The sequence below is a fragment of the Thunnus maccoyii genome, chromosome 8, assembly GCF_910596095.1.
Source record: "Thunnus maccoyii chromosome 8, fThuMac1.1, whole genome shotgun sequence".
NCBI classification, from domain to species: domain Eukaryota; kingdom Metazoa; phylum Chordata; class Actinopteri; order Scombriformes; family Scombridae; genus Thunnus; species Thunnus maccoyii.
In genome coordinates, this window is record NC_056540.1 from 7,145,053 (window position 1) to 7,217,141 (window position 72,089).

At 39.5% G+C, this 72,089-nt stretch overlaps 1 long non-coding RNA gene and 4 other non-coding genes across 6 annotated transcripts; all 5 read right to left on the reverse strand.

Moving 5' to 3' along the window:
* Positions 1 to 22,041: 22,041 nt before the first annotated feature.
* trnal-uag lies at positions 22,042 to 22,123 on the reverse strand. Its single transcript has one exon. It is a non-coding gene; the product is annotated as a tRNA-Leu (tRNA).
* Positions 22,124 to 23,104: 981 nt separating this feature from the next.
* trnal-aag lies at positions 23,105 to 23,186 on the reverse strand. The gene has a single exon. It is a non-coding gene; the product is annotated as a tRNA-Leu (tRNA).
* A 651-nt stretch (positions 23,187 to 23,837) lies between these two features.
* trnal-uag lies at positions 23,838 to 23,919 on the reverse strand. The gene has a single exon. It is a non-coding gene; the product is annotated as a tRNA-Leu (tRNA).
* A 977-nt stretch (positions 23,920 to 24,896) lies between these two features.
* Positions 24,897 to 24,972, reverse strand: trnal-aag. The gene has a single exon. It is a non-coding gene; the product is annotated as a tRNA-Leu (tRNA).
* An 18,328-nt stretch (positions 24,973 to 43,300) lies between these two features.
* On the reverse strand, positions 43,301 to 68,341 carry LOC121902577. 2 transcript variants are annotated; one of them, XR_006097586.1, is made up of 3 exons: positions 68,263 to 68,341; positions 44,390 to 44,480; positions 43,301 to 43,550 (listed from the first exon to the last, which is right to left on the reverse strand). It is a non-coding gene; the product is annotated as an uncharacterized LOC121902577 (long non-coding RNA). The 2 variants fall into 2 exon arrangements; XR_006097585.1 differs by lacking the exon at positions 68,263 to 68,341 and adding an exon at positions 45,846 to 45,906.
* Positions 68,342 to 72,089: the final 3,748 nt, after the last annotated feature.

Below are 72,089 nucleotides of genomic sequence, written 5' to 3' on the forward strand. Positions count from 1 at the left end.
GGATAAGAGAAAGACTAATTACTTACACCTGTGCTTAGTCAGATCTGACTCTGTCCCACAATTGCTTGGTCGTTACACACATGTACACCTGTGGATTAACACAGTACAGGGACCAAGCAGAAAACAAGCATATAAGAATGTGATGGACAGAGAATGAAAGAAAATGCTGAAAGTGCCGTCTCTGTAACTAGCTGCACCACACTGGCACAGACAATCCTCAGTTCATCTGTACCAAACACATTATAACCACAGAAAAACAAAAATATTGGAAAGAAGTTAGCAAATCCCATAATATGCTAGATACAAATTTGTCACTAAATAGATGGCAATGGAATGATGGCAGATGAGTTGCCAATCATGGAGGTCCTTAAAGGTCTGCCTGTAGAAACAGGCAGACACCAGCAGGCTGTGTTCACTCTGCTGTGCAGGAGAGCTGGAGACACTGCTGCACTCCCTGCTTCACCACACATATCATGAGGATAGTAAAAGTTATTTCCCTTACTCTAAGATTAAATATAATATTGAAAACCCTAATATGCAACTCCTCTTATTACTCAGAGAGGAAATTCATTGTGCCAGGCTATGATTCTATCACCAACATAAACAGAGCAAATAACATTAAATCATTTTTGTGTTTATTCTTCTATGTAGTTTTTTTTTATGTTGACTGATAGATGTATAATTGCCTTTCCTTCAGTATTGACTTTCCCATTGTTACCACTTTAAACTTATGACTTTATTAGCAACAAATAATATTGTGTTTCTCACAGAGAGGCTCATTTAAATTTGAGAAACTCTGTAACGCAGATAAGAGTTTTATCTGCTTTGTGTTTGGATTATTTTCTTTATGTATTACTTAAAATATTTCCATTTGTACCTCCTTTTGAAGGTATTGTTTGTTGGATTTTCATTGTCATTTTTATCCATTTTATGAGCATACACTGTATCGTCAGTGGGTACTATTTGTTATTTTGGTTGTTTTTTATATTCCCCCTTTTTGCAGTTGCTATGACCCCATTGTGATTTTAGCCGAAGTTTAGTTAAAAAGTATCTGAAAACCCATGGCTCACACAGACTTGAGCTGTTGCTACTGCAGGTGGAAGCCATGCAAAAATAAAGTTTACTTGGTCAGCTAAACATGAGCGGTAACCTCTACGTGTGACCCTTTCTGCTGCAAACTTCCTGGTAGGGACACAAGTAATATTAGACCTGAGTGTTCTAGCTGTGACATTAAGTGAAATGCTCTGTAACCACTCATGTGTTTCACTTTCTTAGAGGATGAAAAGACATTGAAGCACAAGCTCAAACCTCACCAGTTGGCTGTCAGCCCATAAATACACCTTTGACGTCTCCCCTGTCAGGACATGCCCACAGGAGAGCCTGAGACTGTCACAGAGAGAGTCACAGTCCAGAATGTGTTTTACCATCCAAACTTTCGGTATGTGATGTGAGGTGAAATGAAACTTTAATGATCCATGTGGGGAAATTGCATCAAAACAATGATCTCTACTCTGTAGGGGAATCAAACCTCAACCTTCCCCATGATGAACCAGAATACTTACCAGGAGGAAAGGATCAAATATGTTATAATGTTACTTCTACGCATTTTTCTTTTATATGGCTGAAAAAGTTTATTTATTTTATAAAAGTTCAAGTAAGATCAAATTTAGCAAAATTTAAGGATCAAAATAACTCATAGCATACATGCAAATATATAACTGAAAAATTTATATTTAATTTTTTCATTCATGACCATGACCATTTATTGTTTATTGTCATTTGTTGTCTTTTTGCCTCTGTCTGAGGATGTACAGACAGAAAACACTGGAGAAACACAGCTTTCTTTACACTGTGCACTCTAAGAAGGAAAATGTTACATTTATTTAATTTAGTTATGTCAACCAGCCCCACATAAGTTGAATAAATTAGAAAAAGATTAATTAATTAAATGCTACATCATTCAGTTATGTAGAATTAACTTAACTCACTAATGTTGCATTTACTTAAGACATTTAGGTTTGATTTACTAAACACAGTTATGTTGAATTTACCTAAAACAGCTGAGTTAATGTAGGATTGTGCTGACTGTATTAAACATGCCTGAACACTACATGCTTCATCAAGGTGAGTGAGTAATTGTGCTTAACTTGACTGTGGAATGTGCTTCACAAAAATGACATCAATATATCTGCCATAATACATTATGGAAGCAAATGCAGATTGCAAAGATTTATCATTTTGTACCATTTGACCCCTGATGTCATGTGTTACTTAAAATAGATAAAAATATACAAAGGAATTCATAAATAATAAAAACAATCAAAAAATCAACAATCAAAAAGATCAGTATTTTGTGTTTAAAGATATTTTATCTAAACCAGCAGCCCAAAATGCAAAAATGCTCAGTTTACAGTGACATAACAGAAATATCAGCAAAAACTTCCAAATTAGAAACTGCAGATTTTAAGCAGTTAGGGTTGAGATTGATTTAAATGGTCAGAACCGCTTAATGTTCTGTCTGCAGAGACATAACAGAAATATCAGCAAATATTAACAAATGAGAAACACCATTCTGTCCTCTGATATCTCTTTTGTTGAGCCAGCAGTCCAAAATGCTCAGTTTGCAGTGATATAAAAACAGGCATCAATATTCTGTCTTTAGACATCTTCTTTCATCTAGAAAGCAGTCTGAAATCTGAAGATGTTCACTTTGATTTGACATAACATCAGCAAATGCTCAAAACTGAGAAACTGCAAACAAATGTCTCAACTGTTGAAATTGCTTTTTTGGTCCAACAAAGAGTCCAAAGATACTTAGTTCACAATTGTGAACTATATTGAACTATTAACACTGGACTTAACTCAAGGTTAACAGCCTCATCGATTGCTGGTGAGATTATTCATGTAGTCTGTTTTTGATGTTGCTATCCAACTCCACCAACAAGATGGAGAACAACATTCTGAAGAAATTCATATTTGTATTACAGATCCTTGGAGTAGCTCAAGTTTAGGCTGTTGATCAGGCCATGCAGGACGGCACACCCATTTGCCACATCTCTAAGATCGTTCACTACCTCCACTTTCTGAATTATGACGCCATCATACTCGAGATCCATCGGCTCTGCTCCATTGTGTCTAATTACATAGATTCTAAAGACCATTTCCTCCATTTCTCTCCTTGCACCAGGACGATTCATATCCTCAAAATGGAAGAACAACAAAGTATTAATTAGAATCTGTTTATAAGAACTAGGAGTGCAGCTGTCATTTTTAATATGAATTACTCTAATTGATTTCTCAAATGTCTATAAATTGTCAGACTATAGTAAAAGTGGCCATAAGACTTTCTCAAAGCCCAATGAGACATTTGGACAAAACGAAATTTGAAGACAACAGACCAAAACCCAAAGATGTTGACTTTACAATGATATCAACACAGAAAAGGAGCAAATTTTCACATTTTGGAAGCTGTAAAGAAGTAACGTTTGGTATTTCTGCTTGCATATGACTTATAAACAATACTATCAAAATAGTTGCCAATAACTTTGTTCAATTGACTAATCCAATGAATCAACCTATTGTTTCATCTCTAGAACATGACAGATTGCATTTGCACCATGAGCATTGGCCAAATCAATTGAGCACAACCCACAAATACAATGGACACAAGAAATGACAAGTCTTACTAGACCAAGCCTGAAAAAGTGTCCAGATGATATATCAGTAAGAAATAGTAGTACAGAAATTCTAAAGACATGTTTGAGCTGTAGGCAGCCAACAAGAATAAACATTTGCAAAGAGGCAGGAGTACTTTGACAGCAGCACAGACCTAATTCCACAAGCTGACATTTCAGCACACCTACAGTTATTCCAGACTTAGTGTACAGTAGAGCACACCTCCTTGTGAGTGTGAGCATGGTAGCTACACAATGATGTTTGAGCTACTTTAGAAAAAAATGATATGTGTGTGATTACATAGATTGTCAACCAGAAAAAAACAAACACATTAATTTTCACATTGTAAATGTCCCATTTTGTATGTATCTATGTGGTCATGATTGTCATCAAAAATGTTTGGCTAGGCTATGGTTCATACTCTATGATTCAACTTACTAAGTACTCCTTTATGAGGGTGTCAGGCTTTTCATTTATGTTGCAGCAAAGCCCTTTTAGGACACATTCCTGACAATTTTCAGTGCTGGGATTCTGTAGAGATGAACAAACCTTCGCTGCGGGCCCATTGTATTCATCAGTCATGTGTGCAGTCGGCGCAGGGCACTGAAAGACCACTCACAACTGCAGCTGGTAGTAGTAGACTGGGGTGGTCAAAGAAGCTTGAAAGATAGCCTTAAGGGAGGGGAACATCCAAACCATCAAAAGTAACACCATCCAAAGGGGAAAAAGACTCTTTGAATGCTGTGTACTATGTCTTTTATTTTTCCATATATTTTGAGACACTAATCTCTTTAGGCTGTAAGTGGATGCTGTAATGTTCAGCAAGATGTTTGAGTGCCTCTTCATTCAGGAACTAGTCTGAGGCAAGGTGACATGCCTGTATGCCCATCAAGATTTTTTCCTCGACTCCAGGAAAAACTCTTCTCAAGCTCCTCCATCATTCTATCAAGAACTGATAGATTCTCTTCAGTAGTGAGGTCTGACCTTGTGCCACAAGATGTCTCGACTACATAGTCCTCCATGTTTTTTTCTGCTTCTTCCTATGTCCCAGTAGCATGAATATCAAGATCTTCACATAGGGCCTTGGTCTTCTCATACACTTCATGTGCTTTCTCTGAACTGCCATTTTGTATCTTATTGTTGAAATCAACTGTTTCTTTCTGTAGGTCTTTGTGCAGGCCCTGAGTAACTGAGAGCAGTGTCTCAAACATGACAAGCATGTAGGTGGTACTGAATCTGCAAAGCTTGCTTTCCAGTCCCTTAGCTAGAGGTGCTGAAATGCTCCCTAAGGTCTGGATCAAAGGAGGGAGGTATTGTAGAGTGGCATTCCCAGACTCATCTGGCACGCCCAGCATGTCTTTGACAGCTTGATAAGTTCTCTGTCCCCTACCCTTAGTTGCCTCTTAAAGGCTTGTAATTTATGATGGTGGACAAGAGATGTGGAAAAGAAAGAGTAGAGACATTCCAGGAACTCAAAGAAGTCGCATGCCTCTGGGATGGCTTTGCAAGTGGAGCAAGACTAAGTTCATGGGCATAGCAGTGGATATATAGTGCCTCTAGATGCTTTTGTCTGAATCAAGCTTGTACACCTTTCACTGATCCAGTTATGACAGAAGCACCATGTAAAGTGTCTTATTCCATGTTTCTCAAGTTCCTTCTCCATGGTGTCAGTGATGGAGCTAGCATCAAATGCCTCAAGCTGGGGAAATCCAAGGAATCTCTCTTTCAGCAAGCCCTGTGGACTAATGCATCGCACACAATGCAAACTGCGCTGAATGATGATCCCTTGCTTCATCCACCATTATCAGGTACATTTTTGCCTCTTTAATCTCAGAGATGATCCTTGAAGTTATAACATCAGAGGTGCTTTGAATCATCTTATTTTGGTATGATGGTGAGAGGTAGGTTACATATGAAAGTGGTTTGTATGTTGTTTGTATGTTTGCAGGAAAGGATCAAACTTCTCAAGAAGCTGTATGCACTCCATGAAATTCCCTTGATTGTCACTGTCTGGTGCTTCATTGTGACCTTGAAAAGCAATCCCCTGCTTCCCAAGAAAGGCTATTACTGCTCCTATACATCTGAGATACTAGGTACGATCCACAATCTCACTGATGTTTGCAGCTTTTAGCTGCTCTGTGATGTCCCACCGGACCTGTGTGGCTTTAAAGCTCTTCAAACACTTCACTGAGGCCTTGTGCATGTTGGATTTTTCATGCTCCCTAAAAGAATCTAATGCTGTCTTCCAGTTTGTGTAACCTGTGGTGGTAAGTGTATCCTTTTGATCCCTTGCCTGTTTTCGTTTGCCATGTAATCTGCACATGAAGCAGAATGCTGCATTGGTAGTTATAGAGTATTCCAGCCACTCAAATGTGTCAAACCAACTTGGTTGGAATTTGCAAGCCAAACATGCAGTGATGTTTTACTTGCCCAGGCCTTGTATCTGCAGTCCCTAAATCAGTTCAGTTGGGATGTTTCCTGTTGCCTCTTGGGATATTTGCAGCCTTCTGTTCTGGTCTCCCTCATCTTTACTGTCTATTTTATCTCCCTCTTCTGTCTCCTTTCCTTCTGTATCTCCTCTTCTCCCTTCCTCCTCTATCCTGCCTGGCTCATCTGTGATAATTGTATCAGTAGACACAAAAAATAATGATCAATTATTTTGTCGCTCCTGTTCCCGTTTACTTTAGTTCAGTTTAGTTTAGTTTAGTTTAGTCTAGTCTAGTCTAGTCTAGTTTATTTTATTTTATTTTATATTAGTCATTTTCAATGTATACAATGCAAATACACATGTAAATAACAGGTATGTGATTGGCAAAGGCCAGAAAAGCAGGAAAAGATACTGTGTGCAGAGCATGGCCCAGAATTTTATATATTTCATATTATTAGCCATAGTTAACAACAAACAGTTTCAACCCATTTACTACAAATCCTGTATAACTGTATACATATCATCTCAAGACTCAAGAGGTCGTTGCTGAGCCCCTGAGGGGACATGAGCAACCACAATATTTCACTTTCTGTTGCTCACTGGGTTATTTCAATTGTGTGCTGTAGACAACTGTACTGGTTTATTTGTATGACTATCCACTTTGCGCAAGGCAGAAAACATTTTAAATGTTTAAATTGTCATCTAAAGCGCCAAGGGTTTGGTAAATGCCAGTAAATAGTCAGCGCCATGAAGTAGGATGAACTAAATTAGCTGCCAGCTAACATTAAAGCTACTTGAAAGTGAAATGATATATTCTCTAAGACAGTGGACAGAACAATTCACCCAGAAACAAGGTGCCTGTCAAAACCTGCTCATAACAATTACTTTTTTCCCTAGCAGCACATCTGTGTCGTTAGTTGGCGGCTAATGTTAACAGCTGCTTGTAGTCTGAAGGCTGCGCATGGCAAATAAAACACAAACATGCATGCTCACTTTGTCTTATAAAATACACCAAACAACACACACATAATTTCGCTGAAAATCTCACTTAAAGGCAACCCCCAGTTCCCCTTTTAGAGAGAAATCCCAAATTTCTCCCAGCAAGTTCTCCGCTGTTGAACTCATCAGCCAAGAATGCGCCAGCTGCCTTGCTCCCACTCTTAAGTCTTAACTTACCTGCTCTCACTCCTGCTCCTGTTGTGCTGGTATTTTTCTTGGAAAACCAATTCCATCCTGGTGTCCATTTTGGCTTTGCATGACGCTGCGTGACACAGCAGTGTCGGCTGTGTCACTCACATCACAATGAGCACTTGAGCATCACTGACAGGCTGTCAGACATGGTCACAGGTCAAAAATCACATCAATCACAAATAGGTTTATATGTAAGGGCGGGGCCGCCATCAGCGACTCAGTGGGCAAGTTTAAATGAGCAGGCACAGCCCGGACAGAGAGACCTGTCAGCCAATAACACACAAGTATTTCCATGTATTTTCCTGTAAAACTTCTCTGATTGGTTTTGCCTCCGTTCTGTTCACTTAAGGTACAAAATTATAATACTGCTGTCTTCTTTAGTGACAAACTGCTCAAATTAGAGAATTATTTGGGGCTACAGCCCCGGATGCCCAGGCCAGGCAATGCCTTTGACTGTAACAACAGAAAACTTGAAGATTAACTGGTTAGTTTCATAAATGTAACTGTTACCTTTGGTTTATTTCCACACATCTGTTAAAAAACAGCTGCAGCTTTGTCACCCAAACATGCTTACAATGTAAGGCTGTTAGCACAGTGTTTGCATCCTGTGTATTTGATAGCATGATGTTAGCATGAGGTTAAATTAATACTGTGAAACATGTAAGTATACTGTACAGGCCCAGCAGAAAATATAAACTCATCCCTAAAGATTTTCATGGTGTTTCTCTGTTCCCCCTTTGTCAGATTTGCTGTTATGTCATGTTTGGCATCTCTCCCGACCAATCCTGACCCAGCATTCAATCTATGCACTCTATGCATTGCCTCTGTGCACTCCCTGTTGGCATCTACATCCTATCGGACTCAAACTTAGCTTTATAGCACTTACTCATGTTGTTCTCTCCTGACTAGATCCCTGCTTGTGTTGTATCAGCTCTCAGATGTATGTCGCTTTGGATAAAAGGATCTGCTAAATGAAATTGTAAGATTGTAAGCATTCATTGGACCACAAGGCATTCTGGGGATGCAGGCCCAGCAAGGGCATTTAGTGTCTCCCCATATGCTGAGAAGTACGGAAAGCACGTTGGGACACTCTTTACTCAGTCCAACGCCTGCAGTACATTTTAAATAACCTGATAGGTAGCTTTAAATCAGCACACCTTGTTTTGATGGTCAAAACTGCAATCTTTTAGTAGTTTCACCATATAACAACTATGTAATGCAAACAACATCCAAGTTTCATTTCTTAAAGTGTACACACAAAAAAGACACACACACACACACACACACACACACACATTCACACACAAAGTGAGCACAGATGCATACGTGCACATGCTGTACATAAATGTAAATAGATTAGTTTACACACTGTAGCCTACTTTACCACTGCTGCATTGTACAATCCATTCACTGTGAGGAAATGAGAGTCATCAATATTATATATTGGGCTTTTCTATTTTGTTTGTGTGTGTGTGTGTGTTTGCATGCACATCTCGTCTCATATTGATTCAGACTGCAGGCTACAAACCAGTCAGCTAACATGCTTCTGAATAAAATAAATCTGGCCTTAGAGGCAAAGGCTCCTCTCACAGAGCTGTCATATCCCCTTACTCTATGTCTCCCTCACACACACACACACATGCACAAACACACACATACACAGTGACGTTCATCGTTCATCTGCCCACTGGTGCGATTGCGGCAGCAACACTGAATGATTAATCACACCTGAGTTCAGGCGTGTGTGTGTCTGTAACACAGAGAGAGCAAGCGAGACCAGATGAGATCAGATGAGATCAGATGAGGGAGGAAGAGAAGGATGTGTGTTCTGTCTCTCAACTCCTCACATGATCTGCAGCTCCTCTGACAGAAAGAAGGGAGACAACAAACACACACACACACACACACATACACCCAACTAATTCAACCCGCTGGTGAAATGCTTTGGGCCAGGCTGTACTACAGGCACTGTTTTGCTTCTCTTTTTGAAGGCAGTGATGTGCAACACTTTTGGACAAGATGTTGCTGATAGGCAACATTTGTACATGTTGTTGTCTCAGAGTTGTTGTCTTACTGACATGAGACATCCTGAAAATATCTGAGCAGACATCACCTTTGGTACAAACTCTATATTGCTTATACAACATCAGTTTACAGATAAACATAACGTCAGTACTGCATGATACTGCAGTTAAATTAAAACCAAAACCATCCCTGATCCAGTATGTGTTGCTGTGTGGTAAGTCAAATTAAAAAGTTACTTTCCTATAGTTCTGTGTTTAAGTACCATTACAAGATTAGAGTAAGGACTGTAGCACAATTTAAACAAGTTAAATCATTTAACCACTAATGCATTTTCATTGTACCTCATGCGGTATATAGTGATGATGGCTTATCAAATGTTAGAGGTGCAAGAAGAGAGGGCCTGCTGTGCAGTAAAATATGAGTGCAGTTTTGATCTTATTAGACTACACAGTAAAATTATCCTTTTTTGTAGTTTAGTGTCCTACTCTGCAAAGGTCTTAAGAGAAGGCTTTTCAGAGGTGGGATCCACATCTCCTGGAACTACTGTTTTATAGAGCTTTTTACAGACGACATTTTGACATGTCAACTTAAGAACACAGGTCACAGGTGTAAATAATAAAACTAATGATAGCTGAATTCCAGTTACACTGTCATGGCTTACTGGGGCAGTTAAATAGAACAGGGCCACTGTTAATATTATTGGTAACCCCCGTGCTTTTCCTGCTATGACAAGATGCCTGCTGTGAAAAAGATTTGTCTCTCTTTTTGATATACTCAGGACTCCCTGGAAAACAGTATTAATACTCAGTGGATCATCCCGGTGAAATAAAATAAAATTAGTTGAATACTCAGTTTAAAGTTGCATTATCACATTTTTAATTAACAATGGTTCAAATGACTGTGTAATGTGTCTCATTGTGACACACCAACAGAGAATTATTAAGCAACTCTGTACTTCCTCTCAGCTCTACAGAGCATTTCAGCGCCTTACAGCTTACTGTTTTGGTTTTACATCCATGACTTTACTGTTTAGGTTGAGTCTTACAGCTCTCATCAACCTAGTTTCCAGCAGGAGCAGGCAGCTGCTTTCAGGGAAAAAACTCCGATAAACTGTATACCCCCTGCCCAGTACCAAAACAGCAGACAGACAAAGTTAGCAGCTAGCTGGTGAACATAGTGGAGCATTTAACAGCTAAAGAGACAGTCTGCTAGATGTGTAAATAGGCAACTGCTTGCTAACACATTCACCATATCAACTTTATGAGGTGATAATGTCAGTGTTGTGTTTACAGCTTTTTGCACTGCCCCAAGTGGCCAAAATAATCAACTAATGCAGCTTTTAAACAACGTTAATTTAAAATATTAAAGTGAAAAGTTACTTGTAAAAACAAGATGTTTAAAGAAAATCTGAAACAAGTTGCTTTATATTAAAGAAAGTGGAATTATCTTACCACTGAGGCAGAAATGGTAAGTGTTACATGAAATGACATGGATGTTTTTTTTTGCCTAAATGAAATCTAAAATCTGCTTCAACCACTCATGTACCCTCAGATTTTTCATCATGATCTGGCCTACTTTTAAAAAAACACAGAATACACAGCAAAAACACATTATCCCTGAGGTACATTTTATGAACACATTTTCATTACTCTCAACCTGAAATTGCTAATTTCACAAAATTGCCTTAAAGGACCAGTGTGTGGGTTTTAGTGGCATCTAGCGGTGAACTTGCAGATTGCAACTAGCTGAAACCCCCTCCCCTCCCCCTCCTCTTCCAAGTGTGTAGGAGAACCTACGATGGCCAAGAAACTCGCGAAAAACGTGAAAGGTCTTGAGCCAGTGTTTGCTTTGCCCATTCTGGACTACTGTAGAAACATGGCAATGTAACATGGCAGGCTCCATGGAAGAGAACCCACTCTCTGTGTAGATACAAAGGGTTCATTCTAAGATAAAGAAAACACAGTGATTCTTATTTTCAGCTGCTTATACACTAATTAAAACATACTTATGAATATTATATTCCATTTCTGCCAAGTCTCATCCACTAGATGCCACTAAATTCTACACACTGCACCTTTAATTTTAAGCTAGACAGGGGTAAAAGGTAACAGTTGCAGTTCCAAATTTTGCATTGATGGTCAAGGTGTAATCCCCAATTTGAAGAGGCGGCATGTTCTTGCTGTATTGTACTTGTTAGGCTACACAAACCATTTTTTTCTCCATTTCATAAAGTCATGTGTCCACTCTCATTTTGTGTTACAAGCTCAATTTTTCCCCAGGATTTTGATCTATTTCCAGGTGGCCTCAGATATTCTTTCATCTCTGGATTTTAAAATTCCCATTTTTGAACTACATTCTCTGCATGCTGCATATTCAAGCATGATGTGTAATTTTTAATTCATAGCCTTAGTGCATCAACATTTTGTTCAACAGTTAGAGATATTAACACAAGGGTGTTTCATGATGAGACCTCATTTAAAATGTTTTAAATAGGCTTTTACAGAGGTCAATAGTAGGTCTTAGTGTTCTAAGTTTGCTATGTTTGAAATTGCTTTGTGATTCAGTATTAATATGGTCTAAAACACTTGAAGAATAAATTCATTCAAACCTGAAATGCATCACTAATATTCTATGACATGCAAGCTCACAGGAGTAAGAGGAGAGTTCCAGATGCTGCACACACTGTGGGCTGCACACACACACACACACACACAAGTGCACACACTCCTAGTGGTGCTAATAGGCAATGGTGAATCAAATGAATAAATTATTTTCTGTCCTTATCCACTCAGTGAGGATAAGGAAATCCATTCTGTGTAATGGCTGTGGCTGTAAGGATAGCAGCAAACGATTACTCTGTGTCTAATCGCTTAGGGTGGCCATAGTAGAGTCACTTATCATATTTCTAATGAATAAGCTATATACTGTAAAGGTTCAGATGTGGAGGTTTATTTGAAAGCACCCACTGTTTCTGCTTTTCCCATCTGTACAGTATAGAGTGTTTAGTAGAGGTAAACACATTTTAGTTAGAAGCATAGCTCTAGAGATGGCACTGTCATCTGACTGGTCCGTTGGTCCAATACTTTTGTGTAATATTCATATTTTTACCCACTGGAACTGCATCATAATGCCTGATATGATAGCTGTTTTCTATTCATTTATTGCTCATTTCATTATGTGATGGAATGATGTGCACCTCTGGTGTTGTCTATACAGAGATCCAGGTGTAGTCAATAATTTTTTGTTATTTCCAACCATGTGTGGTTGAAACCACATTATTTTACATCATTATTCCTGACTGAATAAAGGATTATAATATACTTTTTTTCCTGTGTTTTGCCTATGAGTGCCGGAAGTACATCTTTTTTCTGTGATTAGGTTTTGCAGCTCCCAAGAGCACCTTTAAGGTTCATGGACCTTCTGCATGTGAAACTGATCACTAAATGAGTTTAGAGTGAACTGTTGAAAGATGATGCAAGTCTGACATAAAGCTGAGCCTTACAAGCTGAGTCGGAGATATTCTAATTTGGCTATTATACAAAACACAAACCATATTCATTTAGGTAACCATCCTAAGGCCAAAGTTTATATATTTACCCCACCAGTGATCTAAGCAGGGGCACAAATTCAGCCACCTGATGCCAAAATAAAGATGTAACATGCAACTGTTTTGTTTGGAAAACATACAGATTCAATTTAAAATCTGAAAGATCAAATTATAATATTAATAAGTGTAACAACAGCTCAATCTATACTAATACAGCAATGTGAGATAGGATATGGTGCTTTTGATCACCACTAATATGATTACCACTGTACATGCATTTCCATGATGTGTCATAATGTTTGCATTAATTACTTCACTGTTAACTTAGCATGCCAAAACAGGGCTGGTTGCCAGTAGCTGCAAATTACAAGTCAGCTGCTGATTACACATGTAAAAATAAAACAAAAACCAAGGCAGAGGTATAGCAGAAACTGCACGTCTGAATTAACTGAAGAGGTTTCAGAAGATAAACTGTCTGATGATGAACCATTTCCTTGTTTCAGTTATTCCAATAATAAAAGGTTATTCGAAAGTATTACAGTGCATGTTTCTCAAGATTAACACTACTAATACCCCACAAAGAGACTGTATCTGAATTTGGGCCCACACTGTGATTTCTGCCTACACTACTGGTAGGAGCAGTCAGAGAGGACACACGTTTGTTAAGCTCATCTTTGAGTTGAAAACTAAGCATGTAAACACAAAATTCACTGGTATTGTTCACATAGGAGTAGTTTCACTGAAGTTTATGTCATTACTTTTGTAGAGAATGAACAGTCAGATAGTAGCAGGAGCTGGGCAACAAGGTGGAGGAGAGAAAGCAGGTAGTTCAACAGCAGCAAGGCCAGAAACAGATGATGAATCAGGAAGTTCAGGCAGTTTGGATTCTGAAAATGATCAGGAAGAAAGAACAAATGATGATATGCCAGAATGCTGGCATGCCAGCAAGCAAAGGAGAAGAAGGAGCTTTATCCATAGCTTGTATATCAAGGTAAAGCACTTCAACTTGCAACAAGCGGCTGGACCAAAGATTGGTGGAAAACACAAGCATGTTGCAGAGCAGTGGATCAAGGTAAAGATGGTTACGTCAGGAATAACAAAAAGTGCACAACAACAGTCTCTCAGTAAGAAAATACATTGCCACAGAACCTCAGACATTCACAAGGCAGCTGAGAAAACAATGGAAACCCTGACTGCTGAGATGATGAGGGATCAGTTTCTGGCCACTGACAGGGTGTTTAGAACCACTGAACATCCAAATCCTGATTGGATTGGACATGGGAATGACTTTACATTCAGAAAAATCTTGTGCAAATATTAGCCAGCACATAGCAAGAGAATTATGTATTTGCAAGTGTTCGAGAAAGCAATTCAAAGATTCCCATTCCGGTTCATGAGTTAACCAGCAACAGCAAAAAATCAGTACTAATAATCTATGTCAGAGCATGTGTAGACAACAACGAAGAGCCACTGACATTCTTTTTGGATATTGTAGAGCTCCCTACCACCACTGCAGAGGTAATTCATACAATGTTGCTCAGTAACCTGTCTCACAATGGCTCTACAGAAGACATTTTAAAGGGGCGGCTTGTTTGTTTTGCATGTAATGGTGCCTCAGTCATGCTTGGAAGAAAGTCAGATGTGGCGACCAGAGTGGTCGACCAGTTTGCCGGCATTTTCATCTGGCACTGTATGACTACCTCTTAGAGCTGAGTGTAGGTGATGCTGTTGAGGAGGCTGCAGGTCTCAACCAATTTCGGTCTTTCTTTGATAAACTGTACAGCCTCTATCGTACACGTGCTAAAAACCAAAGAGAGTTGACTGCATGTAGTGAAACACTTTCAGTGCAGTGTCAAAACATAGGGTGAATTTTGAGCACAAGATGGGTAGCTTCCAACTACAGAACTGTGAAAACTGTCTGGCAACAGTACCCTGACCTATGCACTTTTCAGAAGCATCTGTGGACCCAAACCGAAGCTCTTTAGAAAGGGTCATGTTTCATGGTTCTACCTCTCCCTGCAAGGTAGAAGTATGACACTTTACAAAGCAGATGCATCATTCAGTTGACAGATTCGGGCACTGAAATCCACGGCTGCCTCCTCGGAGCTAAAGGCACAGGAGGTACAGCAGACAGTGGAGTTAAACATCTTTAAAACAGTTGCACTAGAACAAAAAAACATGAGACATGACCATGCAATTAACCAGGGGTTGTTTTGAATACCCTGGCTAGATGTCTTGAGCAAAGAATGGGGTGTTTATCAGGCAAGCTGTGCAACAGAGACATCAGCAGTTCCTCGCCAACATCAAAACCCTGCAGCCTTCCAATTGGCCAGAGGAGTGTGGGGTGAGATATGCTGAAGCAGAGGTGCTGGAGCTCTGCACTTTCTTCAAGCTTGAGAGTTGAGAGGCATGAGGGAATATTTTGACACAGTCAAGGCCACTGGTGAGAAAAGTAGGACTCTAAAGGAGCTAAAGCACAACACACTTGTCATCTCCTCTACAGAATGCGAACGTGGCTTCAGCCAAATGAATATTATAAGTGTAATGAGGGCCACCATGGAACTCAAAAGCTTATCAGCTTTGATTTTCAGTAAATGTGTTGGTCCTCTGTAGTCTTGGCTTCAGAAAAAACACATCTTGGCTAGCAACCTCCAGGCAAGAGCATGCAAAAACAAACTGCAAAAGCACAATTATGAGCCAATATGGAGTCTGTTGTGAGCAGCTAAATGATAGTAGTGATAGTGAAGATTGGAGTCAGAATCTTGTACAGCGCTCATATAATGGTTTCACAGAGAACACAAACTTGTTCTTTTTTCATAGATCCCACTCCCTTTGCTGGTTATTTCAGGGATGCAAATATTTCATATTTATTTGATGTTCAAGTTTTTTCTAAGATGAGTTTTATCTGACATTAACTAACTTTAATGGGCTACATTAGGCTATAATGTTCTTTATCTATGCTGCACAATGTTCATTATGTGTCCTTCAAGGAATTTAGATGGTGAAAGTTTTTGAGGGGTCATGTGGGTCATGTAACTCAAAATGGCCTTGCTTGTAGTGTATTGTGAGAAACATGAGAAAACCCTGCCTGAATAAACTCAGTCCACTGCATAAAATTTAAAGGTGTATTTACTCATTACTTTAATATACAGTTATAAAAAGACAATTGTTGAAGGGAGAGAGGGAAAATAATTGAATAAAATGGAATTGTAGAATTAGAAGTGTCACAGTTATGATTAAGGCATCCTGCAACAATGTCCTTTGGGACGTGTACATGGCAGTGTGTGTTGGTTTGTGGTGTGGAGGCAGGGAGGTGCTACCACTGGGCCATCCCTCCTGTTAAAAATTAATAAATTGCTTACTGCATACAATCCATGTCACACTTTACCAGAACTATGTTGTAAACAGAGATTTAATCTCTTAGTTAACAACGATCATTTGTAGCAGCCCGTCCTCACAAGAAAAATAGGTCAGTATAGGTCTAGAATTCAGGCCGATATATAGTTACATTTGAGTGACAAATGCCATCTAGCAGCCGTAGTAATTATGACCCAGGGAAGTGACACAGTTCAGATGACGTCAATATAAGGTGACTTCCTTATTAGGAGACGGTGGGTTTGGTGGATGGCTAGATAGCTAGTTAGATGACAAAAGATGCAGAAGAGAGATGCAAAAAGTGGACTTAGCTGTAGGAGACCGCAGTTAGACCACTGTTAACTTCCTGTTTCCAACTGTGAGTCAGGGCATTTAAAAAAAAAAAACGATGTTAAGGTTTTGTTTAATTTTGCCATGATGACGAAGGTTGTGTAACTTTAAAGTTATAATCTTGAAGATTTCATTAAAATAAATGTCTGTTAAATCTTAAGTTAAGTTATCTATCCCCGAATGAGGTAACACAATGGTGATTGAGCCTATGGCCCGCTGATGAAAGCTCTTGCATTTTCAGTATTATGATTGTTACAAACCGGGTGTTGGTGATGACTTTCCCACATGGCATTCAAATCAGCAGAGCTGATGCAACAGACTCGCTCTTTATTCGCTTGTGTGTGAAGCAGTTTGTCTTTAAAAGCTATTTCTTATTGGCTTTTTACTTGTGAACCCTTTATTGCACATACACACACACACTGTATGTGCAGCACACACACATGAAGGGCTGAGCCCTGCCCCTCGCTGCTCCTCAGAGCAGAGAAAAGTAGGCAAAGTAGCGCGGCCGTAAATGACAGCAAAACACAGTAAATACTCTCACACTGAGCTGAAATGAAAAAAGTGCACATAAATTAAGTAAACAGTATAAATAATAATAATTTTGCTGTCATTTGATCCCAACCAGTCAAAGCAGATGGCCACGCACCTAGAGCTGGGTTCTGCTTGAAGTTTCTTCTCGTTAAAGGGGAGTTTTTCCTTGCCACTGTCGCCAAGTGCTTGCTCATGGGGGAATTGTTGGGTCTCCATAAATTAAAGAGTACAGTCTAGACCTGCTCTATGTGAAAAGTGCCCTGAGATGACTTTTGTTGTGATTTTTTCATTAAAATTGAATTGAATTGAATTGAATTGAATTGAATTGAATTGAATTGAATTTATGGTCACGCCATATCCTCTCCTCTCCACTCCACTTGTGTTTCAATGAGGGCTCCTTGTGTGTGTGCTGCATACACAGCAGAGCAGAGGACAGTGAACCAGGTGAAGTACTTGAGTTGATGACAACAACATTCGTTACGTTAATGTAAGTGCAATAAAAGCTTTGCTTGTAAAAAGCCAATAACAGTAATTTATTAATGTAATCTGCGCAAAAGAATAACACACCTGCAATTACCGCTTATTGCCATATGGTGACGCCAAAGAGAATGAAACAGAGATCTTTGAGATTATAACTTTAAGGACGTACTAAATAAATTATGTTTCAAGTGATCATTTTAACCCAAACCATGATCTTTCCCAAACCCTAGCCAAGTGGTTTTTGTGCCTAACCTAACCAGACCTTAACCACTATGTTATCACACCATAAAACATCATTATTTTTTAACAGTGATTTGTAACGGTTTTGGAAAGCCACATTTTATGCTCCTATTTTGGTAAGAAGCATATCACACCACTGTGGGTCATTCTGGAGTGCAGGCACAATCAACCTATGTGGTCGTTTAATCATGAGGATGTGTTGTTTGTAAAACAATACTTGAACCACAAACCCTTGTACTGTGTCATATATGGATAATAATATGTAAGTGTGTAAAGAAATGATTGTCATTTATATTGTAACATTGTTAAGAAAAGTGCTATATAAATAAAGTTTATTAGGGACCAAGCCCAAAAGGCAGAGGACTACTGTAAAACAGTAGTCCTCGCCAAAGGGCGAGGACCCTATTGTTAGGGCCTGAGCACCAAAGGTGCGAAGGCACTATTGTATTTCATGTGTTTGTTTCTTTATTATTACGGGACATCACACCTAAATTTGACCCCCTAAACATGCTCAAAAACTCTAAATATTAACCCCTAAAATGCCAAAATGTGCTCTCTAGTGCCACCTATGTAACTAAAATGGCAGCCACGGCCCGTAGGAATGTTGTAGAGAGATTAAACTAAAACTCAATTATTCGTCTCATCAAATCATATGCTGACACCCCTGACCTAAATCCAACAGGATGTCCGCAATTAAACTTTCAAAATAAGACTTTGCCCCAATTTTGGCCCCTGAACAAACGCTATCTCCTCCAAGGGCGTTAATGGTATCGGCTTCAAACTTTAATGGGTGACTTATGACACTATGGTGAAAAAAAAGTTGTTAAAAACTTTGTAATAACTCCCAATGGTTTGGATTTTATAAGCCCTGAAAGTTGCAGTGCCACATCACACCTTATAATGTAAAACAATGGGGAGGCAATCTATGGGCATGGACTTTATGTCAAACAGAGGGTTCTGACGACTAAAGTATAAGTCTGACCACTTTCAAACCTGTATCAATGGATTCTCAATGAAATTTCCTTCTAAAATGACTAAATATGATTTTTAATGTAAGATTTGGCCAAGTAATAGGATTTATGAGGAGATTTCACAAAAAGTGTACTCTAAAATCCTCCTCTCCAACTGCTTCTGGTGAAACATTCCGCAATACACACTCATAAAATCACAGGAGGAGCAAGAAAAGACTTTAAAACTCACACTCTAATATCTCAAAAACAATAAAAGATAGACAAAACATGTAAATTCAAGATTTGTAGGTCAAAGTCTTGTGACTCATTTAAAGTTCAAATGAAGTTTGTATCTAAAACTATGTGGAAGCAGTAAATGTTCAAAAAGGTGTGGGTTTGCTTACACTGTCCATTCAAATATATGAGCATTTTTCTGTGTCCAGCTGCAGTTACTTATTGTCTCTACACACCTGACAGTACACATTTCAATCAAACTTTGACCAAGTCATGTGGGTTAAAAGTCTTTCCTTTTCTAAAAATAGACTTGATGAAAATTAGGAAAATATTTTGTTTTACACACAAACTCATCAAGAGTTTTCAATTTACTAAATGAAATTCAAGTGAATGGGCCCAAAACTTGCATCATTTTGATGACACAGATGTGAGCAAGACAGACATGTCTCACCCTGCAGAAAACTCTCATCCTGTCAATCAAACTTTCAAAATAAAAGCACACCACACTTGTAAGAAATATCCCTCATTTTTAAAAAGCAAAATGATCTGACCCTGACGGGCCAGAGTGCAAGGTCCTGACCAACGCTGCTTGCAGCTTTAATTATTATTTGGATCGGATTTTATGGCAATTTAATTAAAATAGTTTGTTGTGAGGTGGAAGAAATATTAGAATCACCTTTTCATACGATAACACACACCACAAAGTACATTCTCAAAAAGTACCATATAACACAGTCAACGCATATAACTTAAGTGGTATAAACTACAACTGAACCTGTAGAATATTGATGAAACCAGAGCAGAAAACGGAGCTAAATATCATTATCCTGCTAATAACTTAAAGGTTACTGTCTCTCTCTCTTTCTCATTTATGAAACCGTGTGTACAGTTTATTAATCCATCACTCTGTTTGTAACTCCATGCTCTATTTAGTACTATGACTCTACAGTTTATTGTTAAGACAGACACCTTTATGTACTTAAAAAATTAGATTCCATAGCTTTTCTTTCGTGTGCAAAAACTGCGGTTCTTCTGTATATAGGTACAGTATATATATTTCATAGACTTTCATAGCACAGCAGAAAATATACAGTGATAGTTTATGGGTGTTACAATGTTCACTGCTATAACATTTTATATCAGAATTGTAATATTTTTATTCTGCTGAAGCTTGAGTTCTTTATTATTTGTACAATCAGGAATACCAACTATTTTAATTGACAGACCATTACATTTAGGGGAAGGTTATGATCTTTTTAACATAATTTCAAAGCTTTTAAACTTTGATTAATCTTTTCAGTTTTTCACTTGTGTCAATTCATCTGTTTAAACAGGTAAATCTACTGACTATGTAATCTGTCTATAAGGGATGTTCCCAAATACAAATACGTTATTCAGCAAAGCGCAAATAGGGTTTTTTTTTGTTGTTTTTTTTTTTTTTTTTTTTTTTTACAAATATTTGTTTCACACAAATTATTTGTTTTTGGGAAGAAAGAAAACACCAATGTCGAATACCAGAGTGCAGGTCGGTTGCATTGCTATCTAAGTCTCTCTCCTCTGCTCCACTGTTACGTCTGTCAGCAGATCTCAATGAGGGAAGTCACATCAACCTCCTACATGACACACATTTCCTTACTTGGACATCACTCCCAGAATTGGGGGTGTTCCCCAGATATAAAGCTGAGTTAGTGACACAAGCAAAGTGCTCTCAAGAGACTCACCATAACCTGTTGTTCCCCCTTCTCCTTTTCACAAAGTTAGTTTGTATTGTATTGTAGTTCTTCCCTACACGTTACATGGTGTGCTGTCTCTGTGTTATGGGTGTAGAAATAATAGGTCTGTCTGTGATGAGGCAATGAGTAAAGTTTTAGCTCAAAAGTCCGCACAGTTGTCTATGATCTATGAGACTCCAGTTTTAAACTTAGTATGGGGACCTCCTTTGTAAGGTGGTTTATTAATAAAAATTTACTGTAAAACTTACATTTTCTTAAAATTAAAAGCATAATAAAAACAAAAACATGATTTTTAAGCCTCGTTCCACTTTTATTTGAACACAAATGCAAATACAAACAATTTGTCTGCCTTAACAAAGATAGATACAAATACAAATACATCCCTAGTCCATAGCGACATCATAAATGAACAGTGCTGCTATCCAACAGTATTGAGCGCCAAGTGTGAAGAGCAGGAATTTTCCGGGTGTCTCTGCTTTGACCAGCACTATTTCTAAATAATGAAAACTCAAATATATATCGGGTTCACGATCACCAGAGGATGTTGCCGGGCATTTTTGGTACAAGCCTAATACATACAGAGGCCCTGAAAGGGACAGTTTAATCATCTTTGCCTGGCCATGTACTTGACAGGTTTACTTGAACAACGAAGGACAAAATGTCTGACTGGCAGTGGGACTGCATAAGATGAAGACTGCATGGAGCCTTGCTGGATGTCAAAAGGTACGATTAGCAGAGGATGGTTTCGATCCATCGACCTCTGGGTTATGGGCCCAGCACGCTTCCGCTGCGCCACTCTGCTCTATGCGAAGGAAAGTAGGGCTTTCACCTGCATTTCCCTGATTTAAAAACCAATGTCAGAGCACCTGGAGACTTTCCTTAAATCAAGTGGACCTCCACGAAGGAGGACCAGATTGGCAAGTCCTATGCAAATCTACTTGGAAGCAATGCACCAAAGTCAAAATGTTTCAATCTGAAAAATAACCTTGTCATAAGAACGTGAATTCTTTCATTCTGAAAATGCTGATGGAAAAGCACTGAGTAGGGGCACATTCCGGTTTAAGAATTGACCGGCTTCCCTCTAACGGCATGCGCTATCAAGCAATTACACAAGACCTTGCTTGGAATTTTTATTGACTTTTCCCATCTTCATCCTGTGTTTACAGCTAGAAATTCCAACTTGCAAGAGCTGAAGGTCACAGTGGTGGATTTTGAACCCACGCTGGTAGAGACTGCACATAGCCTGAGACAACACTTTCAGTTTTGGACGCTTAGCTGAAGGATGAAGTGCAAACCTCTGACTGGTAGTGGTGGGACTCGAACCCACGCCTCCTGAGAGACTGGAGCCTAAATCCAGCGCCTTAGACCACTCGGCCACACTACCTCCGCTTTGAAGGGGTCATGTTTGACCCGTGGTATTTCCAAGAGAGGAAACAGAAAGTCAATCAAGTTCTTAACTGTCAATGTCCATAGCGACATAAAAAAAGTATATAGTGCTGCTATCCAACAGTATGGAGCGCCAAGTGTGAAGAGCAGGAATTTTCCGGGTGTCTCTGCTTTGACCAGCATTATTTCTAAATAATGAAAACTCAAATATATATCGGGTTCACGATCACCAGAGGATGTTGCCGGGCATTGTACAAGTCTAATACATACAGAGGCCCTGAAAGGGACAGTTTAATCATCTTTTCCTGGCCATGTACTTGACAGGTTTACTTGAACAACGAAGGACAAAATGTCTGACTGGCAGCGGTGGGACTGCATAAGATGAACACTGCATGGAGCCTTGCTGGATGTCAAAAGGTACGATTAGCAGAGGATGGTTTCGATCCATCGACCTCTGGGTTATGGGCCCAGCACGCTTCCGCTGCGCCACTCTGCTCTACGTGAAGGAAAGTAGGGCTTTCACTCGCATTTCCCTGATTTAAAAACCAATGTCAGAGCACCTGGAGACTTTCCTTAAATCAAGTGGACCTCCACAAAGGAGGACCAGATTGGCAAGTGCTTTTCCTATGCTAATCTACTTGGAAGCAATGCACCAAAGTGAAAATGTTTCAATCTGAAATATAACCCTGTCATAAGAACGTGAATTCTTTCATTCTGAAAATGCTGATGGAAAAGCACTGAGTAGGGGCACATTCCGGTTTAAGAATTGACGGTATGCGCTATCAAGCAATTACACGAGACCTTGCTCGGAATTTTTATTGACTTTTCCCATCTTCATCATGTAGAAATTCCAACTTGCAAGAGCTGAAGGTCACAGTAGTTGACTTTGAACCCACGCTGGTAGAGACTGAGACAACGCTTTCAGTTAGCAAAGATCGCTTTGGACGCTTAGCTGAAGGATGAAGTGCAAACATCTGACTGGCAGTGGTGGGATTCGAACCCACGCCTCCTGAGAGACTGGAGCCTTAATCCAGCGCCTTAGACCACTCGGCCACACTACCTGACAGGGCTGTTTCTTTAACAGCTACGCTCAAAGATCTGTCAGGTACTTAGCAATGAAAACCATGTAGTCACGGCCTGCAACGGCACATATTGCATCACCTGCTTGTAGCGTAACTATGGTGTTCACTACAGCAGCATAGGGGCGGGACATCTCTGTTGAGCAATTTGCGGCATATGGTGTGTGTTTGTTTGAACATTTGCTTATATGGGCATGCATGGATAAGAGGGAGTTTGCATGGAGCCTTCCTGATTGAAAACACTGACAATTAGGAGAGGATGGTTTCAACCATTGACCCCAGCATGCGTCCCCTGCGCCGCTCTGCTCCCCGTTGCTGCTATTGGAGCTTGCGCCACATTCTGTGATTCCATACCAATTTCTTGTCTGTAAACGCCTTGGGAATTTCTGTAAAGTCAGTTGGACTTGCAAAACAGGATAGCTTGTCATAATAACTCATCCACTTTCAATACGATGAAGAAGCACAGAATGGGAGCGCGGCGAAATTCTGGAAGTCATTGCCTTCCCATTCTGGGAATGCATAGTTAAGCTGTAATGTGAGACAATTGTTGGGATTTTTGCTGAGCTTCATTGGCACCTTACTGCCTTCATGCCCAGTTTATGGAAAGAAACTCCAAGTACCAGGAGTTAAATGTGGCAGTGGTGGGATTTGAACCCACGCCTCCTGAGAGACTGGAGCCTAAATCCAGCGCCTTAGACCACTCGGCCACACTACCTCCGCTTTGAAGGGGTCATGTTTGACCCGTGGTATTTCCAAGAGAGGAAACAGAAAGTCAATCAAGTTCTTAACTGTCAATGTCCATAGCGACATAAAAAAAGTATATAGTGCTGCTATCCAACAGTATGGAGCGCCAAGTGTGAAGAGCAGGAATTTTCCGGGTGTCTCTGCTTTGACCAGCATTATTTCTAAATAATGAAAACTCAAATATATATCGGGTTCACGATCACCAGAGGATGTTGCCGGGCATTGTACAAGTCTAATACATACAGAGGCCCTGAAAGGGACAGTTTAATCATCTTTTCCTGGCCATGTACTTGACAGGTTTACTTGAACAACGAAGGACAAAATGTCTGACTGGCAGCGGTGGGACTGCATAAGATGAACACTGCATGGAGCCTTGCTGGATGTCAAAAGGTACGATTAGCAGAGGATGGTTTCGATCCATCGACCTCTGGGTTATGGGCCCAGCACGCTTCCGCTGCGCCACTCTGCTCTACGTGAAGGAAAGTAGGGCTTTCACTCGCATTTCCCTGATTTAAAAACCAATGTCAGAGCACCTGGAGACTTTCCTTAAATCAAGTGGACCTCCACAAAGGAGGACCAGATTGGCAAGTGCTTTTCCTATGCTAATCTACTTGGAAGCAATGCACCAAAGTGAAAATGTTTCAATCTGAAATATAACCCTGTCATAAGAACGTGAATTCTTTCATTCTGAAAATGCTGATGGAAAAGCACTGAGTAGGGGCACATTCCGGTTTAAGAATTGACGGTATGCGCTATCAAGCAATTACACGAGACCTTGCTCGGAATTTTTATTGACTTTTCCCATCTTCATCATGTAGAAATTCCAACTTGCAAGAGCTGAAGGTCACAGTAGTTGACTTTGAACCCACGCTGGTAGAGACTGAGACAACACTTTCAGTTAGCAAAGATCATTTTGGATGCTTAGCTGAAGGATGAAGTGCAAACATCTGACTGATGGGATTCGAACCCACGCCTCCTGAGAGACTGGAGCCTTAATCCAGCGCCTTAGACCACTCGGCCACACTACCTGACAGGGCTGTTTCTTTAACAGCTACGCTCAAAGATCTGTCAGGTACTTAGCAATGAAAACCATGTAGTCACGGCCTGCAACGGCACATATTGCATCACCTGCTTGTAGCGTAACTATGGTGTTCACTACAGCAGCATAGGGGCGGGACATCTCTGTTGAGCAATTTGTGGCATATGGTGTGGGTTTGTTTGAACACTTGCTTATATGGGCATGCATGGATAAGAGGGAGTTTGCATGGAGCCTTCCTGATTGAAAACACTGACAATTAGGAGAGGATGGTTTCAACCATTGACCCCAGCACGCTTCCCCTGCTTCCCCTGAAAAGTGCAAAGTAATCATCGCTTTTGAAGTTCTTCGCTACACGTTACATACTGTGCTGTTTCTGTGTTATGGGTTTATAAATAGGCAGAGGTCTATCTGCAATGAGTAAAGTTTTAGCTCACTAGTCAGCACAGTCATGTATGATCCATCGAGGAGACTCCAGTTCGAGACTTGGTGTGGGGACATCCTTCATAAGGTAGTTTATTCATAAACACTTATTTTAACACTTTAATTTTCTAAAATTAAAAGCGTAATAAAAACAAAAACAGGATTTTTAAGCCTCTTTCCACTTTTATTTAAATAAAAATACAAATAATTTTGCTGCCTCAATAAATATAGATACAAATACAAATACTGGGCTCTCTGCACATCCCTACTGTCTATGTATCCCTGAGGCACAGGAAAGTCGCTGACATAGAGAAAGCTTGAAGTCAACAAACTGTTATTGACAACCAAGATGGAGCAGTGATTGGCTGTTATCCAAAGCTAGCATATGCTTTCATGAATAACCGAAGCTCGAGCACCATGGTGGCTGGATGGGTACTGTGCATGCTACAAAACAGCAACATCCCCAGTTCAATACCCAACTAAACTGTTTCATCAAGACTGTATGGGTGTGTGTTTCTTTCTTCAGATTTAATTGCTTTATAATGAACCACTGTCAAACAACCCACTAGCTGTCATCAGAATTTGATTTAAATGTTGCTAAATACTGATTGGTGCATGGAATTATGTGACATCACATTCTTCCTACTGTGCCCCAACCACTTCCAACTGGTGAGAAGATTACAGATAGAAATCTTTAATGTGACAAGAACCAAAACTGTAAAAAAAAAAAAAAAAAAAAAAAAGATGTGTCATTGCTTATAGTAAGAGGCCGATTGAGGAACTGGGATTCCAGGGACTTTAAGCAGGCAAGTGAAGGCAGGTCAATTGACTCAGAACTAATTAGGTGATATACATGCATATAGCCTATGCAGTCTGGATCCTTGTCAGGGTATGCAATTGACTTGATCTCATTACTAGATTTTGAATCTTACCACGTTCTCTGATAACTTTTCTGAGTATAATGTGCAGAATATATATCAAAGTGGAGTACTGTCCTGGGTTTACTCCTCTCTAGTGAACATTTCAACCCTACAGCATTAAAATTTATATAATCTCACTCTCTTCTCTCTCTGTTTTGCGCACATCCTGTACACATACACATGAAGAAACCTCGCTTTGTGTCATCTATTAAGTCCGCCAATACTGAAGACGCAGGAAAGGGGAGATAGTTGGAGAGAAAGGAGAGTGATGACAACAAACAGCGAGAAGAGGATAGGATTTCCATAGTTATGTGTATTTTTGAAAACATCTGTTTTTGGGATTACACAAAATCCTTCTGCCTGCTGTTTTCCAAGCTTTAGCATATGCTACAGGCTTTTGTAAACATCTAATTAATGTTTTCATTCGAAGAAAAGCATATTGGTACCACAAATGACTCTTGACAATCAGGCCTATCGTGCTGCTCTAAGAGTAGACCAATTGGGGCTGAGTGTGAGTCACGCTGTAGGCCCTTTGGTGCAGCTCCATCTCCAGGCCTATTGAGCTTTGGGGTGAGTCACTGGTGAATCATAGGAAATAGAAAGGCTTAGCAGTGTGTTGTATTCTGCGGAAAGCTCTAATCTCTAGTTTTATTATTTAACTGCAAATGAGAGCTGAAAATGTTTCCCCATATGTTTCATGACCCTGTCACAAAAGCAAAGCATGGTAGTGAAAAGTCAAAAAATCATGGCTATCTGTGGTACAGTCACATGTATTAATCTTTTTTCCACTCTTAAAGTCTTTGAACAAACAGGGAACTCAAGGAACACTGAAGAAAAACAAAGCATAGATGAAATGAGGATGCACATGTCTGCACTATTCAATATTTTCATATACATTTTTATATAAATGAATCAAATGACTATGTATAATGTGAAAAAAGTCACTTGTTGAAGCCAACCCACAGAGAATTATTACATAACTTTCAGCTCTACTGAGCTGGTTAGCGTCTTTCAGCTCATTGTTTTGGTTGGCCCTGGACCCTGGGCCTTCAATAGGACCACATATGACAATAAAAATAATAATAAAAATAATAGCCAGAGCTCTGTCACATGGAACCAACCAACACATAAGAGTGATTCTGGAAAACCAGTCACACAGTGCTGGCTATCCTGACATCACTAAATTTAAATATGACGTGTAAACGACTAGGCCTATATTATTTTGTGAAAATAAATTAAACAAGGAAATCACATTGACTTGTTTCATATATTTGTTTAGCTGGAATGAAAGTAAAATATCTAGAATAATTATTAGCTACTGTTCAACAACTAAAGATGGATCCAATGCTAATCCAATGTTTTTGTGTTTGTTTGAGCTTAGACAAACTTGAATTTCAATGTAGATTTAATACCTCTCTGCCAGAAGTAAAGACAGCAAAGCCATACAAGCAAGTTGACTTCTGTGCCTGAACACTACAGTACCCAACAAAAATCAGTCACAGTTTTAACTATACAAATGCCCACAGATTGATAGTGCTCGCAATGACACCAGTTAACCAGCAACTTGTGCCCATGAAGCAATCAACAACGACTTTCTGCTTCTTTATGGCAAGTGAAGCCATCATGGAAAGCTTGGAGTTTGCATATATTTTCAGAAACATCTTTAACCAAATATACTGCAGTGTCCTTGTCAAAGTTTGCCCAGAATAAGGCAACAAGTAAATTCATGTTTCAGCAGAGAAATGGAACTGGGGTTACTGCATTCTCCCTCGCTCACTCACTTACTGCTTTTGTTCATCCACTAAGTATTCACAATTACCCGGAAGATGTCGGGATATTATCCTGCCCACAACTCAAAAAAATATGATTGGCTAAAACAACTGCTAAAATCAAATTCATGCCCACATTGACTTGAATTACACAGGCATTCATTACAGCTACTGAAGGTCCTGGCAGGGGTAGTCACTGATTAACCGAGATACCATTGGAAGAAAAATTGTGATCAGTCCATTTCGTGTTCCATTACATTAACCCACTATTTGCCAAGACATATTAGTCCAAATTTATAATGATCTAGAAATAATTACTATTATTTATTTCATTTAATAAAAATAATTAAAAAAACATTACGATTACAAAAATTCTTTCAATATTTTTTCTTTGGCCTTCACTGAATACCTTGAAGGCCCAGAGGGTTCCCCTCTGTTTGGTGATATAGCATGGAACTTTACTGTTTTGGTTCCACCCACAGCAGGCAAAAAAGGAAAAAGCTCTGAAAAATTCACTGTGTGGTGCCTGCCCAGCACCAAACTGAAAACAGACACAATTACTAAATAGCCAGCAAAGCTGGTGGAGCATTTAACAGCAAAGGTGCCAAATATTTCCCTCAGGAGTGGAGATAGAAACCAAAACAGCTAAAAGGAGAGTGGATATTGGACTTACAGTTGTCAGGTGGCCAGAAACGAGAACAAATGAATGCTAATTGGACAGTTTGCTAACATATTATCCATTACATCTTTTGTTCACAACTTGTTGCACTTCCTCCAAGTAAACCTATTATTATACAGCAAATTTGAATGAATATTACAAAAAAAAGTAACTTTTAGGACATGCTAACACCTGACAGAACAGCCAGGGCCGACCCTGACTATGTTGCTGCCCTAGGCAAGATTTTAGATTGGAGCACAAAAAGTGCAACAATAGTACCTCCAGTCCAAGAACTTCATATATAAACTCACACTAAAATAAAGTGCAACAGTGGTTCCTCCAGAAAAAGTCCTCTCCCAGTCCTCTGGACAAAAAGGCAAGTGGGGGTCAAATGCCGTACAGTGAGTATTTGGTGGCATGGCCTGAGCTAGCACAGGAAGTTTGGTGGCTGTTGGGTGAAAACTGACCGACCATTAAAAAGAAACCCATTCAACTCAATGGGGAAAAAAGAGAGGGAAAACATTAAGGGGGCAAACAAGTGCATATTTCCAAAAGCTGTACACAAGCACACCTGTCAGTGAATCCTGCCCCCCTCCTCATTTGGTGCCCTAGGCAACTGCCTATGTGGCCAATGCCACGGGGCATTCCTGAGGGCAGCATTTCTCTCAGACTGCTTTTGTTCAATTACAAAGTACTTTAGAGTGCAGGGCATGAAATTCAATGCCCCACATCCCATGTAATATAGAGCAGGGGACCAGAGAAAGTTTGGTTAGTGTGTTTAAAGGGGTGACTGGTTTATGACTAAAAGGAACTGCAATGTTACATAACATACTCAACACACCTTTTGACTCTGGCTGCTGTCACTGTAATAGTGCTATGGTTATTACCACTAGGCGACTTATTAATTTTTTAACAGGGGGGTGGCCCAATGGGAGCACCCCCCTGCCCCTACGCCACCACCAACACACACACTCATGTACACCTCCCAAAGGACATTGATGCAGGATGCCTTAATTGTAACTGTGACACTTCTAATTCTACAATTCCATTTTATCCAATTATCTTCCCTCTTTCCCTTCAACAATTGTCTTTTTATAACCATGTATTAAAGTAATGAGTAAATACACCTTTAAATTTTATGCAGCAGACTGAGTTTATTCAGGCAGGGTTTTCTCATGTTTCTCACAATACACTACAAGCAGGGCCATTTTAAGTTACATGACCCACATGACCCCTTAAATTTTTTTACCATCTAAATTCCTTGAAGGACACATAATGCACATTGTGCAACATAGAAATGATAACATAATAGCCTAATATAGCCCATTAAAGTTCTACTTTTCTCACCACTGGCCTTGTCTGTGCAACGGGTCACAAAACTCATAGTTTGGATCGTTTCACAGTTTTGAGTCACACATCAGATCATTTTTCAGCAAAAAAATAAAATAATAAAGGGAGCAAATATAACTTTCCATTTATTCTAAAAAACACTTAAAACAACATTCATGATGTCCAATGTTTAAATAAAATCCTAAAATATATAAAATACTCAATACTCTATTATTAAATTAAAGTGCATTATAAGGCATGATACCTTCCTCCTTTAAACATGGTAGTGAATGAAACAATAGCCTCTGTTCTCATCATCAAAACCTGAGGATCCTGCAGCTTAGCCTGTTGAATGAGCCACCAAACAAACATTCATCGGGGAAAAGTGCACTGCTAATGTCAGTTAGCAGCTAGATATCTAATTAGCTGCTCAGCTGCAGCACATTAAACAGCATGTAAACATACCTGCAGATGTCACTTTGGACCCATTAGATGCTGGTTTGGCCATTACTCTTCAAAATCCCTGTTAGCAACATGCTGTCTGTCCATGACTTGTACTTAGAGCAGTTTGTTTACCTGGTCTCCTATGAGACATTAAATTTAGCAGTTAATCCGCAGTTCACATGCGTGCTGAACTGTGGGGGGCGATCCGTAAAGACCACAGGTCAACTATGTTCTGTTACACCACTAGTGTCAGTGTATTCCCTCAGGCCTCTCTGTGCCTCTGACTCTCAAGCTTGAAGAAACTGCAAAGCTCCAGCACCTCTGCTTCAGCATATCTCACCCCACTCTCCTCTGGCCAATTGGGAGGCTGCAGGGTTTTCATACTGGCGAGGAACTGCTGATGTCTCTGTTGTGCAGCTTGCCTGGTAGACACCTTATTCTCTGCTCAAGACACCCAGCTAGGGTATAAAAAACCCCTGGTTAATTTGCATGGTCATTTCTCACATTTGTTTGTTCTAGTTCAACTGTTATAAAGATGTTTAACTCCACTGCCTGCTGTACCTCCTGTGTCTTCAGACCTGGGGAAGCAGCCATGGATTTCAGTGCCCAAATCTGTCAACTGAGTGATGCATCTGCCTTGTGAAGTGTCATACATCTATCTTGCAGGGAGAGGGAGAATTCAGACAGTTCTTCCAAGGCATCAAACATAGGTCGCAGGTTGAGTGCAAATGTTGGGCTACAGAGCCAATGGCATAAACTGTGGAGCATGACCCTTTCTGTATAGCTTCGGTTTGGGTCAACAGATGCTTCTGAAAAGTGCTTGTGCAGGGCAGGGTACTGTTGCCAGACAGCTTTCACAGTTCTGTTGCTGGAAGCTACCCGTCTTGTGCTCAAAATTCACCCTGCACTGTTTTGACACTACATTGAAAGTGTTTCACAACATGCACAACTCTCTTTGGTTTTTAGCAGAAGTATGATAGAGGCTGTACAGTTTATCAAAGAAAGACTCAAATTGATTGAGACCTGCAGCCTCCTCAACAGCATCTCCTATGTTCAACTCCCAAGGGGTGGTCATACAGTACCAGATGAAAATGCTGGGAAACTGGTCGACCACTCTGGTCGCCACACCTGACTTTCTTCCAAGCATGACTGAGGCACCATTACACGCAAAACAAATAAGCTGCTCCTTTAAAATGTCTTCTGAAAAGCCATGGTGAGACATTATTGAGCAACGCTATATGAATTACCTCTGCAGTGGTGGCAGGGAGATTTTTCTGAATGTAAAGTTCATCCTATGTCCAATCCATTCAGGACTTGGATGTCTATGTCTGTTCCTAGGTCAGTGTATGGTCTTCTGGATTTTGCGATTTTATAAACAGTTAAACACCCTGTCAGTGATCAGAAACTGATCCCTCATCATCTCAGCAGTCAAGGTTTCCACTGGCGATGTATTTTCTTACTGAGAGACTGTTGTTGTGCACTTTGTTATCCCTGATGCAACCATCTTTACCTTGATCCACTCCTCTGCAACATGCTTGTGTTTTCCACCAATCTCTGGTCCAGCAGCTTGTTGCGAGTTGAATGACCAAGTGCTTTAACTTGAAATACAAGCCATGGATAAAGCTCCTTCTTCTCCTTTGCTTGCTTTTCTTGCATTCTGGCATATCATCATTTGTTCTTTTTTCCTGCTCATTTTCAGAATCCAAACTGCCTGAACTTCCTGATTCATCATCTGTTACTGGCCTTGCTGCTGTTGAACAACCTGCTTTCTGCCCTTCACCTTGTTGCCCAGCTCCTGCTGCTATCTGACTGTTCATTCTCTACAAAAGTAATGACATAAACTTCAATGAAATTTCTTATTTTCTACAAGACTTCTGCATGAACAATACCAGTGGATTTTGTGCCTACATGCTTAGTTCAACTCAACTCAAAGATGAACTTAACCAACGTGGGTCCTCTCTGACTGCTCCTACCAGTAGTGTAGGCAGAAATCACAGTGTGGGTGGGCACAGAGAAAATAAGGTCTAAGGCCTAGCCCGTCCAAGACCAATCACACTTAATAGGTTCTGAAACACATATGTTTACCAAAATAGGCCATTACAACCATGCTTGCCTGAATGCATCACATTCATCATACAAGCCTTATACATCATCAGAGCTAAAGTTACAAGCACCAAGCCAAACATTAACAGCATCGCATAGCCTGGCAGGGTGGCCACATATTCACACACACACACACACACACAGCTGACAGATGCAACACCACAGCGTATGGATAGAGGTACACCATGCTCAATAACGTTAAAAATGACACTTGAACATAGCCTGGCAGGGTGGCCACATAAACCACACACATGCACACACACGCACGCACGCACACACACACACACACACACACACAGCAGACACAGCAACATCAGCATAAAATCCAACTGTACACTCAACAAAAACTATAACTTATAAACAATAATATTGAAATGAACGTCCGAAATTGTAAATTAGGATTAGGTGTCTGGGTTTAGAATGATGGCTGAACATGAGCTAAATTCTCTGCCTCCTGCTCTTCACAACATCTTTTTGTGACTGCTTTTTAAAAAAAAATCTTACCTATATTAAAAGCAGCTAGCTAGCGGACAGTAGGCTTCTGTTCCTCTGTGCAATGCAGGGCTGTAAACTGAGTGAGAGAGGAGGGGCTGCTCACAATCTGGCATTTGCAAAATGCACTGCCACTCTAAAAATCTGACCTATCAACATCATCATATGGTAAACAAGAAGCAAGAAACAAGAATTGTATCATTTTAATTGGTCGTGTAGTCAGATAATTGAAACAGTACTCATAGACTGCTATTCACTGGAAGATCCGGAAAAAAAAGGACACCCTCTGATTGTATAGGCCTGAGTGCCAAGTGGATGGGCCCAGGCCCACCAAGGCCACTCACACCTACACTCCAGGCTCCTACTGTGGAACTCATGGATGTATGATATATGTAAGAGAACTGGATACAGTGTTGGAGGCAGGGCTCTGTTCATTCCACACAAAGCCAAAATAGTTCGACTTCTGGGTATAAAATTACCCAGATCTTCTGAGATAGTGTGGCCCATACAGCAGGCCATGCCGGCTAACTTCCACTTTAGCCCTCCTCTAACGTGAATGAGGTTAAAATAATTCAATCGTGCGGCTCTTCTAGACTTTCCAAATGTTACTGGGCCAAATGGATGAAATTCTGATAGTGAAACGAATCATTTCGCCAGGGTTGTGATGCTCAAAAAAATGTATTCACTGATTTACAGACGTCTCTTTCACAATGTAAGTCTATATGAAAAAGTCTTTTTGGGCCCGTGTGCATCACGTGATGGATGCAGAAGTTGTAATTACATGGTTTGGCCACTATATTAAATTGGCCTCAAAGCCTGGTGCTGTTCCTGAACCATGCAGTTCCACCAAGCCCCCAGGTTCTCTTCCTCCTTCACCTCTTCCTTCTGGCCCTGCTGCTGCCATCTGACTTTGTTCATTCTCGACAAAAGTAATGGTATGAACTTGAAGAAATTCATTGCTTTGTTTCCCCCGGTGCTACTGTGTAAATCATGCTGCTTTTGGACTGTCTGTATATGTTTAAAGGAGATATTTACTTGGTGTAAAGCAGTCACCCAAGAAAAGGAAGATTTAAGTAGGGCTGTAGTCTCCTGGTCGACTGGTCGATTAGTTGGTCAATATGGTCTCTTCCGACCAAATTCTCATTGGACTAACAAATTAACTGTGAAAACAGGGGTGTATTCAAAATACCCCCGTTGTTTTCACAACTTTGAACTTGCCCAACCTAATGGATACTGCTAGGTTTAACTGTACTCAACGTTTACTGAACATACTGAACATTTACTGAATCAGTGTTTCTCCTATAATTATCACAACAAGAACCCCCGCCAGGCCAAAAAAAACATTTTTAATGCCAAAAATGACGCCAAATATCCATTCATTCGAAAATCAATAGCACTTGGGAGTCTCTGTGTAGCGCTGTTCTGAAACGTGAGTCAACCTCTGTGTCATTACCTAAGAAACTATTGGTAGCCTAAGTCTGTTTAGGAATAGGGCAGTGCGTAGTATGTTTGCGTAGCGAGTGGGAAACAGCAATCAGCGGATCAGTGGATGCAAGCGGAGCAGAGGAAAAGGTTAGCAGTAAGTTGTCAGTCTGGCAGTAAATGTGTAGTACAGACTACAGTGTGTCAGTTAATAAATGCTAAAAAGTCCCGTCTGTTGTTTCCCTAAGTGCTTGAAAAGTGAAGGCGTTAGCTCCAAAGTTAGCAACAATAGGTTAGCCTAACCTGAAGATGCAAAACAGAGAAATAGAGAACGGAGAAATGTGTGGCTGTTGAGTTCACTGTGCACTCTGTCCCGTTACAAATCAAAACTAATTCTCACCTGTCCTTTTCATTTTGAAAAATAAACAAATCTGTTCTCCTGTTCTTTTTATGTCATTCTACCACAAATTAACAATTTTTTTGCCCCTTGAACTGATTTTTACTCTGAAATAATGTATAATTATTAAAATATAATTTTTTTACATAACAGTTTTATTTGAAAAATAACAAGTGAGAACAGCAAAAACAAAAAAAAAAGGTTTATGAGCATTCAAGATCACTTTTGTTCCAAGCTCTGTTCATTTCTGACCCATCCTCTGTCATGGTGAGGCCGCACTTTCTCTTTCCCCTGTCTGCTGTTGTGCTCCTCTACAAGAGACCCACATCCGCCTGAACCCACGTCAGTATGGCTACTTTATATTAGGACTGTAGGATTATCATATAGCCTAGCCTTATTCTTGATTAAATTTATTTTGATAATTTTGATTTAATAGAATTCTTAGATCTAATCTTAGATTCTGACTTGCACAAACCTCAGTCAGATAAAGGATCAATGAGTCAGGCAGACAAGACTAACATATTCAACTAAACAACCCCTCTGCCCCTGCACTCTCTCTGCTGCTAGGGGATGGAGAGGAGAGATGGCAGGTTAACAAGGGAGATGCATTTTGGCTATTTTGCTGACAAGGGGGATAGTGTCCCCCCTCATCCTCCCATCATCCTCCCTCAGCCTACTGGCTGTATGGGTTGTGGTTTATCATTTTGGTGCGTAGGTTTGAGTCATAAATCCCAAACTGATTTTTATTCCTACTCCACCCCTGATCGGAAGTGTTATTATTCCCATGAATGGAACTTGACTGAGTGCTCCTCCAAATATTTTCCTTCTTACACTTTTTCAATCTGCTCATTAGTAATCCGTCCACTCTGTTTAGCAATCCTGATTTCCATATCGATATTCTTTTCTATCATGTGACGTCCAGGGAGTCTCCGCAGATTATTGATGTGACTATTTTATTTTTAAGTCAGTTTAATGTATTTTTTAATTCATCAGCTGAGGCAAAGATTTCTGATTTCAGGAGGAGAGACAGACAAAGAGAGAGAAAGGGAAAGATGAGGAATTCAGTTTATTCTGATTGATCCAGTAGCCTCTAGCACTCAAGAGAGACAGTATGTGTTCAGGTTAGTCGGCTGACCTTATTTCACTGAGTACACAGGTTGAACGGTGTCAAACGATTGGTCACCCTGTGCCTTGCCTTAAGGCAAGTTCACAGACAGTGCACTCACACAGCGAGGGCTGAGGCTTCACAGTAGTATACAGTAGCAGCGGTCAGACTGCATACGGTGTAGCTCTTGCTTTCTTTCTGCCTGCTGACTTGTCGCTCTGCTCTGTGCCGCTGCTGCTGCTGCTTCGTCCTCTGCAGAAGAGAAGAGGAACTGTTTAGGTTTCTTTCAGCTCGTACAAAGCCTCTTCAGCACCAAAGCTTTCTGCAGTGCCTCCCTGCAGTCCCAGACGACAGCTGGCCTCTTTTCAGTTGCAGGCTAAACTGCAGGGGATCCAACTGCAGCAGGAGAGCCCCAAGATGGGCTGCGAGAACCCAGCAGTGCCTGTCAACCTCAGACCCGTCTGTGAGCTTAAATAAAGAAACTCCCTGTAATATGAAGAAGAAACAGGCTTCAACTGGGAAGGGCAAGGCATAACATTTACATTATCTAGACTCAGACAGTGGACTCTGTTTTTATCATCACATTAGGGAGTAAACAAAAACTAAATCTCCAGGAAAAAAATAATCAGTTATCAGTAGTTGCTCCATTATTTAGAAGTTTTGAAGGTTTGGTGGCAAATTATTAAATGCCACTAATTTGCCTTAATGAACTGACTTCCACAGAGGAGATCTCACTAAATATTAATCTATTCAGATGAAATAACAATGTAGTGTAGAGATATTAGGATATTCTGTGGTTGTAAAAATATGTTGTGGATCTTTCCTTAAAGGGATACTTCGGATTTTTTGAAGTGGGGGTGTATGAGGTAGTTATCTGTAGTCAGTGTATTACCTGCAGTAGATTTGGGTTGGCACGCTGATTATGGATAACTACATTATACAACCAAACTTTAAAAAATCCAAACTATCCCTTTAACAGTGAAAGAAGCATATGGTGCTTACAAATCCCCACTGTTTGCAGCTAATATAGAAACACAATGACAGGAAAACAACATCTAAACTGGCAAAGTCTGAGAGATATTGCAGGAGCCTCAAGCTTTGACTTGAATCTATTTGTTGACATAATATTGTAAAGGTTGCACCACCTCATTTGCTCAATATGTTTTTCTAAAAAGTGCTAAAAACTCAGGACCTATTTTCCCCTCAAGCAACAGAGAATTGCTTGCATACCAGAAAAAGTCTTAGCTGCCAGTAGATGGCAGGGGTCGAAAGCTGCCTTCTCTCCTCAGTGACTGCTTTAATAATATTAGCCAAGCTATAGTGCATTATACACTTTGAGAAAAGTTCTTTTAAATAGGCAGAACCCTTTGTATTCACAGCAGGGGTGTTATGATTGTGTGGTGGTGGTGTCTGTTCTGCCTACACAAGCCTAGAATAAATAAGTTATTCTTCAGCCTTGCTCTGCCTGCAGTTTCCTACATTTGGGTCCACCTGCTCCATTCCACATAAGAGAAGGATCCAATCAGTCATGGATCCAGCAGACACAAGCTCTTTCCTGGGAACCTGCCTGGCCCTGGGAGGTCCTCGAAGCGTCTTCCAGACTCCCAGGCTTTGTGAATAGAAACCCAGTATTTTTTGGGCCGTGGTACCACCATTCCAGGCCATTCCAGAGCCTGTCTTGTCAGCCCCTATCAGGTCCTGTCAGCTCCCCAGCACCACAGAGTCTTCCCTCCCCAGTGCCACAAAGACTCAGCCCCAATAGCCCGTTTCCCAGTCAGCTAACCTCCGGCGTACTGGTCTTCGGCGTGCACCTTGGACTGCTAGCCTCCAGCCTACCACTGCCCCGGAATTGGCTAGCCTCCTGTCTGATCATGCCCCTCCAAGTCCAGCCCCAGTCCCCACGACACTGTCGACAGTACAAACTGGCCAATAATGGACCCAGCAGGCATTCAGTTGCTCAGACTGCTTTTACCTGGGAGGCTTTTGGCATGCCAAGAGACATTTTACTTGATGAAGATCTTGGATTTTTATGCTCCTTGCTGTCATCTGGAAGACATATCCTGAGATGGCCCTGGAGATGGCTACTTCCAGCTGGAAAGTCTCTTTTTTCCCTGTTCCTCCCAGACTCACCACTTCAGCCTCCTCCCAGACCTTCAGCAGTTGGCTGTCTTTGCTGACCTCCTCCCAGACCTTCAGCAGTTGGTCGTCTCCACCGACCTCCCAGACCTTCAGCAGTTGACAGTCCCTGCTGACGCCCAGTCAGACCTCCAGTCAGCAGTCTCTACCGACCCACAGCCAAACCTTCCAGACCATCAGTCTGCTGTCTTTGCTGACGCTCAACCAGACCTCCAGTTGACTGTCTCTGCTGACCCACAGCCAGACCTCCCAGATCATCAGTCAGCCATCTTCACCGATGCCAAGCCAGATCTCCAGCTGCCTGCCTCCTGCTCTGCACTCCAGCGGTCTGCCTCTCGTGCACCCTGCCCCAACCTACAGCTTAATCTTCTGGTGCTGGCTGCCCTTCCTGGCCTCTGTCTTCATCTCCAACCTCCCGATTGGCCCAGCCTTTGTCACCAACCTCCAGAGCAGCCCAGGCTTCATCACCAACCTCCAGATTGGCCCAACCTTCATTGCCAACCTCTAGAGCCCTCCGGAGCAACACTGGCCATCTGTCCTGCCTTCCAGTCAACCTCCTGAGCAACTTTGCCCATCTGTCCTGTCCCCTGGTTGTCCTCCAGAGTAATACCAACCTTTAGTTCTGCATCCTGGTTACCCTAAAGATCTGTAACGTCCTTCAGCCCAGCCCCCAGGCCACCTGCCTGAGGTCCCATGCTCCACCCTTGTTCTGCCCCCAGGACACTTGCCCTTGAAACTGATTTGTGACAGTTTATATTTTAACAGGATTGCGCATGATTATATTGTAGACTCTTATTTAACTCATGGATGAAGTTCTGATTTTGATTTATCCTCAGCCCAGAGCAGCTATTGTCTTTTGTGTTTTTTCTTGTTTTCCCCAGCCTGCTTTTCCCTCCACACCTGCCCTGCACTTAGTCTCGTTAGCCCTGCCCTGCTCCCCGTGTCTCCCCAAACAGCCTCTAGCCTGCCCTTGTGTCTTTCTACCTGTTCCTTGTTGCTTCCTTAGTTCCGTTTTTAATTAAGTTCTGGTTTTCAGTTCAGCTTTGTTGGATCCTTTGTTCTGTATAGTTTTGTTTCTGGTTTGTTCTGTTCTGTCTACACAAGCCTAGAATAAATAAGTTATTCTTCAGCCTTGTTCTGCTTGCAGTCTCCTGCATTTGGGTTGACCTACTCCATTCCACATAACAAGGGGCTGTGTTCACAATCATTCTGAGAATACTTTCAGAAAATAACTTGCAAGAAGTGCTGTCTTAATTTCTTCAAGTTCTGAGAGCTATGCTTTGAACAAGGAACAGACAAGACCTTTTATCTCAGCATGGAGGTGAGAGCAAGATATGTCTTTTACACAGTGTCCTTATTCAACTACAAAAAAAGCACACAAAAATACTGAAACGCAGCTTGCCTTTACTTAAAAATGAAACTCCCTTAGAGCACACTGTTTGCAAACAGAATAATTATATAATATTTTTTACCTTTGTTTGTGTGGATGCTATGAACATGATTTTTTTTATTAGTTTGATGTCATGACAGGGGAAATTGCTACATTTCTAATAATTTTGCTATGGTTTCTCATCTGTTTTGCAAGCCTACAGATTGTAACTAGGGTTGCTGGGTCCACTGAGCGATCCTAACAACAGAGAAGTCTGTATTATTCATTAATGCTGTTTTGTTGGTTTCTAAATAATGCTAATGGTGTAACTAAAACATATTTTGATCCAGATCAACCACACGCACCATGCCTGCACTAATCTGCATCCCTTTATCAACTGTTTTTATTCAGCATTGTCATATTATTTATCCTGGCTCCACTCCTTGCAGTCTTCTTCATATCTGCTGAGAACATTTTTAGACAAGTTTGGATTCCTAAAAATTTTAGTATTGTGCTATTACCACAAACTCTTTGTGAATTAGCTTTCTGGATAAGGCCATACGACAACATGAAGTTATGACATTGCCATTAGATTATATAGAAGGAGCATAAGCTGTGTATTAAAATGAAAAAATCTAGTCTAGTCTAATCATAAATCAGTGTCTGTTTATGTTGTGAAGCATTCCAGCAGAATTTTACAGTAAACTGTCGTATTTGGCCAGCAACACCAGGGCAAACTGCAAACACCATGATGTGGGTCTATTATAAATATTCTGCTGATATTGCTCAAGTATTAACGCATAAAATAAAAAAATATATAATTACTGAAAAACAAATGTAATGATTACTTATTGTTTATTATATCATTTATTACTATATTTATGTAAATGGAATTTATTAAATGAGCTACTTTGGCAGCAACATACTGAAAATGAGCGTGCACACACCGATGCAAACGTATGTACAAACATTTTTACAGCTGCACGTGTAGAACTGCTTACATGTGTGAGTTTACATACTTTATACATTGACAGTTTTTAAGAAAAACAGTCCAACTGTTGAAGCAGATAAAATTATCTGCAGTCGTTGAGAAAGATTATTAACATAATAATAATAATAATAATAATAATAATATAGTATTTATCACAGAGAAAAAAATATTATTGTGAGCAACAAAACAAGGAGACAGGAAGGGGATGTAATTTGCAATATAGATCTAAGAATATCAATAATACTTTGAGTTTTTGGATGCTCATGGGAATTCAGCTCTAGGAATGGCAATGTTGTTGGCTTTTGGTCAGTCCACCACTTTGGTCCACTGAATTGCTGTGAAATTTTGTATAGACATTCATGGTCCCCTGAGGATGATCCCTACTAACTTTGCTGATCCTCTGACTTTTCCTCTAGCACCACCATAGTTGACCTTTTAGTTCTTTATTGAAATATCTTGACAACTTTTGATTGGATTGCTTTGAAGTTTGGTACACACATTCATGGTCCCCAAAGGATGCATTGTAATAACTTTGATCACTTGACTTTTCACCTAGTCCGTTCATCAGGTCAAATTCTCATTTCATACAAAACTTTGGTTTATGACCAAATACTTGAAAAACAAATGACATTCCCATCAGCCTCCACTGTAGTTTGTATTTAATGCTAATTAGCAAATATTATCATACTAACATGCTAAACCAACATGGTGAGCATAGTAAATATCATACCTGCTAAACATCAAAATGCTAGCATTATCATTGTGATGCTGATGTTTGCATTTGGCTCGAGTGCAGTCTCACAGAGCTGTCAGCATGGCTGTAATGGCGTTTTCACACATATAGTTCATTTTGCTCTGGTCTGGATCAGTTGATAAGCTGGTAATCATGTTGTCCCCATGGTTAGTTTTTTTCACACAGAAAAAATTCAAGCAAACCAAAATGCACAAGAGAAAGTTCACTCCGGTCATTGCTTCGATGTGCTTTGTATTTGAGTCAGATCGAGTTCGGATCATGTTACTAGCATGTACCATTCCAGAATTATTTTGGCAGACTGGACTGAGACCACTTCCTCCAACAGGTGTCATTGTGATTGTTTGTTTCATGGTACTTGCAACTGAATATGATCTGCCCAAATGAATTGTACCAAGGAGGAAAACCAATCAGTCTGATTTAAGCAGATTAAACACAGGTTTGAAAACACCCTTTGTTTTCAATCCTACATCTTTACTTCATTACTGGCAGCTTTTACTGACACTATTGATATCATTTAACACCACTGCCCTCAAACTATCTGTAAATCTGACAGCTTAGGGACTTGATGGCACAAAACGCAGCGTGCTGCCCAGAAGAGGCTGCCAGTGGTCTCCATGATTGGTACAGTTTGTTTACAGTAATTATTCTAACGTCCCAAAATGAATGTAATTTATTGGTGTTAAAGTGCTACTCATGGCGCCTTTTAACTCTATTTACAGCCAACACTGTTTAATTCTTGGCAGAGGCTTGACAGAAGCACAATAGCTGAACTGAGAGGCAAACGACTAGATGGAGCCTCTCACCCTGACTCATTAAATCATAGCAGCAGTGCTCGTGTCATGTTGAGCCTGGCCATCAAATAAGCCCGCAGACCATTCCAGATATTGACCAGTGTTTTGCAGTACACTCTCCTCCAGTTAGCTATTGCTTCCCTGAACTTATTTTTGGGTCTCCCTCATCTGCCTCTGATGTTTTCCTTCAGCAATGTAGCAGGCATTCAATAAAACATCCCACTCTGAGGATATGTAGAGATTTATTGGTTCACATGGCCAACTGATGGAGGGAGGTAGAGATAGGGAGACCTCTGAATGTCAATTGACAGGAACACACAAACACACACACACACACACACAGATAGTTCTACCATCTATCTCTCTCAAACACACGCACTATCTCCCTCTTGCTGTTTTTCTCACAAACACAATCATACTGTTGTTCTCCCCTCTCCCACTCTATGCTTATCACTAGCATGTGCTCACACTAACTCCGACACACACACATACACACAAACATATTCTGGATTTCATGGAGTGAAAGGTGCTTGTGCTAACATTCTAATCTACATTCAAACGCCAGCAGCAATTTACCTTAATGTCACCAGCAACATTTTCCTTGCTGCGCGCAAAGACACAAGTCACAAGTCTCAGTGTGGGTGTACAAGCATGCCCCGTGTGTGTGTGTGTGCCCTTTGCAGTAATCCATTCTCCAATGCAGAGTATTTTTAATTAGTCGGGAGAGCCCTGAGAGGAAGGGAGGGTCTCTGGGTGTTCGTCAATTTACAGCACAGACAGTGACATTAAACAAAGCCTCAACATCACACACATGCACACACAGTCACACACATGCCCCTATTGACTGATACCTGCAAACACAATCAACACATGCATATATACACACAAGTAAATAAAAACTCTTGGTGTATGAAGAAACAGCTGCAAACATACAAAGACACATACAAACCATTAAAAACTGCTGTGTGAGCTTTGTCTTAACATGAGTCCAGTTTCTCATCAATGATCACCAAGTGTCCATGTTTGTTGTAGTAGTTTGTGTGCATCGGTGACGATCTGTATATTGAGTTACTGACTTAATAAAACATCCCTTGTTTGTCATTTGGGAGCTGGAGGTGCTCATCATGGCTGGATTCATCCTCTCTATTTTATTAAGGGATTTGTAACCATCACTTGTGGAAAATATGTTTGCCTGCTCATCTGTTGTAATACCAAAGAGGAAACATAAAAACTGTGGTATCAAGAGAATAACTTTCGACTTCAGGGCTTTGTAGTTTATCACTCTTTTCACTATGAATAAACCAAATGCCTCTTTCCATTATTAAGATATTTGTTATACTTTGCCCTCAATAAGCTTTGTCCCCTTTAATGTGTGCTTAGTTATTCAGGCAGTTTAACACTCCTGTAAACAGGAGCTGAGGAACAGAACAGTTTGGCAGATTTATCAAGGGAACAGCGGGAAACTGTGGGGGGAAAAAAAAAGAAAATTATACTGTTGAGCAGATTGTGTAAGTATTAGCTTTATATAATTTGCATAATACATGAGATTATCACAGAGACTGAGATGATATCAAATGGCATATAACTATACCGACAGACAAAAATAGTAAAATAGGTTTGTGAATGTGGATAGGTAAATATTCATGCCTACAACAACTGCTGTTTGCTAAAGTTTGGCAAATTTTTCAGAACACACATATTGACTGAACAGAAACATAGTTGAATAGAAACCTAATAGAAAAGACATTTTCAATGTCAAAGCAACTGAGTAGTGATGACTGCTTTAGATGTGCTCTTACATAGACACCTTACCATTTTACTTAAGTAAAAACACTAGACGAGGACTTATTATCCCTGCTTCTTTTCCCTTTTGTTGCTGTACTGGGATCTGAACTCTCCCTCCAAAGGCTCCTGCACATTAAAACATTCTTATATTTGTATTACTTGAGCAAAATATAGTTGTCATCACTAACTGCATTAACTAATTATGTCACAAAGACAAAACCCAAATAAATCATGTTAAGCAGAGAATGCACGTTTTAGACAGCTACATGCTATTTTCCCACTGCCGTCTTACTCCTACTAGTACTGCTACACTCTCCACCTCTGCAAAGAAAAACCTGCAGTATTTTTTTTTTGCTGTTTACTCTTTATGGCTGTAACATTATTACTACAGACCAAAAGTTTTTTTTAAAAAAAACATCCAACAGCCAAATATCTGCAGTTTCAAGAGTCAGTCGATTGCACTTCCACAATTAATGCTACAGGAATAAATCTTCATATATTTATAATTTTTGTGCACCTTTGGAGCTCCTTTGGCACCTGGCATTTCCTCAAAGCTCTGACTGGTCTTCTCTTCATCATCATGAAGCACTGGTATGAGGTACTTCCTCCTGGCAGAAAGAGTATTCAGGTCTTTATTTTCAACATTATTTCCATGCATACACATCTTCTGCTTTCTTACATAGCATGATAAAGTCTTGATACCAGTCTTGAAATAAAACTTAAAAACAGAATCAACTCAGGAATGGTAGTTGTGATATTATGACATACTGAGGGTGGCCCTGCTAGCATGTTGTTTTTTTTTAGCATGTTTTGTTTTTTAACACTAGCAATGTCCTTTCTTTGAGAACATATCTGTAATTTTACAGCATTTAGCTGCACTTTCCTCCAGAGCATTTCTTCTTTTAATGTGCTCCTTCTCAGCTCCACCTCATGTCATTCTCCAGTTCTCTTTTTTATGTGTAGTCCATTTTTTTGTCCACACTGCTCAGCTGCACACACACAATGCACTGACTGAACAATGTGTTGACGCGTACATGCATGCAACCATGTATAATGACAGGCAGAGATCATACCATTAAGTTAAAAACAGGTGGGGGGGTTGACAGGCTTAAGTTCTGAGTGATTGTAGCTACCCTGTGTTGTTTTCACTTTTGCATTTTTAACACTGGTTGGACACTCAAGGGCAATCAGCTGGCCAGGCCACCTTGAATTCTCCCATTGCTCCCGTATTCACCAATAAGGTGCTATAAATATGCAATGGAGAAACAAAGCTAGTGCTAGCAAGTGTATAGCATGTAACAGCCTTCAAACTGAAATTTGCTGAATACTGAATAACATTAACAAGAAATATTTGTATTGAAACTGAAAGGTGACAGATGATGTCAGAGTTTGGGTAATTTGTATAGGAAAAGATAAAAGCTGGTTGCATCATTATAATTCATGTACATCAAATTCATAAACATTGTAAATACTTCATCACGATCTGTAATGGTCCACCACATTACACACGATAACCACGCAGGGGTTCAGTGAACAAAAAATAACCGTTGTATGGAATTTGCTGCTAAAACATAATATTTGCCTTGAAACTAGAGGTTCTCACAAGTCCAAAATATTTGACTGATCTGAAATAGAAATTTGGAAGACCCACCCAAACCTGACTTGCATAGATTAACTCCAAACCTGAAGAGAGTAGCAGTACATGTGATTTTTCCTGAACTTCAACGTTCGTACCATGGGAACTATATTTTTCTTCTGTAACGAGAGCTGATAGTCCGCTGGGATCCATTCTAGTATTAGACAGTATTTGACACTCATACCTGAGACCCACAACAATAGAAAACAACTTAAAGAGGTTATATTATGTCCCTTTCCCAGTTTAAAATTTTCATTTTCATTGGCTGACTGTTTTCTGAGTGACACTCACCCAAGCCAACCACAGTAATTGACAGCAAAACACAATAGAGACTTACCCTGACGGCGGGCTGCCCCTCCAAGACAAATGCTGAGCATGTAGTTGTCACATCACAACCTGATGGAAGTTCAAACAGCTCATTTAAAGGCACAGTTTCTGAATATGCACTGTGTGCATTTCTCCGTGGACTGAGTGTTTCGCTACTTTCACAGTATTTAACACCTAGAACTACTTTGTAATTAAAAAGGAAATGGAAGTCTCCCTTTCTACAATATGTCCCCTTTAATTAACCTGTTAGACTAAATATAATATGTACTCAGGTTTACTGACTAGGAATTGAGTCGACCTGAGAAGACCTTCACTTGAAACAGATAAAAAAAAAACTGTCTTATGCTTTAACTTTTGTCCAACCTGCTTGAAAGACAAGTTTGAACGCTGCCTACAATCTCACCTCTATGCAATCATAAGTGTTGGATTGTCATTTTCCCAAACCTTGCTGATGTCATAATTGGCAACTTTATGCAACTGACAATCTGACAAGCACCCCTACTTCACAGAGCTAAAAACTGCTAAAGAGGAGAAATTAATGTTATACTCACACTGGTACACATAATAAAACAGATTACAGTATGTTTCCGACTGCTGCATTTCTCTATAACTTTCCACTGTCAAGCATGTAAAGAACAGTTCCTCGCAGATACATTTTGTTTATTTGCAAACATTTGCAAATGAGGAAGAATTCAAACACTTCAAAGTTACAAGTTTAGAAAACTTTTTAAACCTTAATGGAAATCTCACGTTTGCTATGTGTGTGTGTGTGCTCACTGCCACATGCTGTGGGTTCCAGTCCTGTTATTTCAGTGGCCATTAGAGAAATGGTGACCACTTATGGGGCAATACACATACACACACACACACTTTCACAACAGGAAAAGCTCCATACAAAACAGGCACACACACACACAAACACACACATTAAAGCAACACCTACGCATGAGTTCACACACACAGTAGGAACTAAATGTTGTACATTTGCTTCCTGTAGCTGAAGTTCTCTCCTGCAGTACAGCAGCTTGCTGGTTATCCACTGTCCTGTGACTGGAAGGTGACCAGTTTGGGAAAGAGGCAGCGGCTCAAGCGAAACCAGATGCAGCCTCACAGTATGATGTCAAGCACTAAGAATTTGACATAACAAAATGTATGCAGACAATGGACACTGACATGGTAAGACTCTGCTTCAACCCAGATACTTTAAGCTGTTTTCCATGCCAATGTTGCCATGAGGACTATCAAACATACAGTATATATATAAGATATAACATAAATGACAAATTATGCCGTTTGTCCCTGCCTTATGAAACAACCCCAATAAATTCTGATTCTAATTCTGATCTGATGCCCCAATCAGCGAATGACATCGTTTTATTGGTGGCTTCCAAAACACTTACAGATCTGTTGCACAAATGATTCATATGCCTACAGCTGGGGTAGCCAGCCATGTGCCATGGAGGGCCAAAAGATTTTCAGTCAACCCAAGCAAGTTGAATCTATATTTTCCTATTTTTCTGTTTTTCTCACCCAACTCTGCTGTTCCCCTTTTAGTGTCTTTTAGCACATGGTTTTACAGCTCACAACAAGCCACTGTTGTTTTTGGCCTCAGACAGCAGCTCTTTTCAGCAAAAACACACATCTCCAGTACCAAACAGCGGTCAGATAAAGTTAGCAACAAGCTGGTTAACATATTGGAAAACTTAGCAGCTAAACAGCCAGATACTTACCTCTGGAGTTGGGTGGTGAATGAAACAGAGCTAAAAGGAGAGTGAACATTGGATTTGAATTATCAGGTGGACAGAGATAACTCCCAATGAATTCTAATGTGCTCAGTATCTGTTGGATATCAGCTGTAAATAGGCAAGTGATATGGCTAATAACACCATACCATGTTCACCATGTCAACTTCAAAGTTTATACCTTCATATGTCAGTGTTGTGGCCCAGTGGCAAGAAAAATAAAAAATAAAAAATAAAAAATAACAAGAAAAATGTTATTACAGGTTACAGGTTAGAGAAAGATAGTAATTTGGGTTAAAAAAGTATATCCAGTGTTGTTTGAGGACAGTCTCCAGACATCTCATCTACAATGATAGTAGTTTGTATTAACATCTACAAGTAGTTGGACAGCTAGTAGCAAAAAAAAGAGGAAAAAAAGAAAATATTGTGACATAGATATAAAGTAATGAGGATACAGATAAAACAGGCATTTCAGATCATAATCTGACTGTCTGACTGTCTGATCTGACATTGGACAATTTTGGACATTCTGACAATGGTTATTCCTGCAAATAATTTATATCAGTTGATTGATATGATTAAGGACAGTCTTAAATATGTCGAAATTTTTAGGTGAATGTATGACTTCATGCATTTTCATTAAAATTGTTTCTTTGTACATTTTTTTACTTTGTACATATTTTTTAATATATTCAGCAATTCTGGTATTGCTAGGAGCAACTCTTGTTCATAACAAACTTTACTTATTGTCTATTGCACTCATACCATATTGTGTTCAATTATAGTTGCTAGTGCTTATTATTCTGTATTCTATTATTATATCTTTGTATTATATTATTATTATTATTTGAACATTTATTAGTGAAACATTTATTCAGATGTATGTTTGACTGTGATCATTTATGAACTTTGAACACATAGACTTATTACAAAAATTAAGGAAGAGAGACATTTTACAACAGTGTTTCTTAATAGTTCTATAAGGGAAGACAGCTTTCCATATTCTATCACATCCATTTATGGGAATTAAAGATTTGATCAGTGTTTATGGAGATTAAAGAGGTATATTAAATCACACACACTCAATAGTATAGCTCCCCAAAACCATGGAGGAAATCGCACAAACACCACATACATTGTTTCATGAAATCATAATCCATTGGTTTAAACACAATGGTAATCTATGAAGGTAAAGTGAGTTCAATTATGAAATCCCTCAGAAGAATTTGAAAACATGCCACATGCATAATGAATTGGATAACCAGAGAAGGTGACTTACTGACTGCACCAACGGGAAGAAATAGCTTTTGACTTAACACAAAAAACTTAACACATTTACAACAGTCAAAATGTTGGTGAGAAAATTCTGAAAAAAAAATCACACATTATTCTGCTGGTTTCAGGTGTATTGTTGAATATTTTGGTGACATTTGTTCCATTTGAATGAAGACTTGTGAAGATATAGATGTAAATTCATTCTGCATATTTCTCTATATTTTGAGAAATATAGACTTACGGACATCAGGTCTTCGATTAAACATGACTGTAGAGTATGTGGAAAAATTTCTTTCAAATCTGCGCAGATAATTATTAGATATAAACTTTCAACATTTGTGGTGTCCCCTAGTGCCATAATATCTCAGGACTACGCAGTGAGGCTGGGACCTAGCATCTGAACATGTGTAGCAAGTTCGGTTACAATAGCTTAAGCCAATTTTGATTTATGAGTGTTTCTGTAAAATTGAACTTAAAGGCACAGGTTTCAAAATGTATAATTTCAAAACAGTATGGAATATCACAAATCCTAAAAACTACTTTTTCCACTTTGGTCCAGATATGCTATATCCCAAATCTTGTTACAATTGTTCAAAAAAGAAATTGTAAAAAAATTGAAAAAACAGATTTGGATTAAATTCAAGATGGCAGAAAATCTATCATGGTGCAAATGGGTGTGGCTTATATGGATAGATTCATCTGGACCCACAGAATACAGGAAAACAAAACATTTTGTTTCTGAGACTTACAGTTTAAGAGTTAGAGGCCAAAATGTAACGTTTGTTATTATAGCGCCATTATCTGGCCAACCTGCATTATATTTTTTGTCTGAGTCATGGGTGAGATTTCCAATCAATTTATCTTTCAAGTTTGGGAACTGTAGCTCTCATTGTCTCTGAGACCCAGATACTTTTGGGGCAGAAGAAGAATAATCCCATCAGATAAAATAGCTTTGCTGCTTGGATTGCTAAATGATCATGTTAGCTTTATTCATTCTTGTGTGTTGATTATAAATGTGACTGTATATCAACCAAAGCAGACAAAACAGACTACAGTTTGAGCCCAAAATATCAGTATTTTTCCACCCTGGTTGCATGTATCTGGCTTAATCTCTCTTTGCCCTCTCTTTTTCCATGTGTCACTGTGTTTCAGTAAGTATTTAAACTTGTGGTCAGGGGTCACCAACTGCTCTGAAACAGCCCAATTTCTCTCTAGATACATTTGTCTCCTCTCTTTCCTATACTCCCACTCTCATTTTACTGCACTGTGTCCTTGCAGCAGTTTGGGTTTTAATAAGTACTTCCTACTTTCTATTATTTTTTAAATTATCTAATAATGTTATTTCACAAATAACATTATTTCCTCTACATTTAGGGGAACATATGCATTTACCGAACTGCACCGACATTGAATGTTTTTCCAGTCTGGGACAGTTAAAGGACAGGTTATTTCTTCACTCACATTGACTCAAAATGATAAGTTTAACCCAGAGAATGCCCTGAACATTCAGTTCCCATGTGAACTGAGAGGTTGTTATCTTATTGTATATAAACTATTTAGCGTACAGTATGAGATGGGACTGGAAAGTCTTTGGATAATCCAGCTTTAATCAGATTTTTTTTGTAAAGTGATAACAATATTCAGGGTTTAAACGTTACATTTTTCCCCCCACCCCCAAATAACTCTTTTTACCATAATTTTGGTGATTTATTATACATAATATGTACAACAGTGAAGTTTCCTTTAGAATTGGCTGTTTGTCTTTAGTTACTGACATGTAAAGTTGATATATTACAAAAATATACAAAGTATAAAATTAGGCACATATTGGATCAGTAAATGAATGGTGTATAAAGGTAGGTTTCTCCATATTTTGTGTAAAGCCAGATAGTATGGAATACATAGGGAGAAGAGAACAGAATTTATGATAATAACATTTCAGCAACATTTCAACCTAAAATCAGTTACAAAAATCAACATTAAAAACTTCTTTTCGTAGCCTCATAAGTTTCTTTCACTGACATTTTTTTGAGTACCAGTGTTACACCGTATTTTGGGACCCATCAGAGGTCTGATGTCGCTGGTAAGAGGCTAGCGGGCTAAGAGCACAGCCTTCTCCACATGTATTTCAATGAATCACAATGCATTTCATAGGTCACTTGTCTTAAATGGTGACATCTCATAAAACATGCTCACATTGATTGGCTAGTCACTGGCCAATGTTGAACCCTGATATTGAAATTGGAAAGTAATTGTTCCACTGAGAGAAATAATTGCCGTTATGGAATTTTAGGCCATGGACTAATAAAGCCCCCCTTACATTGTGGGATGTTGGGCTGTCCCACACAAAAGTTGACATTTGTGAAGTGTGGTGTTAGTAGCTTCACTCTGAACCACCACTTGCAGTAAATATAATGTCCAAAAAGCTCAGATCTGGGCAAAATCTGAAAATCACATCCATATTGGATCCACACACACACACACACACAGTGAGCAGCATGAGTTTGCCTGTATTTGTACTGCAGTTTTTGTGTGTATGTGTGTGAATGTGTGTGTGTGTGTGCATGTGTGTGAATTACATCCTTATCTTGTCCCAACAATAACCATGTCTCCAACAAGACCTCTCATTCCCACTTTAGGGAAACAGGATTAGTGTACACACACTGACTATCTCTGGCAAGGGTCAACACACACATACATACATACACACACACACACACACACACACACACACACACACTCACACACAAGGAGCAGTCTGAGGCTAATATCGCTGAGCTAAGAGTTCACAGTAGGATATGACTATTAATGTTTTTCATTTTTCTCATCGTGCACAAAAGTAGTTGATAGCATTTTGCTCTGAAGTCAATAAATAGGTGCAATCATTTAACCTTTGGACGTGAACAGTCTTATGTATGAGATATTAGCCAGTTTTCCCATGCTGTGTGCTATCTCCGCCGCATACTGAGATGCAAAACTCCTCTAAAGAATAATAATAGCGCATGATGCAATAGGTTGTGTAGGTGTGATCCTGTGCAGAGACCATTGATTACCTCGGAGGCTAGCACTGCATTTGCACATCACAGATATCTGGGAATAAAATAAATCTTCTGACAGCTGCTTTTAAATGTATGAACAGCAGACTGAGGCAGCAGGAGCCTTGACACGAGGAAAGTGGGCATGTGACCTGAAGGTTTGAAATGTTGGACCTGATAGGAAAACGTGGGAGGGAAGAGTCAATGGTAATGGAGTTTTCTCTCATAACATGTGCTGCTGAAGGGCCCTTGAGCCACATGTATCACCCCCATCTGCTCTAGATGAGCTACTCAGTGGATAAAAGAATAGTCATACCAGGCAGACTCAGTCTACTGGGCCTGGATAAATAAGTACAGAATAAACACACTGTTAAAATGAGAGATGTGGATATTGAAAATGATTTGCTTTTATGCATTAAGATCTGATTTGGTCCTTATTTTGAGTCTAGTTATGAGCCCAAAAAAAGTCAATAAACCTATCCACATTTAAAAATTGAAACATTTCTAAGTGGACTTAAAACAAGCGAATATTTCAACGCAAATGTAAGCAAGACATCACTGTTCTCTTTTCCCCCAGTCAAAGCTTTTTAGTTTTTACCTGAAGGACATTCTTTGAAGCTAGATCTAAGGTGCTGACATGGTAACACACAGGGCCAACTAGCCTGCAGCCCCTCTACCCAAGTGTTCTTTGTATTATCTGTCACTCCGGCTCCTTGTTTCTTCTGTCTCCTCCCTCACATGGTCATCTTGCAGCATTATCTGTGTTTTTGTTCCTGGGTGACTCATTGAACCCTGTCTTCTGCAGCACACAGCGGTTTTTGTAATACATTGTGTTATGCAGGTGTTGGTGGCATATCATGCAGTCTGTGAGGTGCAGTGCAGCTGTCAGAGAGTCCTCAAGCCTCTTTTTACTGACTCAGTTGGATTCTGTCCTACCTACTGTTTGTACTTAAGCCCAAGAGAATGAATCGTATTTCTAAAACCTTTGGCGATAAGATGATATATACCATCAGACAGTAGTATCAGGCAGTTTGGAATGTTGCAAGTCAATAAACTGTACCACTTGATGGAAATACTGGATTTACAGGATTTATGTATCAGTGTGATGAAATAAAAAGGTATTTATTTCAATGGTTTAGTGAAAAATAGACATGCATGTTTGATTATTTTGACTAAAAAGGGCCTCTGACTTAAATTTACCATACCACAATCTATATTCACATACACAATCAATATTTACACTAACAGCCACTCAAGTAGTCTAACTATCATCCAAACTGCAGCAGCAAGTCTTGCCAAACTCTGCAGGAAGCAGGAACAATATCCACAGGCTAACAAGCACTGAGTCTCCTGTTCTCTGGTACACAAACCAATCATGTGAGCCCCAAATCCTTCAGATGGTCTCTTCTGTACTTTTCAGAATATGGGCATTAGTCAGCATGTACAGGAGGTGTCCAGGGCATCGAGTATGTATGAGAGTTGTATTCAGTATCAGCGTAGTCGAGTCAGGTCGATGGGAGTATACAGGTTTGTAGTGCTGAGCATTCTCAGCAGCAAGTGCACACAGCTACGGTAAGCCCTGAGGGCAAAACATGCATCAATCAGACACCAATTACACTGCTTTAAGTTAAAATTTGTCACCCAATACTGATTGAGGTTGTAACACTATTTATAGTTTTTATATTTCCATTTCAATCACTGGCAGTTAGTTTGGTTATATTTAAAAGCCGAGACTCAGACCTGTTACATACTGAATTTGAAAAAAGAATTGTTACAAAAGACTTGTGTGATTTTTTTTTTCCAACATTACCAAATACCTTGTTGTCAAGAATGGTATACATATTATGATATTGGTGGAAAATTCAAGTTTGCTTCCAACTGCTACAGCACACAAATTTTAAGCTATTAGCTCTAATTGCAACATATTTCCCAGTAATGGACAGAAGTTCTGTGTTCCTATCACATTAACTGCATTAAGAGTGAGGTCTGCTTACAGTATAAGTTTGTATTCTTTTGTGAAGGTTATACTTAATGAGATGTGCAAAGTACCCCTGCTTTTGCTCCCTACCTAACTATATAATGCAACAAATATCTGCTGATTTATTGCAGTAAGATGTGCTGAATAATTTCCTATGATAGCTGATTAGCTGTTACTGAACACAAAGTCACATTTAGGAAATAATCACAGACACTCAGCTCAACAAACTCCACTGAAAAATTTGATGTGATCTTAAATTGAAAGCATAAGAGGAAAAATATTGCCATTAACACTAATTAAATTCTACACTAAGGCCAAAGATTTTTATATTTGATTGACATAAATCTAAGAAGTCCACAGCAATGTTAATTCATTAAAGTAAATCACTAATGTAATAGAACCGCTGTATCAGGTGCATGCTGCACTTTTAAAATCACTTTCCTTAATTCTACATTAAATGTAAAAAAAGTTAGTGCGGTATCGGATCAGAAATTAGGGGACAGGATGCAAACATAGGATATGGATGAGTGCACTACAGCCAAAATTGGAGTGGTTTCATCGACAGATGTGAACTCCCAGCTGTCCCCTGGACTGAGCACCGGACAAACAAGCATCAGCAGACAACTCGCTGCTGGATCAATTACTGTATGAAGAGCTCAGGATGATGTTAGACACCATCCAAATTATAGATCCTTACAACTGGGCAAAGCTTGCCTATTTATTTTGCTGTCTGCATGCTCTTTTCAAATCAATATCACATGTTTGTAACAGAGAACTGCAGGTTTCATAAGAGTTTGTGAAATACACAAAGTCTGACCACATGTTGTAGATATAAATTGTTGTTTTTCATTTGTTCATTAACCCAGAACTAGAAGTGAAAGGAAAACAGCATAACGTAGACACAATATTGTCATACAAAAATGTAGTATATGATTAAAATTTAGCAACAAACAGCTTTACAGTCAAAGAGTCTGGTTGTTAATTTGTAAGCTGCATTTATTTTCTCTCTATGTCAAACTATTGAATGTTTCTAGGGTGTGAAAATGTATCTCTCACCCTGTTTAACCAAAGTATAAGTATTTGTATTTTAAAGTGAGACTATGCAGCTGATGAAAGAGGAAATAATATAACCCTTCTCTTAAGAAATCTTAAGTCTAAAACATACCCCTTTGCTGCTACAGCCTCACTTGCTCATCACACTGAAACTAACCAGGAGACATGTTTCCTGCTCATGGTCACGAATGTTTTACTGATTCAGAATAATCTTGGGGAAATGAAGGGAAACCGAAAAAGGCTGCTGTTTAGTAAAACTCATGCAGTGTCTCTTACAAGCATCTTGTAGAAGCAAATCCCCTTTACATTAGAAATGCTAGTATTTTACCCTCAACAGTTACTCAAGTGTGATCTTTTACCACTTCAGCAGTCTCACCCAAGACTCTTTGCTGCTCCTCTTAATACCCCCATTAAAACAAATAAAACCAAGTTGTATTTCTTGTCAAACAATGTAGATATTGTTTCTATTTCAAATTGTATAGAAACTGTATGCGGCAACAGATACTCATGTTTATACATTACAAACCAACTGAAACTGGATTTTTGATAAGTTAAAAAAAACAAACAGATAATGATATTTTGGCCAGTATTCATTTTTCAACACATTTTTTGGTGAATTGTATCTGGGATGTTTTTTCTTTGCTTTTTTTCATTTGGTCTGACCAGTCATGTGTCTGGCTTGGAAATTTGAGCACAGGGCTCCAAGCTGGAGCATGCAGTATTGCAATCAATATCAGTACTGGTGAGTTAGTCATACCAGCTTATGTCAAGAAATCCCAACTATTACGCTAAAGCTTCCTCTTACTCTTGAGTAAATGACACTTAATCTGCATTCAGTTGTTCCTGATTATTGTCGTTGTGCTTCTGCAGATTGTTTGGCAAGTCAACACGAACAGGACACTTAAGCTGGAGTTTGGTGGCATTTAAAAGAACATGAGTAAAAAAGTTTAAAAGAAGCTTAAAAGAAGCTTTTCTCACCCTAATGTCAGCTGAAACACCAGTACCATTAGTGCAGATAACATAACACAATGCCAATTTAGCTTTAGACATTGAGAACGACATCTTTAAAATTCCAAAATAGACAAAAATTATGCAATCACTAGCAGGGGTTGATTGAGTTATTTGGGGGCTCCAGGCAATCCCAGGTATGGGGCTTCCTATTTTCTCTGTTTCTCTAATTAACAATTTTGGTATTGGCAGTGGTAGAAGAAGAACTCAGACCATTTAATCATGGAAGACAATTTATACCACACTGTGAAGTTAAAAGTAGTCCTGCATTCAATCAAGATCAGAAAACCTCTATGAGTCGCTGTGGAGTGCATGGACCAACGATGTATTTTGTCATTAAATTTGGAGGACTTGTTGGATGCATCACACATGCTGTTGCTTTTTTAATGGTGCTGGTAGGTACTGAGATTTAACAGATGAACATAATGTAATTGTACATAGATATAATCTCCCTGGCTGTAAACATTTCACATTGTGGAATTCATAAGGCTTTATTTTAGACTGACAATGTCGAAGATTTATGTTTATTTTTGTACAGCTTTTAATTAGATTTTGTTCTTAGTCCTAAAATCTGCTACTGGGTAGATTTATAAGTGTAAACGTATAGGGAACCTCTAGGCTCAACAGAAATAGTGATTGCATTTTTTTTCCATATCAGTCGATGCCAGTATAAATCACAATATAAATAAAATCTTTATAAAATAACACGATACATTTTTGCCAGCCCAGCCCTACACGCAACACTAGTTTTATGTCACTAAAGATTCCATGTACAACAACACATGTTTATCCTCAGACCTCCAATGTAATACGATGAAAGAATATGCAGCTAAACTATTAAATTGCACTGTTAAGAGTAAGAGAGTAAGTTTTCACTGAAACACATTATAATGCTGGTAATACAACTGACAAGCCATATTTACTCATACACTGCCACACTCAAAATGACTCCTGCTGTCAGAATTAGACAGAATTAAACAGATGGGGAAACTGTGGGCTGAATCATTAAATTTCTTTTATGGTGAGACTTGTAAATGAATTGAGTGCTGACTTTTAATTGCAAACTAGGCTTCATTTGTTTGAAATTAAGATTTTCTTCTTATTTATAACTCCATATACGTGACTTACTCCCACCTCTCTGTCTCCCTGTTGATCTCCTTTATTCTCTCCGTCTTTCTTTTCTGTATGTCTCTAATTCTCCCGCTCTCCTGCCCTCTATAATCCAGCCATCTAGGGATGCTCTGGACAATAAAACTGTCAGGAGTCAATCTCGGCTGATAAACCAGCTCTTCCTGCTTTACAGCGAATGGGGGACACCGCTTCGCTCCCGGTCCATTTCATTGGCTGCGCTCCAGGAAGCATTTGGATCGTGTTTTGTATATCGAATCCTGCTTGAGGGAAATGGGCTTACAGTGCTTGACACACCATGCCAAGTATACAGGCGTGCACAGATGCACGTGATCACATGCACACATATATGCGTGCACAAAGATGTTTGCAGCACTTAGTACTTTATGCCAAGTACACAGCACATGTTTGCTCTCACATATACACTGTGGATCACTTGTGAAGTATCACACAAGCTGGGTATGAAAACTACACTGATTTATGTACAAACACAGAAAGAAATCTCTGTGAAGAAGAAAAAGAAAGTAAAAAGCCAGTGCAGACATTTTTCCAACCGTTTCATGCTCATGCTATCTCTTCATGATCACATGTACCAACTTTGTGTGTGTGTTCAAGTGCCTGAGTGTGATGTGTCTGCATACTTGTATGAGACATTTGGTGTATGTGTGTACTGTGTGTTGTGCTCATTTGTGTGTTGTGCGTGTGTGTGAGAGAGAGAGTGTGTGCATGTCTGTATGTGTGATGGATGTGTCTCATTTTCTCAGTGAGCTGCTCTTGTGGTGCAGGGGATCAAACAGCCATATACACAAACAACAAGGAAAACAAATAAAAAGAATGACCAAAAGAGAGTTATCACAATAACAAAACAGCAAAATCATCATCAGAGGAAATAAAAGCACAAGACTGATGATGGTAAAAATGATCAAATTGACAACAGTGAGCTCTGCATCCAGTCTGTAGCTGGGTATTTACAGCAATAAAAGTTTCTCTGCATATGTTTGTCCAGAAAAAGTGTTGACAAGTTTTGAGAAATATCTAAAACAATAACAGTGGGATTTAAAGGGGCGCTCTACTGATTTCACACATAAATATCAGATTATTGGGAGTAGTACTCAGTGAAAACAGTCGTATAATGTCCTCTGTGGCTCTGTAGGGAGCTTTCCAAAGTGAGAATATAATGCTGATGATGTCATGGTAAGGTCATCTGGGAGACTACATATTTATAATGGAAAGCCTGGATTACAAACTGGGGTTGTGATTTTTGAAAGACTTTCCAGGGAGGGTTTAAATTTATGTGGCCTAGTTGCATTATGGGAAGTGTAGGATCCAGTGTTTATGGAGCTTGACCCCTACCAGGCCCCAAAATTTGTGGTATCTTAACTTCCACTGCACCAGTTTTTAACTCCTTTTTTTATACCATCTCTCCTAAGTTTTGTCGTGCCCCTTTTAAGAATAATTGAACACCCTGATAGGGATGGGTATCATTAGGATTTTATCAATACTACTACTACTGTTTGATACTTGTTATCGTCTGGTTCTTTATCAATACTCTTATGGGTTCTTTTTCATTACTATAGAATTGTCTTTTTTAAAAGGTATTATTTAAAAAAAAAAAGAATAAATTCAGAACAAGACTAGAATTGATTTATATTTTAAATATAACTAATACTTCTTCTAGAGCAGCAACAGTAATGTTTACCACAACAAGACTGTAGCAAGTCTCGCTGCTACTGTGAGTTTCCTCAGCATGCAACACCAGCACGACAGATCAATCACAGAGAACTGCTTTTATTCTCCAATGCATGCATACACTTTAATATAACTACTTAACATAAAGCCATCATGCACCTGTGGTTGCCTGGCTTCTTCTGGTGCATGTGGTCTGGTCTCTGGAGTCACTCAGTCCTACAAAATAATAGTTTCAGGCTTCGCTAAACAATATCTGACAGCCAGCGTGCCGTCTGTCTCTGTGGTGTGCAGCAGTCATCTGAGGTTCAGCACGCTACTGCGTTTGAAAGGGAGACTACAATTAGTCAACGAGCACCAGCTGTGCCAATCAACTCACCTGGCACTGCTTTCATGAACCATCTCTGCACCTCTCTCTCCTGCAGCTGAACACCAACCACACCCACCTCCACAAAGTCATTATATAAATATCTCACTAGAAACAAATGTCAAATGACAGTAAAATAAATATTTCTGACATCAAAATACTGAGTGAAGTTAAGAAAGAATGAAGAAAACACACATCAGTCAGTGTCAGTCATTCATCAGGTCCTCTGTCCTCCTCACTCTGCTGTTGATGTGATTCACTGCTGTGCAGGTAGCGCTGGTAGAGAGGAGGGGCTGGTTTAGGCTAGTCGGGGGCTGCTGTCTCAGCCAGCAGAATTTACAAAATTTGAAGATATATGGCAAACTAAGCTAAACAGTTAGACTACATACAGACAGCTCTGGTTTTAGCTTGTTCATAACAATTCGCTATTAGGGGAACCAGCACACTGTGGTACATGACTTTACACTTTCAAATTGCATGCAGTGCATATGCCAAAGTCCAATACGCCAAACTTTCCCAGGGAAGTGACGTCAATATAATGTGTCTTTTATTTTATAAGGTTATTTTTGGCTTATCATGAGGAGGCGTGTTGGGTGGACGGCTACATAATTGGCAAAAAGCAGCAGGAGAGCACTGTTCAAAACCATGAACTGGGCATCTTCAACTTCACGTCGGGCGCCGGAAATTTATAGCATCATGTTGGGACAGTTGTACAACATTTTATTGTTTTAAACCAAACCATGATCTTTCCCTAACCCTAACCAAGCGGCTTTTGTGCCTAAACCTAACCAACAGCATCAAATGAGACATGAAAAGGTTAAAATGCGGCGTATCACCTGCACGCAAAATTGGACTTTGGTGCATGCACTTGAATGCAGTTTGAAAGGGTAAAGTTATGTTATTTGTACGCAGATTGTGAGACTGGGTTGGTAAAACCGGCAGTGGATGGGAGATTGCAGACAAAGCAGGTGTAAATATGGCTTTTCTACATGTCTATGCTATACAGGTGGTTTAATAAAGTACTCTTATTGGGTTTTTACTCGCGGAGGTTTTATTGCACTTACAGTAATGAGGGTAGTTGTCATCAACTAAAACAACTAAAACATTTTCTTTTACTTCACTTGGTTCACTGTGTCCACCTCTCTGCTCTGATTGCCCACTCCGTGTGTGTGTGTGTGTGTGTCTTTTGCTGACTAATCAGATGTGAAAATAGCAGGAGGAACTCATTCTGAGTGTGCTAATTAGTTTCTTAATCTGCAAGATGAACTTGATGAACTGTTTACAACCTTTTTTTCTTGCTCACCTTTAAAGGCCCCATGAGACGGAAGTTAGAGCATCTTTAGCTTTTGTACTGTGACGCATTTCCCAGTCAAACAGAATATTTGAGCTATGTACAGTTACAAGAGGGATTTAAATCAAATCCTTCCTATTTGATTGGACTACTAAAAAGTGGGCAGGGCTCACAGATTAAGAGTGAGCCTTCTCACCTGTTGTTAGATCAGGAGGAGGATGAGAGAGAGAGATGAATGAATTAGACCTCAGCCACATTGTTTTGGAATTTAAAACAAAGAATGTTCACCCTGCCATGACATGTCATCAGACTGCCTCACTGAGCCCAACCAGTTATAGGTTAGTCGCCGCAGCCCACCTACTACTTTATTATTCCAGCCGCTTAACAGAGCAGTAGGGGGCCCAACCCAGTTCACATGGACATGAACTGGATGAAACCATGACCTAACATTGTAGGGGTCACAGGTCATACAACAGATACCTTGCACACCCCATTCCCTGAGTCATCTTGGATCACAGAAGAATGGAGGCGTATAATCCCCATAGCATACAAATAACTGTTCAGCCTCTAGCTGAATAATTCTGGACCTAAATGAACTCCTTATGTTCTTAGGAACAAAGGAGGAGTTTGGTCTGAGAGTAGCACCACTGTGGTCACCACAAAGCAGCAAACAACTGGGGTGAACCAACAGAGTGCACAATTCACTCACTCTTTTACCTGAGGTCAGCGCAAGTGGCAAAGCTGTCTTGAATGACAACTTCTTCAGAGTGGAGCGTTCCATATGCTCATAGGGATCACTCACTAGGGCCTCGCACACCAACGGCAGATCCCACTGGGGGGCAGAGACACGCATTACTGGCCGTTGTGTCCTAACCCCCTGTAAGAAACATTTCATGAGGGGGTAGGCGAAGACAGGTCTGTTGCCTTTAGGACATCTTGGATGATTCATGGATAATTCACGGGTAAGACAGTCTTTTTTTAATTTCAAACTGAGAGACATAGAGACTGCCTCACCCTGGACCCCAAATGGACCTCTTTGCCAAGTGAGTGTCTGTTAGCAGGACATTACCCAAAATTTAAACACTGTGACAAATTGTCCCCTGGAGTCATTTGAACCAGGTAAAAGGACCAGATAACAACAACACATGGACAGAGAACCTCCTTCTATTATCAAACAGACCAAGCCAGAAACTCTAACTCACCTTCCTCTCCCTGCAAATCTGAGCCAAACCTGAATTTTATCTAAATTAAATGTCTAATCATTATGCAAGTTATGTAATGTTATTTGTCATGTAGATACACGAAGAATGGCATAACTTTAATAGTTATGTGGTAATCTACTTAGGAGATATTAAATGTTGATTTTATTACCTTTTACTACATGTGACAATACTGCCCTCAGGTGTTAAGATTTTGAATTTCTTTATGTGAAGAGTTAATGAATGTTTACATGGAAACTATGAAATTGTATTTTTAAAATCACCAGTTTAACTTTTGATCTATTAACCTCATAGACAATCATATTTTAATAGTCAAATTAGATAAGTAGTTGTATTGAAAGAGTTAATTTTCTGAAGTAACAGGAATGTAAAGATACAATTGAAGAATTTCAGCTGAAAGAGTTGTGTTGAATTTATATTTGAATATGTTTCTGAAAGTAATATAATCGCGTAAGTGTTGCTTGAATGGTGCTATAGTATTAAACGTTTATTTCAGTGCAGATGGTTGGAGAAAATTGAATCAATTAAGGTCGGTTGTCTAGACACCATGAAGTGTTGATATGAAAGTTAATGTTTGATATATTGATAGAAGAATGGACTTATTATAAAACGAATGTATAATGTTGAACTGTTTTTCTGAATGGTTTTACAATATATGGTACACGAAATGTTCAGAGTGACTGAAGTGTGAATTTGCATTTAAAACTCAAAACTTAATCCCCCAGTGTAAGAAAGTTATTTGCCATCTCAAGTCAAAGTAAACCACACCTTAAAAGTCCCTGAAACAAATAAATTGAATATTCATCAGTAATTCGGTGCGAAAACATTAAAACACACCCAAAACTCTGCCTATCCTGTTCAAAATTATTAAAACAACCTCAGAGGAATTTTTCTCTGAGCTGGTCTCCAAACTCATGAGCCAAGACAAATTCTTACTAAGGTGTCTCCTTCCTTAGTTTTTTTTTTTTTTTTAATTAAGTATCTGTGTATTTTATTCTTTTATTGAAACAAGTTTAGTTTGTTTTGTTTTATTTGTAACATTAAATCTTGTGTTTCCACATACAATATTTTATTTTTGAAGTAAATGCCACTGAAGATTTGAGTGTAGTCAGATTAAACTTTATTCGGCATTAAACTCAGCCAACCAAAGCCTGAATCTTCAACTTAAATGCCCGAAGAAGAAAGCAACGCTTTAACTGGATCTCTTTCTGCTTGCTGAGAGCAGTACAGCAAACTGGGAGTTAAGCCGACTTAAAGACTCATTCCCAAGCAGCCTGAAACTGCTTGACTCCTCTTCCCTAGCGGTTCAATACTGCTGTATGACGAAGACTCATCTATAACACAGACCACACTGCACTGCCCAAGCTGTAACTTGCAGCCAACTACCAAAACAACACTGGACCTGCCGAAACGACATCTCTGCAGCAACTCGTCAGCAGTGAGACATAACATGGCTTTGTGGTCAAGGGTTGATGTCCGATAATGTTAAAATTAAAAGATAATTTCTTTAGAGAAGTTGAATTAGCTTTTCCCCTAGCACTCAACACAGCATTAGATGTTGTGTCAGTGCATCCATCTCCCTCCATATTTCCTACAAAAAATAACTAGGGGGGAGCAGTACAGACTTGGTGTCTCCTCTCCTCGTTCTGTGTGTGGGCTCAGGGCATTACTCTCTAAGTAGAAAGTAAAGCCCCGGCCACACTATCATGACACCAAGTGGTGAGCTGTGTATGGCGGTCCCATGCAGTGGGAGACCGTGCTGACACTAAGTAGACATGAGGCGTTCCTGTATGAGGATATAACGCTGTTTGTTCATTATCGTTACCTGAGGAGACGAGCCACGCTGGCCGGTCTGATAAATAATGATACTAGCGAGTGCCGCAAGAGAAAGATCTGCTTTTGAGTGTCGCTATGTTGGGCGGGATGTGTTTCTTTCTCACCACATCACCTCTAACTTAGCGCTCATGGATGAGCTCAGCGCTGAGATCATTGCTCTAGCCTGCGATGCTCCGCAGTCGCAGGAGGGCTGGTGCTGTGGTGTCTCCGTTGAGGTGGTTTGGGAGGTGGCAGAAGTGGCAGAGGCTGACACCCTGCTCTGCCCTGCCTGCATGCTGTCCTCCTTGCTGTGGCATTGCGGCGATGCACCTCATCTACTCTCTGGCTAGCAGAACGTTTGAGTGGCAGATGCAGGTTCAGCTGCACCTTCTCCTCTTCCAGCCTCTTGAAATGCTGAGTCACAGAGAAAATGAACCGGAAGAGCCCAGAGCTATAGGAGCTCCCAGGAGGTCCTCTCTGTCCTTGCTCTGTAGGGCAGTGAGTCCCAGCCACATGTGACATGAGCCTATTGTGGCAAGTGACATCACTCGCCCTGTGGCAGTCGCAACACCCAGAACCAGGTTATTAATTTGACTGATGGTGCGGCCCGGAAAATCAGCCTGTTCTGCTGTGGATGGGGCATCCAGCTGTGTATTAGCTGCAGCAGCACCCAGCATTCCCAGATTGATAGCTGCAGCAGCCAGCTGCGCGCCCAGTTGGAATATTTTCACTTTCCTGCACCCGCGGAATCTGGAGCATCCTGCTCGCTGCCCAGCCAGCCAAATGAGGAAACAGGAGGGCTTCAAGGGCCTCTTCCGGAGGGGCACACTGGGACAGCCTGTCTCCATGTGGCCCTGCACTCCCAGGAATGAAACCAGTCCTGCCGCTGGTGACTTTGTTTTCAGCGACTCCTTCCAGGATGCTTTGACACACTATCAAATGTCCGGGAGAGGAGGCAAAACAAAGGCAGGTTGAGCCAGATGAGCTGGGCTGTAAAAGCCGTCATGAAGCTGGCTGACTGGTTTGGAGGGTATATTTCATGGGGCCTTTAATACAAAGCAACATCCACTTATGACTTTTGTGCATGTCTATCACTTCAGAGCAGTTCAGTTGAAGAGTGATTTCCACTCTCAGACTATTTGTTTATGGGGTCCCAAGGAGATAAAACTATGGAACGTTTTACGAGAAAAAGAAAGAAAAATAAAGCTGAATTTTCTTCTTTTCCTGTTTTCTTCCTTTCATCTTGTGACCCCTTCAAGTCATCATGTGACACCTTCTTGGGGTCCAGACCCCCAGGTTGGGAACCACTGATGTAAAGGAATTGCTCTCAGTATCCTGCGTATGCCTGTAGCCAGTGACACACTGTTTGATGATTTGGTTTTATCCAGTTATTTCTTTAGATGGGAAATGACTCACTGAATAATATCACAGTCTCATTCTGGTACTGGTGCAGTATGGCCACTTTGCAGGAAACACAGTCGCAGAGCCAACTGCTGAGTTTATGTTGTCAGTTCAATGAAATGAAGACATTTATTCTCTCTCAAATATACTGATGTGTTGATGTGAGCACAGCATGCAACGTCTTAATGTGAATTCCAATGGATTTCCAGGCTACGCAGTTTGCTTACTTCTGTATTTTGAATTAGAATCACATTTAAAGACTGAAAACTGCTACTTTTCTTGCAAAAGTCAAACTGTGTATGTAATGCTGGTTCAACTTGCATTATGGGGATATTTATATATTTTCTTTATTATTTTGAAAAACATTTTGAGAGAAACATGTTAAACTGTAACTAAATACACTGTTGTACTTTTTGCATGCTGTACATTATTAATGCATCAAACCTTCTTACAGCTTCAAAACAAATAGACTGCTTATTCCTGACTGTCAATCTTGCACAAGAAATCAATTTTAATTTATTTCAATTGCAGAATGTGACTGAATAAACTTTGAAATTGATAGTATTCTAGTTACTCCACATTTGAAGCAAAGACGTGGAGGCCTTTCTTAAAAAGAGGAGACTGTTGAATGTTAAAACTTGCAGCTGAGACTTTAATTATCATAGCTAAAATTGTGTTCATAGCTGGAGAAAACACATCAAAATTTTTGTGTAACAAAATAGTCTATGCTCAAATGTTAACTTACTAGCTTTTCAGGACTTTTTTTGCATCACACGGTCTTTGTTAATGACTGGAGGAGGATCAGGTGTCATGTGACATTAACAGTATGTAAACAGCATATTTTGTTTGGACATTCCGTATTAGGGCTTTCTCCGAATGTAGCATTTTACAATGAAGACGTGGGATATGCCAATATTATTCGGGTTTTAGGAGCATTCTTTGGACATGTATACAGCGCATTCGCAATATGCATCTCAGTTGGGGTTTTTAACCACACTTTGCAACACACGGCCTGTTTATGGTCAGCTCTGTGTGTTGTAAACAAACCAAGTTGCCAACAGTTTGCATGGCTGGGATAGAGAAGCATGATGGGCTGGTTGTTTAACGCACCCCTGCACAGGCAAAATGACATATGCTGCAGCAGGAAGGGAGACAGAGGAGAGTGGAGAGATATTCAGGACATCTTCTCCACGACGGGGACGGAGGGGTTTGGTTATTATCCTGTTATGCAGACATGGACTGACGCTTGACGACTCGATGTGATGCACCAAAAACACTCAGCAGTGTAGTAAACATCATTGGACAACCTTGGTACTGGGTGTACCTGTAACTATAAATTTATAATATCAGTTATATCAATATCACTTATAAATATCAGGCACAGCAGCTCACTAATGTTTACTTCACTGCCTGCAGAGATCTTGTGATTCCCGTTCCCACTGGAGCACAGGGAAACCCTGAAAACACTGCATGTAGATGGGAATATTAGTGGAATATTCATTTTCATTAGCCATGTAAACAGCTTGGTAGGAATAATGTCTTTTTCAGAATAAGGGCAAAAACCATGGTTGTGATATGATGTTGTCTTCTGACTACAAACATATGTGACGGGAGGGGTTATGTATTCTCAACAGCGATCATTTACATCTTGTCACGGTCATTTTTTAAACAACTAGAGTCTTTCTCTCTTCTTTTTTTTTTTTTACATATTTGATGGACGTCAACATTAAATAAACATGTCTATCAGATGCAGAACATGTAGAAGAGAGAGGGAACTATAAATTATTCACAGCAAACAGAAACCACCATCCGAAAATGAGATGTGAGAGCGTTTTTGTTCTGGCTCTCCTCCCCTCTTTACCTCTCTTTTTCTCTCTAATGCTCTCCCTCTCTTCTGCTCTGTCTCTCTCTCTCTGTTTCTCTCTCTGCCCACTCTCTATCTTTGGAGTACCTGCCAAATTCTCTATGATATTTCCCTTTGAGAGGGATAAAGAGGGAGATGAGAGGGAGGGATGGATGGATGGTGGGAGATTTGGGGAGAGAGCGAGGGCGCAGAGGGACTCCGGGAAGAGGGTGATGGAGCGGGTAGAGAGAGGAGGAGAGGGCAGAGGCAGGTAGGAGAGACAGAGATCCACTGAGGGAAATGGTAAATTAGGGAAAGAATAAAGTGAGGAGTATAGATAGGAAAGGAGAGATGGAAGGAGGAGGCTGGATCAGTATATCAGTCACTTATTTTTTATTATAGGGTCCTGGAAGGGGAAGCAGAGAGAGGAGGAAGAGGCGGACTTTGATTTAAGAATCCTTTTCCAAATGAGCAAATAGATACACACACACACACACACAGTTTTACTTGGTTAATACAGGATTTCCTCTCTCTCATACAGACGTGTCTCATTCTCACACCCACATGCATGTATTTACTCTCATATCGGTTCTGGGTTGATTAAGATGGAAACAGACCTGCAAACAAAATCTTGCAAGAAAGTTAATTCTTGCATGTACCTGACAACAGTTTGTGTGTGCTGTAGCTGCTAATAATGAAGAATCAGAATTCAGTCATAATTTCTATGCCTATAAAGCATACTTTTGTCACAAAAAAATGAAAAATAGATTTTAAAATAATATTAAAAAATGTGTTGCAAAAGATACAATAATAAATCAATTTACATAAGATAAAAGGATTCTGCGCTCATCATCACTCATCACTGTCTTCTTTATGTTCTTTCTTGTCTTGTGTTATCATTGTCTTATTTTTGCAGAGAAAAATTAGTGGAAAAATGTTTTGGTGCTTGAAAGTAAAATAATTAACTTCTTGTGGTTTAATCTTTGTTACGGATCAAATTAACACGAACAGTGAAAGTGTAGAAATATTGACTTCAGGCATACTGCACAGTATTTTTCTCAGTGAGTGTCATGTTTCAGGATGAGAGATAATGTCTGTGTGGGATTTCCTGCTTAATCTAGTGTTTCATAATACTGCAGCCAGTAGCAACCTCACTGTTTTACATTAGGTAATATTTTAACATTTAAAAATAGCATATTCATTTGTCAGATGTCTGAAAATTGTTTAGTATTGTTAAGTTGTAATAATTTTCATAAGTAGAAGTTTACTTTTTTTGAAACAAGAAGGGAAAAAAAAGATTTTTTTTCTTTTTGTATGGCTTTTAAATACAAATACTGTTAGTAACCACAAAGCATACAGTTTTAACAATTATATATTGAGCATTTTGAAAGTAACTCACCTCACCTTGTACATATTTCCTTTTGATTAAAGTGAAATGTGGTCAATAACATTTTTGAATTTCCTGACTGAAAAGTACAATGAAAACAAACCTCAATTAAACATTTAAACGTCAAAGGATTCAAAGGATTTCTGAAGTTATCCATTAATTTAGTGTCACAGAAGCTTTTACATAGTTTCTCTTTACCTGGATGTTCAGGTTGTAAAACTCTGTTGCTCGGGGCTTTGTTTGTACTGCTGCACCAAGGAAAGTCTATCAATCTACAATTAATGCTCTGGAGATAAAATTATGCCTCAGGATTGGGGCAGTGCGATTAACAGGCATATAAACACGCACCCACACACCCACACACCCACACACACACACTGCCACACCTTGACAGCTGGTATCATCAGTACATTCCAGAAAAATTGTGCCTGAGGACAGAGGCTGGGTGCTGGAGGTAAAATTTGTTTTATACATAAATTTTACTCACTGACATTGCAACAGCTGCTTTGTATTCACCTCTCTTCCCTTTCTTTACTTTAGTTCATCTGACTCATGTGTGCTGTTCACAACCTCTCCTGCCACTCCTCACCTGCCCACTAGCCATCATTGTTGAGTCTCCACCTGACCCACCCAGCTGCTCCTTGTTAGCAATCAGCTGTCAGTGGCTCTCTGCCTGATTGTCTGTGTTGCTTTAGTGGTCAAGACTTTAATCTCTTCTGCCTATGTGTGCTTTTTCTAGGGCCTGAACTATGAAGCAAGGTCAACATACCCAGGATATCTTTTTGTTAGCTGGTTTCACTGAACCTAACACTGGCCGTCCAGGTTATCAACTAGCTCAGTCAACTCTGAGTTTTCCAGCTACGAGCATGTTCATGTGAAAGAGGCAGGGTTGTTAATTATGAGCGATATCACCAGAACCATAAATGAAGTACTTTATATGATATAAGATGAAACGGTGATACAAAATACCTGTGGAAAACTTGTTTTAGGGACGACAAAAAGTCATATTCAATGAAGTGAAATGTAAACGAGCTTGTAATCATACAACAGAATAAAAAGATGTGGACACGCTAGAAATAATTTCCAAATATTAAAAGTAGACAATGGCTTAAAATACATGTAGGAATGATTATATATGACTTAAGTATAGAGTGAGTATTTTTTGCTATTTAGTTGGATGATGAAGAAAGCATTCTGAATATGTCACATAAAAAAACTTAAAAGTAATGCCAGACTGTTTCTGCTACCGAAGCAAAGAGTGTAAAAGTAGTTAATGACTGATGAGGTCTATCTGACCCAAATGTTGCATTTATAATCATGGAAGCTAATTAACAGTGTGTAGATTATTTTATAATAAAAGACAATCTTTAATTTTTATTTCCAGTTATCATCACACAGTTGTCTCATGTTATTCTGAGCAGCAGTGATGGACTCAGAGTGTAAAATCATCCACACTGTCAGCTGTCAATTAACTTTGCACAATTAAAATGCTGCTAAAATCATCATTATGTGTTTAGTGTCATAAATATCCGTTTGTTAGAAGCTCTGTTTTAAACTAGAGTGGAAATAGAAAAATAGAAAGATTGGATCAATAAAATGTTTCCACTGACCTATAAAATATATATATTGCTCTTTTTTTACTTGTCACTCTATTGTAAACTCAGGACTTTTGTCCATGACAGGATCCTATCATCTGAAGTTAACCTGCTCCGGAGCAGGTTAGCTGTTCAGCATGAGTTACCATGGTGATGTACACCGGTTACCTCGCTAACCCCAAATCCTGCTTCATAGTACAGGCCTCTGATGACCACCTGCTCTGTTTATCTTCTCATTGCTGACTGACAACCTGCTTTGACTGCACCTGTTCTTCCTCTGCCCCCCCCCCCCCCCCCCCCCCCCCCCCCACACACACACACACACACACACACACACACACACATGCACACTAAAATACAGCATGTTTGATCATGTTATGTAAATTTAGGAAAGCGTCTGCTTGTCGCATTACAATTCTCCAGTTACATAATCAGCTTCATTTAGAAGAGGAGGTCGAGACAGAGAGTGAAAATGAGGGTGGGAAGGAAGGAGAGATGGAGGGATGAATATATCAACAGAGTTTTATAGAAAGACCCTAAAAAGTGAAATGATGTAAAGACCGTGAGAGCAGTTATTACAATAGTGCATTAATTTGTTACTTAAATATTCATTTGCCAATCAAATTAATCTAAGAGGAAGTATAATTTGTATTCAATGATTGTTTCCTGCAGTAAATTGTCCTGGTCGCTGAATCAACCAATTCTACTGAAACTTAATGAAAAAGCAAAACTTGTAGTTCATCAAACTAGAATGGGCAAAGGTACATTTCTTGAAGTTGTAAAATTCATTAAAATGATTGTCTGTTGATTGTCTGTTATGATTTATCATAGCTTTGATCACATACACACTGAAAAAATACTTAAAGCTTCAATAACCAAGATTTTTACTACATTGTGTTATTTTTCTTGCTAACCCCATGTGTGGCCATACTTTGTTCAGATCCTGAGAACTCTATTATGAATTCTCTTCATGTTCACAAAGTTTTAAGTGTTGCCGAACATAATGGAAATTGTATAAAATGATAGAAGACACAAGACACAATCATTGTGATGTTGTGGGCCTTTTTTTCACACTACTACTACTGAATATGTGACATTGTTTCAGAAATATTGAATCAAGCGGACTTGTCAGTCCAGTCCAGCGTTAGAAAAAATAGATTTTTTGCATGGTTAAACACATTATCAATAAGTTAACTATACTTTAAGCAGTATAATTTTCTACTTTCCAGGACATTGGTTTGATGTCTTTATAAACTGTGAAAGTGAATTTTCAGGCACTTTAAACTTGCTTGAGATAAGGTAATCCATCACAGTGAACACTTTATTCCTGTTGTTTCAATAGAAATTTCCTTATGGTTGCCTCAATCTCAACACAATTCTGGCTTTTAATAGGAATTTCAGCCAATTTGCTAATAAATCAGGACATGTGCTGCTTGAAGTGCAATTTAACATGAGCTGAAAATCTTGTTTTTGCTGACCTCCAGTGGTTAATCCGCTCACCTTGATGTAGGATGATGTAGGAGTGTACTCCAGGGTGTGTTGGTACGCTGTGACATCACTGCTGGGTGTGGTCAGAGTTGGAACAGACTTGAAACAACCAGACAAAGTGAAATAAAGCTTTTCAGCCTGGTATGAAGTTGCTTTTTAATTCTTAACACTACAGAAAGCAGGATACTGAAGCTTATACAATTAACATTTTGGGTCCTAAGTGTTGTTAGATCAGTGTGTTTTTAGAATCTGGAGGGAACTGTGGATTATTAAAGATCATGATTTTGTTTTGATTAAGTCAAATGTCAAAATGTATCCTTCTTCAGTTATAAGAAACGTTATTATGATACCTGTCTTACCTCCATGTTAAAATATTAAAGCAGCAGTTAAACATATTACTATTTTACTTTTGGTTTTCATTGTCTGTACAAACTCATTCATTCATTCACAAAGTGTTATGGGAATTTTTATTTATTATTTTTTATTTATTTAAGTCATTTGTTAAATTGCCACGGAAACTGCACCGGGATCACTATTTTTCCCTCCTGCATTACAAGTAACCCACTATTACTAAATCATGCATATTCATTTCTGTCAGTAGCGATGCTTAGTTGCAGGGTATCAAAGGTTCATGCAAACATCTTTAAATGAATAACACTTTCACCACAGTATGGCCAAGAGCCAAGTTATTCACTGGAAGTAATCACTGGCTCTCAGTCTCACCACTAAGATCACTCTCTGCACAGTTGTGTAATAAAATACTGAATTGACAAAACAAATCTTTCCGTATGGGTTACTGGGACAAAATCTCCTCAAGTAGGGGTCTGAGGCCTAACGTTGGGAGTATTTGGGATCCATGACATTAAAAAATGTACACAACAAAAAAGCTTCTAAGAACAAAAAGCCGGCTAAAAGAAATCCAGTGCTGTAAGTACAAAACGG